Source organism: Sapajus apella, unplaced genomic scaffold, assembly GCF_009761245.1.
Source record: "Sapajus apella isolate SASKATOON/1434 unplaced genomic scaffold, GSC_monkey_1.0 scaffold7, whole genome shotgun sequence".
In the NCBI taxonomy this organism is placed as follows: Eukaryota; Metazoa; Chordata; class Mammalia; order Primates; family Cebidae; genus Sapajus; species Sapajus apella.
This window is the reverse complement of record NW_022436947.1, coordinates 13,149,487-13,221,575: the sequence shown is the minus strand read 5'-3', so window position 1 is coordinate 13,221,575 and position 72,089 is coordinate 13,149,487.

Genomic DNA, 72,089 nt, shown 5'->3' with positions numbered 1-72,089 from the left:
GGCGTGACCCCAAGACAGACAATCCCCAGCTCCCAGCCCAGAGGGGAAGCGGGAGTCCCAGCTGCCCTGGCTGCCGCGTCTCTCCTAGGCTGCCCTACATTCAGGACAAAGCAAACCAGATTCCAGACCAGGCTGAGGCTCACGGGCTCTGCTTCCTTCAGCTTTCCATCCAGTTCCCCCAGGGTTCAAAGAAGAAAATTTGCTACAAGCACAGAATTCTTTCAAGTCCCAGTTTTTAAATTCATGTGCACGTTTCGTTCTGCTCGGTAATGTATTCATGTTGATTTTAATGTGTAATGTTTTACACTATTTACCAATGAGTAAAACCGACATGCCTGGAGGCTGTGCCCCTTTATCCTGGATCTTCTGGGAGGCCCTGGCATAAGGCCTGGCAACCCCTGGGTGAGAATGAACCGCAGGGTCTGTGTGCACTTCTACTCCCCCCACCCCGCTCCCAGGCTGGACTCCTAGAAGGTAGGAAAATCCCGAAGTTACAACAACGGGGGTGAACCTAAAGGACAGTGCGCTAAGTGAAATAAGCTGGTCACAAAAGTACAAATACTGTGGGATTCCATTTAGATGAGGCGCTTAGATTAGTGAAATTCACAGACAAAGAAAGTAGAATTGTGCTTGCCAGGGGCCGGGGTCTGGAGGGGAATGGGGATGTGGTGTTTAGCAGCTATAGAGAGTTTCAGTTTTGCAAGATGAAAAATAGTTCTGGAGGTGGAAGGTGGTGTGGCAGCTGCACAGCAATGTGAATTACTTTCTGCCACTGAACCGCATGCTTGGAAGTGGTTAGGATGGCACATTTTACATTAAATATCTTTCACCACAATTAAAAAAAAAAAAACAAGGCCATTGAGGGCCAGAGGTGGCCTGGTGTGGTTAACCAGCCAGGGTCTCACTGGGGGACAGGGACATGGTCAGGGTCAGGGGCTGACACTCCTTTTCTTGAAGAAGACCCCAGGCCTGCCCTGCTCCCCAAAAAGTTGGCAGTAGATGCAGTAGATATGGCTCTCTGGCCACCTGGGTTATCCCCAACATTGAGGCTGGAAGAAGCCCTGGAGAACAATCATTCCAATCTCTGAATTTTACTGATGAGGAAACTGAGGCTGGGAAAGGGGAGCCACCTCTCGAAGTCACACGGACAGCGATGGCCAGCTTAGAAGGCTGATTTCTCTCCTCTGGTGACTCACCAGCAATGAAAGGCCAGAGTTGGTCACAGAAGGCCCTTCCTTGAAGCACCAGCCCCTCCTCACTGACCCCTGGCCCCCCTTCTAAAAGGGCATCAATAACCTTTGCCCCTCCTCAGACTGCAAGCAGGCTGATTAATTAACTAACCCTTGTTAAGGGCTCAGGCATAGGCTAATGGGCAGTAGGCATTCTCATTATTATTTTTAATCAGGCTATGCAATTTCATAGCTCCTGTCACCCAGGGTTATTATGTGTCTCTGTGTCTCTGGAAGTTAATTAAGACTGCCAGGGATGGGCTCACAGTAGGTGAGGAAGCCCAGGTCTGGGCCGAGGGAGAGCCCAGAAATCCTGATTCCCCTCAGGGCCCCACCTAAGGGGGAGATGTGAGAGGGTTGGCAGAGGGTGGGCCAACCTGTGCTGAGCCCTCAGTCACCTGGCAGAGCTCACCCCAGGGAGGCAGGGAATGAGCTGTTGCACTCACAGCAGCCCTGGGTTCCAGTCTCTGACCCTCTCATAGAGAGCATCTGTGCTATGTGAGCTTAGGAGAGTGCACTCCTGCAGGGTACCCTGGTGGCTGGGCAGCTTCCCTCTGTCGTCCAGGCTAGAGTGCAGTGGCCCCATCAGAGTTCATTGCAGCCTTGACCTCCTGGGCTCAGCCTCCCAAATAGCTGGGACTACAGGAATGCACCAACTAATATTGATTGATTAATTGATTGATTGAGACAGGATCTTGCTCTGTCACCCAGGCTAAAGTGCATTAGTGCAATTGTAGTACACTGCAGCCTTGAACTCCTGGGCTCAAGGAGTCCTCCCACCTCAGCCTCCTAAAGAACTGGGATTACAAGCGTGAGCCACCATGCCCAGTCTGCACAGCCTCTTAGAACATGCATTATCACATCACACTTCTCTAAAGATCCCACTTCATAGCTCTGACTACTCTGGGATCAGAAAGATCCAGACTTTCCATGAAGGGAGAGCTGGAAGGAGCCTTTTATGAAGACAGCAAAAGGATTCATTGAAAACTGTAGGAATGAGACCTCTATATGGTTTGCTATGAACTAAACACAATTATTCACAACAAACTATGGATAATATATAAATTTGCCTGATATAAATTTATATTTTTTATGATTTGAAGTTTGAATTCATTTCAATTACAAGTTAATATATTAATAATGCATCTATTCACCTTTAAAATTATCAAAAATAAAGCTAAAATTTCCATTAACCCAACAGTTCTCCTATCTCCAGAGGTAGACCACTGTTATGATTTTGGTGTGGATCCAAAAGATTAAAAGCATTTTGAGATTCATTAGATATAACTACAGAAAATAGATAGTATTGTTTGGAGTATGTGTTTTTAAAATAATATAAATGGTATGCATATTCTGCAGCTGTTTTTTTTTTAACTAAATGATCTTTTTTAACATCTATATACATCGATAGATTTAAACCGGGTTCATTCCTTTTGGAATGAGCTGCCGCAGAGTCTTCTATCCTAAAAATATATCACATTTTGCTTAGCAATTCCACAATTTTGCTATTTCAAAAATACTTCAATGATCATTCCTGGGCATGGTTCCCTGTACACGTGTGTATTTGTTTCGTCCTGACACACAGAAGCATAATCATTAGGTTATAGCAAATGCACATTTTCTGCTTTGAGTAGATACTATCAAATCACTCTCAAGAGTGGCTGTGCCCATTCCCACCCTTCCCCCAGCAGTATATGAGCATGCTCATTTCCACACGCCTCAGTAGCACTTGTTGTTAATAAAGGATTTATTTTTTATCAAGCTGATGATTAAAAATAGTATCTCCTTGGAGTTGTGATTTACATTTCCTTGATCACTCTTGGGGATGAGCATCTTTTCATGTGTTTGTTGGCCATTTATATTTTCTCTTTCGTGAATTACACATTTATATCCATTGCTCATTTCTTTTCTCTTGGGTCATTTTTCTTTTTCCTATTGATTTGCAAATGCTCTACAAATGATGAATTTCAATTCCTTTTCTGTACGCTTAAAATGTTTGTCACCAGTCACCAGTTAAAAGGCAATGTTGATTGCCTTTTAGATGTGTTTATAGTATTTTGTTCCCTGTAAAATTTTAAATTTTCATTTGTAAAATTTTCTTTATGATTTTTAGACTTTGTGTCTTGTTTAAATAAGCCCTCTCAGCTGGGCGTAGTGGCTCACACTTGTAATCCCAGAACTTTGGGAGCCCGAGGTGGGTGGATCACCTGAGGTCAGGAGTTTGAAACCAGCCTGGCCAACATGGCAAAACCTACTAAAAATGCAAATATTAGCTGGGCATGGTGGTATACACCTGTAATCCATCTACTCAGGAGACGGAGGCAGGAGAATTGCTTGAGCCTGGGAGGCAGAGGTTGCAGTGAGCCAACATCACACCACTGCACTCCAGCCTGAGTGACAAGAGCGAGACACCATCTCAAAAAAAATTAAATAAATAAATAAATAAATAAGCCCTCTCTACTCCAAAGTGAAAAAAGATGGTCTTCTTAATTTATCCTAATAAATTTAAAGCGTTATTTTTTACATTTTGGTCTTTAATTCATTTGGAGTATACTTTTATGGCAATAATGTCTCAGAAAAAAACTACATTTCCTAGTCTCCTTTGAAACTAGGGACTCCCATGTAACCTAGCTCTGGCCTAGAAAAAGCAAAACGTCTATGGGAGAATTTCTGGGAGAGTTTTTCTGCTATAGGCACTGACTCTTCCTAATTTCCCTCTTTCACTTCCTGGAATGTGGCCATGTTATTCTTCAGCAAAAAAATTCAGAATTTGTTTGGCAAGTTTCTTGAAAAATCTTTTTGAAAGTTTTATAGGGGCCGGTCATTGACCGATTGGTAATTTTGTATTTGTGTGTGTAAGTGGAAGTGGCTATAGTTTTCCCTCTTGTGCTGTGCATGTCTACTTTTAGGATCACAGTGATCCTATCATCAGAAAATTAGATTGAGACTTTCCCACCTCTTTTCTGAATAAACTGAAAAGTTTATCCAAAATGAATATGATTTAATAATTTAAAAGTTTGGGCCAGGCATAGTGGCTCACATCTATAATTGCAACACTTTGAGAGGCCAAGGCAGGAGGATTGCTTGAGGGGCCAGGAGTTCAAGACCAGCCTGGGCAACACAGCAAGGCCCTGCCTCTAAAAAAATAGGCCAGGTGTGGTGGCTCACACCTGTAATCCTAGCACTCTGGGAGACTGAGGCAAGAGAATCATTGGAGCCCAGGAGTTCAATCCCTTTCTGGTCAATAAAGTGAGAACCTGGCTCTTAAAAAATTTTTTTCATCTAAAATAAATAAATAAAAAGCTTCATAGAATTTACCCTCTGGGTCTGGTACTGTCTTAGTTGGGCAGCTATTATAAAATGCCATAAACTGGGTAGCTTATAAACAACAGAAATTTATTTCCCATAGTCCTGGAGGCTGGAAAGTCCAGTATCAAGTCACCAGTAGATTTAGTGTCTGCTGAGGATTTGCTTCCTCATAAATAGCACCTTCTATGAGGTAGAATAGAAGCAAGCTAGCTTCTCATCTAGTGGAAGGAGCAAAGCTAGCTCTCTGGGATATCTAATGCCATTCATGAGAGCTCCACTCCTGTGATTTAATCACCTCCCAAAGGCCACCCTCTTTTTTTTTTTTTTTTCTACAGACAGAGTTCCACTCTTGTTGCCAGGCTGGAGTGCAGTGGCACCATCTCAGCTCGCCACAACCTTCACCTCCTGGGTTCAAGCGATTCTCCTGCCTCAGCCTCCTGAGTAGCTGGGATTACAGGCATGTGCCACCACACCTGGCTAATTTTGTATTTTTAGTAGAGATGGAGTTTCTCCATGTTGGTCAGGCTGGTCTCGAATTCCCAACCTCAGGTGATCCGCCCTCCTCAGCCTCCCAAAACCCTGGGATTGCAGGTGTGAGCCACCGTGCCTGGCCCAGGCCCCGTTCTTATACCATCAGGTTGGGGGTTTCAATTTCAACATATGAATTTTTGGAGAGACACAAGCATTCTGTCTATTGCAGGTACTTTTTGAATTTAGTTACTAACCACGATTTTGGATTTTTCTGTTTCTTAGCCTATTCAGGTATTTTTACTTCCTCTTGAATCTAGTTTTAAATTTATTTTTGTGTAGGCAGAGGCAAGAGAATATAGGTTTTCACAAATATTAGTAGAAAATTGCATATTCTTTATATTTTATGATCACTTCTGTCTGTGGATATACTCATTTTTGATTCCCGATGCTGTCTGTTCAGGCTTCTCATTTTTCTCTTCATTATACTTATCCAAGGTTTAACTATATTGATAATGTTTTAAAAAACCATGTTTTATTTTTGTTCAGCAATGCTTCTACTGTTTTTCTTTACTTAAATCTTGCTTTTATCATTATTCTTTCTTTTTTTTGTTGAGTTTTTTTCTAGCTTCTTAATTTAAAAGCACGGTTTATTTCTTTTTAGTCTTTCTCATCTTCTGGTAAATGCATTAAGACTATAACTTTTTATCTGAGTACAACTTTGGCTACTCCCCATAAGTTATGTAGTGCTCTCATTTTTAATCCATTATAAGTCATTTATAATTTTCATTTTTACCTTTATCTTAACCAAAGTTATTTAGAGGTTATAATTCTTGCCATCTTGAAATCCATTTTGGTTGATATTAACATTGCTAATTCTGGCTTTCTTTTGAATAGATCAAATTGTATCGATTTCACTTATGCTTTTGTCAGGTTGAATATCCTTTATCCAAAATGCTTGAGACCCAAAGTGTTTCTGACTTGAGATGTTTTTGGATTTTGGAATATTTGCATACACAAAAGGAGATATCTTGGGGATGGGACCCAAGTCTAAACATGAAATTTATTTTTTTTCATATGCACCTTATACACATAGCCTGAAGGTAATTTTATACAACATTTTAAATAATTTTGTGCACAAAACAGCTTTGGCTGTGTTCTGACTACAGTCTGTCGCATGAGGTTGGATGTGGAATTTTCCTCTTGTGGCATCATGTTAGTATCCAAAAAGTTTTGAAGTTTGGAGCATTTCAGATTTCAGATCTTCAGATTAGGGATGCTCAGCCTGTAATACATATTTTTTCTTACAGAAATTTTCAAGGTCAAGCATGGTGGCTCATGCCTGTAATCTCCTAAGACTTTGAGAGGCCAAAGCAGGAGGATCACCCAGCGCAACACAGGGAGATTCGGTCTGTACAAAATTTAGAAATTATGCCGGGCTCATGCCTGTGATCCCAGCTACTTGAGGGGTTGAGGTGGGAGGGGGAAAAAAGAACATTGTTAGCATTTTCTCTTTATTCTTTCTCTCTCCTTCCTTCCTTCCTTCCTTCCTTCCTCCCTTCCTTCCTTCCTTCCTTCTTTCCTTCCTTCCTTCTTTCCTTCTCTTTCTCTCTTTCTTTCCTTTCTGTCTTTCTGTCCTTCTTCTTTCTTTCTCTTCCTCCTTCCTTCTTTCCCTTCCCTCCCTCCCTTCTCTCTCCCTCTTTCTTTCTTCTTTCTCCTTCCTTCCTTCCCTCCTTCCTTCCTTCCTTTCTTTTTCTCTTTCTTGACAGAATTTCACCCTTGTCACCCAGGCTAGACTGCAGTGGTGCAATCTAAGCTCACTGCAACCTCCACCTCCTGGGTTCAAGCAATTCTCATGCCTCAGCCTCCCAAGCAGCTGGGATTACAAGTGCACGCCACCACACCCAGCTAATTTTTGTATTTTTAGTAAAAGTCTTCTTTCTTTCTGACTTTCTTTCTTTCTCTCCTTCCTTCCTTTCCTCCTTCCTTCCCTTTCTCCCTCCCTCCTTCCCTTCCTTCTCTCTCTCTCTCTCTTTCTTTCTCTTTCGTGACAGAATTTCACCATTGTCGCCCAGGCTAGAGTGCAGTGGTGAAATCTTAGCTTACTGCAACCTCCACCTCCTGGGTTCAAGCAATTCTCCTGCCTCAGCCTCCTAAGCAGCTAGGATTAGAGGTGCATGCCACCACACCCAGCTAATTTTTGTATTTTTAATAGAGACAGGGTTTCACCATGTTGGCCAGGCTGGTCTTGAACTTCTGTCCTCAGGTGATCAGCCTGCCTTGGCCTCCCAAAGTGCTGGGATTATAGGTGTGAGCCACCGCACCTATTTTTTTTCTTAAATTATGCAAAGATGTGTCAGGACATAAAGAGAACTTTCTAACTGAAACCAATGTCTTTCTTCAGTTTGGGGAAATTTTGTGTCTATTTTTTTACTCTATATTCCATTAAATACAACCTTTTCTCTAATCTTTTTCTTCTCTGAATACCTAGTAAATGGATGCTAATTCTGGATTTTCCCTCTGTGTCTTCTATCTTTCCTTTCGTGATTTACATAACTTTACACCTTTTTGCTGTATTTTGAAGAATTCTTTACCTCTATCTATCTTCCAGCTCACTAATTCACTCTTCAACTAAGTCCATTCTGTTACACTTATTTACTGAATCTGCCTTCAAGAAACATTTTTTAACTTCTATAATCTCTTACTGAATAGTTTTCAAAGTAAGCCATTCTTCTTTCATGGATTTTCATAAATCTTTCATAAATTTTCATGCCTGTGAAGCTATTTTTAATATTTGTTTTTAAATTCTGCCCTGCCTACTCTACTAATTGTTTCCTCAGAGGTAATTCTTCCATCTTGTTTTAGTTAATGAGTGTGGCTTTCCTTAAATGTCGGGGGAAACTTTCTGTATCTGTATGAGCTCCTGTCCTGAGGAAGGGGCAGGGTACAATCACTTCCAATGATTGGGGAGGAGGCTTAAGGGAGTTGTACACAGCCAGATGGGGTTTCTAGGTCTTCCAGATGTGGTTGTCCCCAGTTCCTTTCAAACTGTAGGGCTGTGGAATGGCCCTATTTTACTACCCAAGCTCTCATAGGCACTGTCTTCTGATAAGATTTGGCTTTGTGTCCCCACCCAAATCTCATCTCGAATTGTAATCCCAAGGTGTTGAGGGAGAGAATTGTAATCCCCTGGAGGGAGGATCTGGTGATGGGATCGTGGGGGCAGTATCCCCATGCTGTTCTCATAGGAGCAAGTGAGTTCCCACGACATCTGGTGGTTTTATAAGGGGCTCTTCCACCTTTGCTCTCTCTCCTGCCACCTTGTAAAGAAGGTGCTTGCTTCCCCTTCACCTTCGCCATGATTGTAAGTTTCCTGAGGCCTCCCCAGCCATGCATAACTGTGAGTCAATTAAACCTCTTTCCTTTATAAATTACCCAGTCTCAGGGAAGTTCTTTATAATAGTGTGAAAATGGACTAATACATCTCCCTGAGACATAGACACAAATTCTTGCTGCCTGATCCAAAACTCAGTGTGTGTGTGCATGTGTGCGCATGCACGTGCATGTGTCTGTGTGTGTATGTGTGTGCATGTGTATGTGTGTGCATGTGTTGCACTCACATTCGGGTAGCTTCAACCAATCTCCAGTCAGGGGTCCCTGGGTCTTTCCCTCCCAGAATTCACCTCCTCTGGTCCTGAAGCTCCTTCTGGTACTGGGAAACGTCCCAGGATATGTTTCTAACTGTGTTGACTCAACTTGTCCTTTCATATCGAGATTCAAGCCTTCTCTTACTTCAGAAAATTTTTTTTCAATTATATTTTAAATAACTTTTTCAGTTTCATTGTTTTGGTTTTCTCCTCTGGGGAGTATAATTATGCAGCGTTTGCTTATCTTATACATCTGTCGTTTTCTCTCTAGTTTAAAAAACCACTTTATTTGTTTTATTTTCTCATTTAATGGTGTCTGTTCTCCTTTGTATTCTTTGTCCTTAAGCCTTAAATTCTGAAATGATTTTTTGTCATTTCTATTATGGGAACTGGAAGTGGGATTCACATTTTAACAGGATCATTCTGGTGGCTGTGTAGCAAATGGAGCATTTGGGAGCAAGAGAAGAACAAAGGAGGCTAGGTAGGAGACTCTCACAGAGGCCCTAGGAAAATGTGGTGGCTTGGACTCGAGGGTGACGGTGAATATTGTGAGAAGAAGTGATTTGGGGGTGTGTTTTGAAGGTATGACTGCAAGAATATGCCATTAAATTAGATTTAAGATTTAGAGAGAGAAATCAAACAATTGGGACAATATATAGACAAAGCTGTCATTTTCTTTAATGGGAACCACTGCGGAAGGAGCAACTTGGAGAGCAAAGTGGAGTTTGGTTTGGGACATGTTAACTCTGGGTTTTCTATTAGACATGCAATTAGAGAAGGCAATTGGATGTTTGAGTCTGGAGTCAGGGTGGAGGTTAGGGCTGGAGACAACAACTGAGAAGTCCTCAGCACATGATATTTAAAGTCTTGGGACTGGAAGAGGTCACTTAGAAAGTGGGGGAGGAGAGAGAGGAGAAGAGATCTGAGCCTGAGTCCTGGGTCTTTGCAGCACCTGGAGGTTATGAAGATGAGGAGGATCCAGCACAGAAGACTGAGAAGGGACAGCCCGCAGAGTAGATGCAGCAGGAGAGGAGAGGGTGGACGCGGCAGGAGAGGAGAGGGTGGACGCGGCAGGAGAGGATGCATCCAGGGCTGCTGCAGGACAAGGAGGCAGGACTGGGAGAATGGGCCATGAGAAAGTGGATGGAGAACTTGTATTGTTTCCTAGTTCAAGGGGATTTAAGAAAAAAATGAATTTTCTCCCTCTGCTCTTCCTCCCCCCCCTTCTTCCCTCCCTCCCTCCCTCCCTCCCTCCTTCCTTCCTTCCTTCCTCCCTGAATTATTCAGCCCAAAAGCCACTGGGTAGGGCTGGTTCAGGTAGGTACCTATGGCTAGCAGTTGGGTGGGGCAGCCTGGTACTGGGTGTTGGAGCATGAGTGGATAAAGAGGGCATCTGTGTGTTTGTGTGTGATGGCAGCATCAGTAGATTGGTCACAGATGGAGATGGGTCCAAAAAGCCAATATAGTGAGGGTAGTGGGGTTTGTGCTTCTCACTGGTGTTTAAAAAAAAAAAAGAGTTATAAACACCAAAAGGGGAAAATTAGAAAGAATCCTACGATGTTGAACTGGAATTGGACCTAGCAGTATAAACTAATGGCCACACACACACACACACACACACACACACTCACGGTGGGGGGAGAGAAATGACAGAGAAATCGAGATGAAAATCTGTGCAGAGAGAGATTTTCCCACTGTCCACGGAAAGGGCTGGGAGCAGCACCATCCAGTGCAAGGCAGGTGTTGGCCCCTAAACACCACTGCCTCCTAAAAGGAACCAGGGCTCCTAGAGAAATGGCTGATTCCAAGGCTAAAGCAGAAACATTACAAGATAACCCTGGAATATCTTGTACCAGAAAGTAGGGAAGGGCTCAGGGACAGAGAGCCAGAGCGCCTGAATGGGCTCTCACAGGCCGAAGGTGGGAATATCTGAGCATCAAATTAAATAACAATAACAGTTTATAAGTCAGTAAATAAAGTGGAATCCATGAGCTTATGCTGAGAGAAGAAGGGGCAGGGAGAGAAACAGAGAGAGTGCAAAAGAGAGAAAGAGAAAGGGGGCGTGGAGAGAGAGAGAGAAAGGCGATGATAGCTTTTTCTTATAATAGAATGCCAACTAATAAATATAGAAGGAACAATGGAATTAGAAAAGTTGGCAGCCCTCATAGTAATGACTTACTCAGCCAAGAAACATCAATGGATGCTAAAACTAGTAAGTGGAAGTTTGAAGAATAACATGATATTACAGAGCTTCAAAAATACTTATTGATTACCACTGGGGAGAGAGGCTTTCAGCGGAGAAAGCTGGCAGTCGCTAACTCAGTCAACTCATCAAGGCTAACAACGTCACTATTGGACAAATCGAAATCATGTGCCACCTGCCAGGACTCACTGAGGGACAGCAGCATCACTTCTGTGATACTCCTGCCAGAGACACATAGCCTGAATTGGGTTCACTCCACAAAATAACTGGCCTGTAATCTTGAAAAAATATCAAGATCATGAAATTCAAGAAAAAACTGAGGGGCTGTTCTAGACCTAAGGAGACGTGATGTGAAAACGAAGCAAAACATTATGATCTTGGATTGGGTCCTTTTGGTAGGAAAGATAGTATTGAGAAAATTGGTGAAATTTGATTGGCAGTGCAAATTAGGTGGCAGAGATGTATCTATGTTAATTTCCTCATTTTGCTAGTGTATTGTGGGAGACTGTCCTTATTTGTAGCAAATGCACATTAAAGTATTCTTGAGTGATAGGGCACCATGTCAGCAACCTATTCTCAAATAGTACAAGGAAAGGAACATTTTTAATACTGTTCTTGCAGCTTTTCAAGTTCAAAATATTTTAAAACAAAAACCAAATACACAAGAAAGATGGGTGAGGAAGCCCAGAGACAGTTCAAGGAAGTGGGTTGACTGGATTTCTTCAAATGCCAGTGAGATGAGAAATTAAAAGGCAAGATGGAGGGGAGGGGCTGCTGTAGACTAATGAGATTCGTTAGAATCTCATTAAAGATCCTGATTCCAACAAACTAGCCCTGGAAAGACACTTTAAAGACAATCGGGGAAATTTGAATATGGACCTGCTATGAGATATTACCAGGTTATTCTTGCTAATACTCTGTGTGGAAAAAGCCATCGTGATTATGTAGAAATGCATGGGGGTATTCTTCAGACGCATATTGAAGCACATGGGAATAAAATGACATGAAGTCTGGCATTGGGTTTAAAATACTTGGCAGAAAAGGGAGAGACACATCAAATAGAGAAAGACCTTTGATAATTATTGAAGCTGAATTATAGGTGTTGTGTGAGTCAGCTCGGGCTGTTTGGGTGGCTTAAGAAAACAGAAATTTATTTTCTCAGTGTGCAGGCTGGAAGTCCGAGATCGAAGTGCTAAAGTGCTACCAGGTTTGTTTTCTCCAGAGGCTTCTCTACTTCAAGACAGCCTCCTGGCTGTGTCCTCACACAGTCCTCCCTCAGTCTGTGTTGTCTGTGGCCCTAATCTCTTTTTCTGAGGACACTAGTCATATTGGATTGCACCCATCCATATGACCTCAATTTACCTTAATTACCTCTTTGAAGGCCCTTGCTCCAAATAAAGTCACACATTCTTAGGTACTTAGGGTTAGGACTTCCACATGAATTTTAGGGGCTGCGGTTCAACCTATAACAGGTATATGGGGGTTATTATAGCATTCTCTCACTTTGATGAATGTTTTTCATAATAAAAATGTTCATAATATGCCAGGCACGGTGGCTCATGACTGTAATCCCAGCACTTTGGAGGCTGAGGTGGGCAGATCACCTGAGGTCAGGAGTTCAAGACCAGCCTGGCCAACATGGTGAAACCCCATCTCTACTAAAAAAACAAAACAAAACAAAAAAATTAGCTGGGTGTGGCAGTGGGTGCCTATAGTCCAAGCTACTCAGGAGGCTAAGGCAGGAGGATCGCTTGAGCCCAGGGGGCAGAGGTTGTAGTGTGCCAACGTCATGCCACTGCTCTCCAGCCTGGGTAACAGAGCAAGACTCCATCTCAAAAACAAACAAACAAAAATTATAATAAAAATAAATGCAGAGAGAGTAAGCTGAGCTAGCCACTGTAGACGGGTCTGTTGAGGAGTTTTACTGCAGAAAGCATCAGAGAAATAGGATCGTGCCTGGAGGTGGATGGAATATGGGGTCAAGAGAGTTTTTGTTTTTTCTTTTAAAATGGTTATTGAGGCATATTTGTACACTAATAAGGAGAGTCCAGTACAGAGAAAAAAACTATGCACCATGAAAGAGAAGGGATAACAGCAGATGGATGTCCTTAGGTGGCAAGAGAGCATGGCGTCTGCCAAGGGCTCTGTTGAGGCGGCTGCAAGAGTGAGGAAATCCTCTTCCAACTGATGATGATGTTCCTCAGTAAAAAAAGAAGGAAGGACATTCAGGTCTATATTTTATCAATTAAAAAAAGATAGGAGCAAGGGCATCTGTCGGTGAAGAGTGAGGGAGCATCAGAGATTCTAGGAGAGGAAAGAAGGTGAGAAATGCTCAGTGAGGAGAGCGGAGAGTGAGCTGAATGCAGAAGCAATGCCAGAAATCAGCTGGCCCCCTTTGGAGGGCTGCCTTCATGAAATCAAAGAAGTGAGGTGGCTCATGCCTGTAATCCCGGCACTTTGGGAGGGTGAGGCCAGCGGATCACCTGAGGTCGGGAGTTCGAGACCAGCCTGGCCAACATGGCAAAACCCCGTCTCTACTAAAAGTACAAAAAGTAGCCAGGCGTGGTGGCGTGCACCTGTAATTGGAGCTACTCGGGAGGCTGAGGCAGGAGAATCGCTTGAACCCAGGAGGCAGAGGTTGCAGTGAGCAGAGACAGCGCCACCGCACTCCAGCCTGGGCAACGAGAGAGAGAGAGAAAGAGAGAGAGAGAGAGAGAGAGAAAAGAAGTGCCTCAGTGGCTCAGGAGGGTGTGGAAGACGCGGAGCTCTGGATTTAATGAAAGTTGGAGTTTGGTCAGGAAAATACAATGAGGGGGCGGGACACCAAAAGTGAGGGATGTATGCAAGGGAGTGACTAGAAACATGTGGGTCAGATCACCAGAGGGAGTCTGATGAAAATATAGGAGGAGGTGGTGGCCGAGTGGGATGGCTGAAATGCAAATTTTGTAGGGATGTGGGAATTAATACCAACAACGTCTACGGTAAGAAGGTGGAGCGGCTTCCGCACGGGGGTGGAAATGACTGGAGAAGAGGCCAGGGATCAAGGGGTGGAGGAACCGGGTGGATTGTCTATGTGGATTTCGGAGCCTGTTACTTTGGCCGTCATCTTTCTAATTTTCTAAATTCTTACTTGTTCCCCTTTTAAAAGCATTCTGTTCTTGCTCTGTGGCTATCAAATATTCTGAATGTTTCTAAGGATAGCACAGCGTTCTCTCTCTCTCTCTCTCTCTCTCTCTCTCTCTCTCTCTCTCTCTCCCCTTCACACACACACACACACACACACACCCCTTTCGTTTTTCAATTCATCTTTGTTTCCTTAGGAGTTGATTGCACTCCTGGTTTATCTAGATCATTCTCATTTGATGAAACACCGTGGTGAAAACACTGCTACCTAGAACTTCGCCCTCATCACGATTGTCCATGGAGTGTCTTTAAAGGCCCGGTAACGGCCCTTCCCCCTCTCCTGGGAAATCACGCCGGCGCTGACCCTCCTAAGAGAGGGGCGAGGGGAGAGACTATGAATGAGACCCTGAAAGCAGGAGCCGCACTTTGGGGTCATATTTGGAAAAGCCCCTATCTTCAGCGCCCATACAGGCTCCCCCTGGGACCTTCTCAAGCCAGGAGCAGCCTGTGAGAGGTCTTCCTGGAATGCGGGGTCTGGGTAACCTCCAACCCCGTTCCCATCTCCCGTCTGCACCGCCTGGGGCCCCGGAGGAGTTTCCGGGGAGCCTGGCAACAGTGGCGGGAGCGCAGGAGGGGACGAGCTGGGGGTCCGGGCCATAAGGAGGATGGAGGGGCGAGGCTTCTGGAACGTGGGAAGGGGTCTCGGGGACCGAACCGGGTGGAAGGCTTGGCCAGGTCCCCTCCCGCTCCCCTGGATCTGGGGGCAGCCTTCGCGGGCCTCCAGGTGGGGCGGCGCCGTGCAGTCCCCGGAGCCCCCACGAGGGGGCGCGCGAGCTCGGCGGCGGCGGCGCGGAGGGAGCTGCGGGCCGCGGGGCACAGAGCGCGGCGGGGCGGACCCTGGGGCGCCCGGGTTCCCTGTCCCGTGGGTCCCCAGCAAACCACAGCCGTAGGAGGGGTGGGCTTTGCCGCTGAAGCACGGCAGGACCTTAACAAGTCTTCACGGACTGAAGGCATGAGCTATGCACACCCTGCCGCACCGCGGCGTTAGAGGTTCCCTGTGACGCCCCGCAGGCCCTCGGAAACTGACAGATTAAAAGAAGCCCGAAGGAAGGGGGCGACGCACGCGGTGGCTTTAGGCCGTCTCTTAGGGAGGAAATGACAGAATGGGGCTGGTGGGGTGAGGAGGGGGCGGCCCGGCCCTGGATTCCGATTCTGGCCCAAGGCTCAGCTAGGACGGCCCCAGACCCCAGAGAACCTCCTACCCTGTGCCCGTTCCCGCCCCGCGCCCTGAGTTTCGGGTTAAGGAGCACTCCTTGGCCAGCGAGAACGAGCGGCGGCGCCGGGGCAGGGCCCCTCCTCCCGCAGCACACGTACCAACCTCCCTGCCCGGACACAGACTTTTTCTGGCTGCTTGTATTTCTAAGAGGCGCCACTGCGGGAGTCACTTCTCCAGGAGGGTCCTTCACCAGCTCCCCCTCCTCTGTGGTGATGCAGTGACAGCCCCAGGTTCAAATCCCTGTTAACCGTCTGGGGGAACTCTCCAAGGCCCCCTTTCTCCCCAGTTATACTGAGTCATGGGACTAATTAAGGCACCTGCCACAGGGATCATTGTGAGGGTTGAATGAGGCGCTCTGTGAAGACCTTAGAACTGTACCAGGCACATAGCAGGCTCTTGACAGGCTGGGCTGGGCTGCTACGGTAGTTTTCCGCGGTAGGGTAGGTCCCTGTTCCATTGTCATGGATGGCAAGCCCTTCAAGGACAGTGTGACTGGTTTATCCATGTAGTGCAGAGCCCTGCACCCAGTGCTTGGACTGAGTATGTGCTTACTGGTGACAGTGTGCCCAGCTGGGCCAGGCTGACAGGGGTGCCCTCTGAGAGAACCTCCCAGTTCTTTCCCACTCTCCTCCCCACGGGCTCTACTGGCCCTGTTGAAGCCCTTGGATTGCATCTTCCTTCTCTCCTCTCGCCTGCCCCCAGCCGGCGGCAGATCCTGCAGACCAGCAGCTCCACACTCCACATTGCCACCAGGTTCTGGTGTCCTAGCTTTGCAAGCAGCTGCTGGGCTCCGCATGTAGATGGTGCCAGCTAGTCACCCTGGAAGGGCTGCTCTCTCACCCCCTAGCTTCACCACTGATGCCCTCATGCCACTTTAATAAAAGCGAATCATGGGCCAGCGTGGTGGCTCATGCTTGTAATCCCAGCACTTTGGGAGGCCGAGGCAAGTGGATTGCCTGAGATTAGGAGTTTGAGACCAGTCTGGCCAACATGGTGAAACCCCATCACTACTAAAAATACAAAAAAAAAAATTAGCCGGGCATGGTGGTGTGCACCTCTAATCCCAGCTACTCGGGGGGCTGAGGCAGGGGGATGGCTTGAACCAAGGAGGTGGAGGTTGCAGTAAGCTGAGATCACACTGCTGCACTTCAGCCTGGGAGACAGAACAAGACTTTGTCTCATAAAAAAAAAAAAAAAAAAATGAATCCTGGCCAGGTGCCATACCTCACACCTTTAATCACAACACTTTGGGAGGCTGAGGTGGGCAGGTCACTTGAGGTCAGGAGTTAGAGACCAGCCTAGCCAACATAGTGAAACCCCATCTCTACTAAAAATAGAAAATTATCCAGGCATGGTGGTGCATGCCTGTAATCCCAGCTACTCGGGAGGCTGAGACAGGAGAATCGCTTGAACCCAGGAGGTAGAGGTTGCAGTGAGTCGAGATTGTGCCACTGCACTCCAGCCTGGGTGACAGAGAGAGATTCTGTTTCAAAAAAGAAAGCAAGAACGAGAGAGAGAAGGAAAGAAGGAAGGGAGGGAGGGAGGGAAAAGAAAAGGAAGGAAGGAAAGAAAAAAGAAAAGAAAAGAAAATAAAGTGGGACGTGAATCCTGGGGTGACCTGGTTTTTGCTCCCTGCACACTCTGGGGTGCTTGTGGTTTGTGGCTGAAGCCTGGATATACTTGTATATTGCCAGAGGTTTAGTAACAAAGATCGGGGGAAGCAGAAGGTGTGCTGGGGTGGAGAGTGGAGCCAGGCCCCTTGGAATGGACCCCACTTTCCAGCACCCTTGCAGCCTCGCTTCAACCCACATCTTGTTACAGATCCCAGAGTCTGGCCTCATCAGAAGTTCAGCTGCAGCCCCCAGGTTGGCTCAGTGTTCCCAAGGAGACACCTTGAGACTTGGCTGCAGCTTCATCTGTCCAGCAACTTCCCCAGACTCCCTGGACCATCCCACTGTACCCCTCATCCTGGAGGCCAAGGATGCACACTAGTGAGGCAGCTGGGCCTGGGACATCAGCCTGGGACATGGGACTCCCCTGAGCCGTGTAAGAGCTGGCCTTGCCTGGCCCCTCCAATGGAGGCTCAGCTGGTGGGATAACCTCACAGCTGCTAACAATGGCAGTTGCCAGTTTTCGGTTTGGGTAAGAGGTGGGCACCAGCCCGGTGAGCAGCCTTCAATGCCACATGGAGAGTTGGAGAGTTGCACATGCCATGGGCCATGAACTTCAGCCATGAGTCAACATCACACAGAGCCCTGCTCTTAGAGGCCTCTTCTCTGGGTTCTTGCAAACATATTGGTCAACTAATTCCTGGCTCACCTTTCTCTCTGCCTTTTGTGCCCCCCCCCCACCCCCGCATAGCTGCATGGCTCTATCACTTCCTTCTAGTCTCTGCTCAAATGAACCCCTACCCCTGCAACCCTGGTCCCTTATTCTGCTTTATTTTTCCATAGCACTTATTACCACCTGCCAAATAGATTTATTTATTGTTTATCCTTTTCCATTAATATTTAAACCCCACAAAGGCAGGGACAATGATTTATTTAAAAATCTAGCTCTAGATTAGGGGTCCTGGGGGTGCCAGCTAGAGACGATAACAGCAAAAAATGCCAAAAAGAGAGAGGTGGACATAGAAAGAAAGAGAATAGAAACCTAAACAAACCATTGAAACCACCCACTGAAAATTATAAAGCACACGAGGAATTCTAATGCTGAGAAAGACAAAATCTACAATCAGAAGATGAAGTCACTGCAGATGACATTAATCTTATAGAATAGTTTGACAAATATTGTAAGTAAATGTGTTTGAGGAGCTCAAGGAAATGACTGAAGGAACAACTTCTGTTAAATAAAAAAAGAACAAGATATTCAAATGGGCAGAAATAAACCAAGAAGTAGATATCTGAGAAATACAATAAGTATTGGCTGTTGAAAAAAATGTTCCAGAATAAGTTCCAGAATAGAAGCAAAGAGTGTAAGTGTATTAGTCAATTTGAAGATGGTAAAAAAAGAATTAGCTTAAAAATGCAGCACAGACTGATGAAGAGATTAAAGTAAGAACGAATTAAGACACATGAATGATTGATTAAAATAGACTCTGATGTATGAAAATAGGAACCTCAGAAGAAGAGAATGGAGAAATAATATTTGGCATAATAAAGCTAAGAATTTTCTAGGTTGAAAAGGACCTGAATTATTTGATTATAAGTGCACTCAAGGTGCCAAGCAAGGTAAATAAAAATAAGTCTACATCTAAGTGCATTGTCTGCGATTCCAGAACACAAAGGCTAATAAGACCATAGCAAAAGCTTTCAAAGCGAAAAGATAAAATCCATGTAGAGGCGTGTCTGTTAGACTGTCAGCCTACTCCTCGTAAGCAGTGGAATAATATCTTTAAAGCCCCGAGTTTAAATGCAGCTAAATTATCATTCAGGAACAAAGGCAAAATAGAGGTATTTTCAGACATACAAAGACTAAGAGGATCGACCTCCTACAGATGTTCACTACAAGAAGTAATTCAGCAAGAAGAGAAACGAACTCAGAGAGAGGACATGGGGTGTAATAAACAATGGTGAGCACAGACATTGATAAAATGTTAGTACATTTAACTGATTTCCAACTTTAAAAAGAAAGCTTTTGTGACTTAAAAAAGGTAGGATGGAAATTCTGAAAAGGCATAGGGAGGGGCGGTGTTCAGTTGGTGATTGAAATAAATGAATGGACTTTGTATTTGGGAGAAGACTAGAAATACTAAATTTTTGAAAGGGTCAGAATAGTCTGCAATCAAGCATGCATGTTAAAAATGTAAAATTAATTCTTAAAGGAAAAGAAATACAATCCTTATCTTTCAAATCAGCAGAAATGCAGAAAGCTTGATCAATCCAATGGAAGGCAAGAAAGAAGAAAAAAGCGAAAAAAAAAGGATGTAAACATATATGATAAAATAAGGTGGTAGAAATGAGTTCAACGACATCAGTAATCAAATTAAATGAAAACTGATTAAATTCACTAGATTGAATTTTTAGAAAACCATCTTACACTGCTTATAAGTAACATGCTTAAAATAAAACCATGAAATACAATTGAAATTAAAGACACGGAAAAGGTACACCATAAAAAATACAAAACAAAGGAAGTTAATATAGCGATACTGATATCAGACAAAGTTGGGTTTTTGTTGCTGTTGTTATTGTTTTTGAGACAGAGTCTTTTTCTGTCGCCCATGTTGGAGTCCAGTGGCATGATTATGGCTCACTGCAGCCTTGACCTCCTGGGCTCAAGCAATCCTCCCACCTTGGCCTCCCAAATAGCTAGGATTACAGGTGTGTACCACCATGATGGCTAATTAAAAAAAATTTTTTTTTGTAGAGATAGTCTCACCATGTTGCCAAGTTCACCAAGTAGAATTCCTAAACTCAAGCCATCCACTTGCCTCAGCCTCCCAAAGTGTTGGGATAACAGGTGTGAGCCACTGCATCCAGCCAATTACATTTTTAAATGATTTTAAATGTAGTAAAAATAAACCAATCAAACAAATACTGATGGTTTGAATCTGTGTCCCCACTCAAATCTCATCTTGACTTGTAATCCTCAGGTGTGGAGGGAGGAACCTGGTGGGAGGTGACTGGATCACGAGGGCGGTTTCCCCATGCGGTTCTCCTGATAGTGAGTGAGTACGCAAAAAATCTGACGCTTTAAAAGTGTTAGGCAATTCCCCCTCTTCTCTTTCTCTCCCTCCCTGCCTACCTCCTTCCCTCCCTGTTTTCTTTCCCCTCTGCCGCCACCTTCTGAAGAAGATGCTTGCTTCTCCTTTGCCTTTCCTCGTGATTGTAAATTTCCTGAGGCCTCCCTAGCAATGTGGAACTGTAAGTCAATTAAAGCTCTTTTCTTTATAAATTACCCAGTTTCAGATAATATCTTTATAGCAGCATGGGAACAGACTAATACAAATACCATTTCCACATTTTGAGAACCTTAAGGTGATTTACAGTTTGAAGAAGAAATCAAATGAAATATATGAAGTATTTATAATTGAATAACAATGAGAGTTAAAGCAGTTAAAGCAGTAGATAATGATAAATTTATCATCTTAAATATGTTTATTGAGGAACAAAACAAAATAATAATAATTTGATTAAGCATTCACTTCAAAGAACTGGAAAAAACCAACAATTTAAAAGTAAATGGAAGGTCGGGCGTAGTGGCTCACACCTGTAATCCCAGCACTTTGGGAGGCTGAGGTGGGTGGATCACCTGGGGTCAGGAGTTTGGGACCAGCCCAACCAACATGGAGAAACCCCATTTCTACTAAAAATACAAAATTAGCGGGTGTGATGGCACATACCTGTAATCCCAGCTATTCAGGAGGCTCAGGCAGGAGAATTGCTTGAACCAGGGAGGCAGAGGTTGTGGTGAGCCGAGATTGTGCCATTGCACTCCAGCCTGGGCAACAAGAGCAAAACTCCATCTCAAAAATAAAGACATAAATAACTAAATAAATGGAAGGAAATAATAAAGACAAGTAGAGATTAGTGAAATAGAAAACAAATAATAGAAAAGTTCAACAACATAAAATCAAGTTAAGGAATAAAAGTCATAGTTGTATTAAGCATGAAAAGGGTACTAGTATTAATACAGGTAAAGATAAAACTAAAAACTCATCAGATAAGCCAAGCACATACCTGTCTAAAATTAAAAACTACTTTTCCCAGACTCCCTTGCAACTAGGCAGAGTCCCATGAATCTGTTCTGGCCAGTGGGATGTCAATAGAAATGATATGTAAAACTTCTATAAAATCCCATTGTAAAGTCCTTAAGGGGGTGGTGGGGGAATGCCCTTCCCTTTCCTTTTTCTCTTTCCTGCCTCCTGGAATACAGACTTGCCGGCTAATGTTAGAGCAGCCATTTTGGGCCATGAGGTATGAGCCTCATATCGAAGATGGAGGAGAAAGTATGGAGAGAGCCCACGTTCCTAAGGATTTAGGAACTTGCATTCCAGCTTGGGACTGCTGATAGAAATAAACTTGGGCCCAGTGTGGTGGTGCACACCTGTAGTCCCAGCTACTCAGCACCTGAGGCTGAGGCAAGAGAATCACTTGAGCCCAGGAGTTCAAGGCTGTAGTGAGCAGTGATTGTGTCTGCAAATAGCTACTGCATTCCAGCCTGGGCAGCCTGGAGAGACCTCCATCTCTATAAATAAATAAGCTTCTAACTTGTTTAAACTGCTCTTTTGTGGTATTTTGTTACTTATAGTCAAAACATAAACTTGAGTAATAAAACTGGCAAAAAGAATCTATCAAAATCTTGGGGCAAACACAGCATAGGAGGCCCTCTGGAATCATTCCTACAGAAATCGAAACCGAGACAAAAATTCCTACTAGCACATATATTCAGAATTGCACATGAGAGCCTATGCAAAATGACAAAAAAAAAAAAAGAGAGAGAGAGAAAGAAAAGATGTAAGAATAGAAAGAAAGAGAAAATGCTGTACTTAGTTGCAAATGTAATGATCTTCTACATAGAAAATGTGGGCTTTCAGGCAAAGACAATGAATCAAATGCATGAATCTAATTTTTTTCCTCCTGATATTCCACTAAAATTACAGCAAAGGGATTTTACAATACAGACATAACTCTACAAGGACAAGAAAAACAGGAGAGAAGTTACCAGCAATAACATTTTAGAAACTGGGAAGCAGATGGGCAAGAAGTTGCTGACTTAGCAGGTCCAAGAACACCATATCCTAAGCCGACAGTGGTTAAGTAGGACACCACCTGACCTACCCAGCGGCATCCTCACAGCCTCTGCCACTGCTGGGACGGGGTCTAACGGACAGGGGTAAATAGGGATAACTGGTTGAAAGCCAAGTTTAGGAAGCAGTTAGACCCAGGATCTCAGCCCTCCCCTAGTTTCACACCATGGAGCAATGCCCTCTCCCACCCTGGCCGAAGTTGGGAGGATTATTTTTCTGGACTGAGAAATCCAGGTATGAAGACTGTATCCAAGAAAGAGGGATTAATATATGCTTCACGAATGCTGAGACTGTCTGGCCTTCTTTGCTATTAGGATCCCCAAAAGAAAGACCTAAAAGTACTGACACTGGGCTACACCAAACCATTCATCCAGATGGCCACGCAAGGAAGTTCAGAGTTGACATTCCCAGCTCACCTCCCAGCCCTCCCATGGGCTCAGAGCTTTCCAACAGCACTGTGGCTTCTTGCTCTTGGTCATAAGCAGACAACCAAGGATTATCAGCATCTGGAGAAAGCCTCTAACATGAAAAATAGGGGCCAAAGCAACATTAAAGAGCAAGCTGGCAGAAACAGATTATAAAAGCAAAGAAAGCCTTAAAAAATGAAAAGAGCTATCATACATACCTTCAAAGGCAAAAGAGACATTTTGCACACGTGAAATGAGAACAGAATGCAGTCTGTTTCTTACCAGGCAGAGGAACTAACACAACTTCTGGCCCCTTCTCTAAAGATCAATGCCAGAGGAACCAAGAAAGCTCTAAGGAACCCCTGAGAACAGTTGGAGTTGTTCTCTTGCTTCTTCTCTATTACTTCGGAAGCTTAGTACCTGCTCTGTGCACAGCTGCTATGACTCAGACCTTTGGTCCAGCGGTCATTGAGAATAAAATTAGAAGCCCCATACTTGTGAGGAGCCAAGAAAAATATATAGGGAATAGCTATCCTTGGGTAGTATCTTTCTTCCCCTTCATTCAACAACCTCCTAAGGCTGGTAAATTGTCATCTATGTTTCACCTCCTAATGCTGCTTTTCTCTAGGGAGAGGAACAGGGGTACAAAGAATGATGCCTTGACACAAGAAGTTGTTTTGTAGGAGAGGACTGAGATTTTTTCAGTAACTAGGATTTTTTACCCTAAATTTTATCTGCTCCACCCTCATGGCCACAGAGGTAATTGCAATCAACGAGCACCGAGGCCTGGGCTTTGGCATTGCCTGACAGACTAGCTAGTGCCCTAGGGCAAAATCAGCACCAAGAAGCACAAATATTTCAAAAGAAAAATAACATATTGTATTTTAGATTCTAACAGAAGCCTAAATATTAGAACAGATGGGCCAAAATCTTCTAATTTGCTTTATAAACATAGAAAGAAAAAGATATAAGCAATATAAAGCAAAATAAGGAAACATAAAAAGGACCTAGCAGAAGCACAGCATTAGGTTTGAAATATATAGTAGTGGAAATACAGTATTAGACATGGAAAATATCATAGTTAAAGTAAACAACAAAATAGGATAATTATAGGCTAATGAAGGAATTGGAGTGTCAAATGAGGAAATCCTCAAGAAAGAAGAAGAAAAGGATACAAAAATAGAAAAAAAAAAACCCTAAAAGCATGGAATTCATTAAACAGAGCTATATTCAAGGGGAGGGGAATTAGGCTCCACCTTTTGGAGGAAGAAATATCAAATAATTAGTTAGTGAGTATTCTATACATCATACTCAGAGTGGATTTTTTTTAAAAGGTATGCTGCTTGGGATAAATGAAGATTGATATTTTTTATCAATTTTAGAAAACACTCAATCATTATCTCTTCAATGCTTGCCTGTTTTCTCCACTGGGACTCATTAGACATCTATCAGATTATTTTATATCTCTTAACCTCTTTCATAGTTTCTATATCTTAATCTAGCTATACTGAACTACTGGTAGTATCTTCATAGTTATCTTCCAGTTTACTAATTCTCTCTTCAACTAAGTCTTCAATTGGGTCTAATATACTATTCACCACATTCTGGCTTTTTTTTTTTTTTTTTTTTTTGGAGACAGGGTCTCACTCTTCTGTCAACCAGGCTGGAGTGCAATGGTGCAAACACATCTCACCTCAGCCTTGACCTCCTGGGTTGATTCTCCTGCCTCAGCCTCACTAGTAGCTGAGACCACAGGTGTGTGCCACTACACCCAGCTAATTTTTAAGATTTTTGTAGAGATTGGGTCTCACTGTGTTGCCCAGGCGATCCTCTTGCCTCACCCTCCCAGGATAATGGGATTACAGGTGTGGGCCACTGTACCCAGCCTAGCTTTGTTACTTTAAAATTATATTTTTTACTTTTAAGAGTTCTACATAAGCCTGGGCAACGTGGCAAAAATCCTCTCTCTACAATAAATACAAAAAACTAGCCGGGTGTGGTGGCATGCATCTGTAGTCCCAACTACTCTGGAGGCTGAAGTGTGAGGATCACCTGAGCCCAGGAGGTTCAGGCTGAAGTAAGCAAAGATCACACCACACTCCAGCCTTGATGACAGAGTGAGACCCTGTTTAAAGAACACAACAAAACAAAAAGAAACCCCAGAGAGAGAAATAAATAAATAAATGTTCTACATATTTATCAGCGTATGTCAGCTCATTCTTATTAGTAAATTTTGATAGCATTTTATTGCTAGACCATTCTGCAATTTAAAATTTTATTTCCTTACATATTCCCTTACACAGTTATTTTACTTTACCTGATGATGCCAATATCTGATATCCTTGGAGACCTAATTCTGTTGTTGATTGTTTCTCCTGGCTCTCACTCATGGAAATTTGTTTCCTCGTGTTTTGGGGGATTAAAATAATTTTTTAAAAGAGACAGGTCTCATTCTGTCACCTAGGCTGGAGTGCAGTGGTGCAATCATGGCTCACAGCAGGCTCAACCTCCTGGGTTCAAGTGATCCTCCTGCCTCAGCCTCGTAAGTAGCAGGAGCTACAGGCACATGCCACTGGCTAATTAAATTTTTTTTTTTTTGTAGAGACAAGGTCTTACTATGTTGCCCAGGCCAGTCTCATTCTCCTGGCCTCAAGGGATCCTCCTGCCTTGGCCTCCCAAGGTGTTGGATTATAGGTGTGAGCCACTGTAACTGGCCTTTGGTGATTGTCAATTATGAGTTCACACTGGTAGATACTAATCTGCGAGAATCTTTGGGCCTTAATTGAGGATGACTTTCTCCAGATAAGATTTACATTTACTTTTTCTGGGTGCCAAGGCACCAAGCTGCTCACTTTAGCATCTTCCAGGGTCCCAGCTTATGGCCTGCCCAAGGTTTAGTCTTGCAAAGTTTATCTTGCCTCACTTACATGTGGACTTCTGCACTCAGGGAAACCCCATTTCTCCTGTATGGTTGTTTTTTCATTTGGTTTCAGCTCAGTTGGTCCCTTGGAGATTCCACTTATTTCCTGCAAACCCAGGATAGACATGATTGTGACAAGACTTGCCAGGTACCTAGGCTGTGACTTGTAGAAATGGAAGTCCTAGGAATTTTTTTTTTTTTTTTTTACCATGAAAACACCCAGAAAAACAGAGCTAGTAAGAGAATTCAGGAAGTTTACTGAAAAAGGCCAATATAAAAAAGCTTGTATTATTCCTATACACAAGTAACAGCCAATTAGAAAATATAATAGAAAAAAAATCATTTATAATGATAATATACTTTAAGATACTTAGGAATAAATCTAGCAAAAGATATGAAAAACCTTTAAGGAGAAAGATCACAAAAATATTATCAAAGGACATAAAAGAAGATATGAATAAATGGGGATTTAAAAATGCTCCTGGGTAATATACATGGGTTAGAAGATACTATCATAAAGGTGTCAGCTCTTCTCAATTTCATCTATAATTTTAATACAACACAAATGAAAACTCCTGTGGAATTTTTTGTGGAACTTGGCAAGCTGATTCTAATATTAATATGGAAGAACAAAAGGAAAGAAGTGTTAAGATAATTGTGAAGTGTGTAGGAAGGGGACTTTCCACACAAGATATGAAGATTTATTGTAAAGTTATACTAGCTCAGACAGTGTGGTTTCAGCGCAGGGACAGAAAAGTAGCTCTATGGATTAACATAGAGTCCAGAAAATAAACCTAGTCATATCTGGAAACTTGATATATGAGAGAGATTGCATTACATTAGTGGGGGAAAGAAGGGACTATTTAATAAATAATGCTGAGAGAAATTGCTGTGTTTATGGGATAATAAATCTCCATAGATACAATACAAAAACTCTGTGTGGCTTAAGGCTTTAATATGAGAAGCAAAACTTTATAATTCTTAGAAGAAAATATAGAAGCATATCTTTGTGACCTCAAGTTGGAAGGAGAAGTTTTTGTTTGTTTGTTTGTTCGTTTTTGAGAGACAGGTCTCACTCTGTCACCTAGGCTGGAGTGTAGGGGAATGCTAACAGCTCACTGCAGCCTCGACCTCGACCTCGACCTCCTGGGCTCAAGAGATCTTCCCATCTCAGACTCCCTAGTACCTGGGACTACAGGCGTGCAACACAATGCCCAGCTAATTTTTGCATTTTTTGTAGAAATAGGGTTTCACCATGTTTCCCAGGCTGGTAGCAAACTCCTGGGCTCAAGCAGTCTGCCTGCCTTGGCCTTTCAAAGTGCTGAGATTAAGGGGTGAGTCACTGTTCCCAGCTTAGATTTCTTGAACAAGACATAGAGCTCTTTTTTCTTTCTTTTTTTTGAGACAGAGTGTCACTCTGTCGCCCAGGCTGGAGTGCACTGGCACAATTTCTGCTCACTGCAACCTCTGCCCACCAGGTTCAAGCATTTCTCCCGCCTCAGCCTCCTGAGTAACTGGGATTCCAGGCACACACCACCATGCCTGGCTAATTTTTGTATTTTTAGTAGAGATGGGGTTTCACCACATTGGCCTGGCTGGTCTAAACTCCTGACCTCAAGTGATCCACCCACCTTGGCCTCCCAAAGTGCTAGTTTTACAGGTGTGAGCCACTGCACCCAAATAGAAGCTCTTAATTCAAAAAAATGATTGATAAATTTGGCTTCGTTAAAAGTTAGAACTTTTGCACAATAAAAGATACTATGAACATAAAGACAAGATATAGATTGGAGAAAATTTTTGCAATGCAAATAAGCAGCAAGTTAACATCTAGTATATATTAAAAAGTCTTAAAAATCTTTAAAAAAAATTTGCATCACAAATGATGTAAACAGACATTTCAAAGTGGAAGCCCAAATGGTCAATAGCATCTGAAAAACCGCTGGGCCTCAATAGTAATCAGGAAATTGCATATTAAATATACATCAAGACGGTATTGTCGGATATTAAACATTTAACATTAATAAACGTTTGCATCTTAGGAGGGCAAACTGGTTTAACCACTTTCTAGAGCAACTCAGCAAAATCTAGCAGAGCTAAGGGGTATATCCCTACACCCAGAAATTCCACTGTAGGCATATTCATAAAGAGACTGTATACAGGAATGTCCACCCTACCCCAGCACCGTTTGTAATAATGAAAACTAGAACCACAGGAGAATGGATAAATTGTGATGTATCCATATAACCGAGTACAGTGCCGCAGTTAGAGTAAATGAACAAGAGCTACATACATCAACGTGGATGCCTCTAAACCCACAGGATCTAAATCAAGCAAGGCAGAAGAAAGCATACTGTATGATGCCATTTATAAAAAGTTTCAAAATATGCAAAAACATGCAAAACAATTCTATATGTTGTTTATGGCTATAGTTACTATATAAATGTGTAGGAAATGTCTAAAAATCTGGATGGGAAGTAGATACAACAACATGTTAAAAATTGATAAAAGCTGAGTATTTCATAAAGTGGACACATGGGCATTTTGATGTATGACTCTCTTTACTTGTCTCAAGTTTTGACATGTTTCATTTAACAAAAGCATCCTGTAGCTGACGGAGAATGGATTAGAAGAGAGGAAGACATGTGGTGTTTTTTGCAGTGGGATGGGAAAGGTGGTGGAGACCAGGGTCGGGGGGAGGATGGATTTTAAATCTGGCCCCGCGGATGTAGCTTTGTTGTTGTTGTTGTTTTGTTTTTGTCTTGAACAACTATGTGGATAGGGGAGGCTAAGTAACATTTCTAAAGTGATAATTTCAAGTGTTGCCATTGGCGTGGGGAAATAGCACCTTCACCAGTGCTGATCTGGGTGTCAACTGGTTCAATGGCTTTGTTGGCAATTCAGTGGTAACTCCACTGCTGGTCAAACCCATGTGCAGGCCAGGAACAGTGGCTCAAGCTTATAATCTCAGCACTTTGGGAGGCTGAGGCAGGTGGATTGTTTGAGGCCAGGAGTTCAAAACCAGCCTAGGGAGCAAAGTAGAGACCCCAACTCTACAATCAATCAATCAAGCAATCAATCAATCCCCGTGTTCAGGGAGTCTCATGACAAGAGTGTTTCTCCTGGTGGTGGGAAGGGATGAGGCTGGGATGGTGGTTGGAGGTCAGGATGAGTGGAGGTGACTGAAGTCAGCTTTATTCATTATCACTAAAATGTTTTGTTAGGGGACACTGTATTCATATATTACTTATATAATTTTTAAAGGGGTAAACATAAAATACAAGGCAGAAGAGCAATAATGCCAAAATATAATACAGAAGTGATTTCTTGGGCAGGAGAGTACAGATAATGCCATCTTTATCTTTGTACTTTATATATTCATTTAACTTTGTACTTTATATATTCATTTAACTTAAAACCTTAACGCTTTGCTATTCAGGGAGGTTATGAAGATCGACTAAGATCTCATACATAAACTGTCCTGTGGACTAAACATCGCTTTATAACAAGAGAATCTCCAATAAGTATTTGCTGATTTGAAAAAGTAAGTGGAGATAGAGATGTGGCAATAAGTGCTTTGGAGAAGGCTTGCTGTGAAGCGCGACAGACACTGGGCTCTGCCATGCTGGGGAGGAAAATGTGCATGTGGCGAGCATGCAGGTGGAAGTGGGTCCTGGAACCTCAGTGGGGTAGGAATGACCTTGACTGTTTCAAGAACCCAGGCCTTATGACCAGGTGTGGTGACTCATGCCTGTAATCCCAGCACTTTGGGAGGCTGAGGTGGGCAGATCCCTAGAGGTAAAGAGTTCAAGACCAGCCTGGCCAACATGGCGAAACCCTGTCTCTACTAAAAATACAAAAAATAGCTGGTTATGGTAGTGCACACCTGTAATCCCAGCTACTCGAGAGGCTGAGGCAGGATGATTGCTTGAACCTGGGAGGCAGAGGTTGCAGTGAGCCGAGATCATGCCATTGCACTCCAGCCTCCACCATGGGTGACAGAGCAAGACTCCATCAAAAAAAAAAAAAAAAAAAAAAAGAAAAGAAAGAAAGGAAGGAAGAAGGAAGGATGAATCCAGGGTTTTGAGTAGGATCCACTTGGGTTCAAATTCTTACTTTGCCTCTAAGTAGCTATATAAATTTCTGAAATATCACTTAATCTGCTACAGCCTCAGTTTTCTCTTCTGTATAATGGGGATAATATTGCTTACCTTGCAGAGATGCTAGTAATCACTGACCCAGTAATCACAGCCCCATTAAAAGTTAGAATTTCATCCCGTTTGTCTGGGGTTTGAGGGGTATAAAAAGGTTGGGGGATGTGGAGGGGCTGTGTGGAAAACCACACGTGGATTGCTCCAAGCTTCGCCCCTGCTGGTGGTCATCAGGCTGGGGGAATGCTGGCAGAAAGGGCAGAGAGTGGACCTGAGTATAGGTAGTAGCGATAACTGTCAGAGTGGAGGCGAAGCCCTCCCAGGTGACGACTCTGCTTTCATCAGGGGCTGGGCTTTCACATAATCCTTCTTCAGTGGTCTTTGACAGGTCAACCCTCTGATCTCTTTTCAGGCTGGACCCCTACTCTTAGGAAATTGCCTTCTCAGGAAATACCTTCTCCCTCTTCATGTATTTCCTAATAATACTTGAGGGCTCATTAACCCCAGGGAATGAATCAGCCTAAAACTCATTCCCCTTTCTGGGTAGGTTTAAGCCTACAACCCCTTCAGGGCAGTAAAGGGAGGCAAAGGGAAGACGATCTGAATACTCACTCCTGGGGCAAAAGGAACCAGGATGTACAATGCCTGCTGCATTGCAGGTGCCCATTAGATTAGAGCAAAAGTGCCCTCCTACAAATCTTGGATAAGCAACATATTATATAGGTATCTAACAAACTGGAACATTGCTGATTTAAACAAAGTTAAACAGGTTTATTGCAGGGATTGTCTGAACCTCTCAATTCTGTGCACCTTGTGAATTTCCAAGGAGAAATTTGACAGGAGAAATGTGCAGTTTCCTAAAACTTCCTGGACTATGGGGCTCTCATTGAAAGAATATCTGTAAGTCTCCTGTGGAACTAGTCTCAGGAACACCATTATGGAAATTGGATTTCTAGGTAAATAGGTTATATGATTGAATTGCAACAATTTTTATCACCATTCTTTGCTATCTGAAGCCTTGGGCTAAGTATGGGGGATGCCCCAATTCCAAAGCACCCGATTTCATCCTTAATCATGGGTGTAGGAAGGACGGGGATCTCATACTTTAGCCATCTAAAGAACTTTTTAAACTCACATCTCCTCCACCTCCATCTCTACCTCCCCATCGTCATTTGTCTAAGAGCCTGGAGACCTGTCTTCTCCTGCACTCTCCCCTGAATCCCCAACACAGGTTCTGGTACAAAGTTAGTGCCCAGTACATGCTGGCTTAACCATTAACACAGTTCTTCAGCTGGTACCCTCACTTTTAAATATTTAAAAGTATTTTCTTAGTTAAAGAGTGGGGTAAATTAAAGCTCCTCAGGTTTGAAAAATGGGTGATTGTGTTTTGCCAGTAAGAGGATGTATTTATTAACTTTTATTTAATAAACAATTTTAGACATAGATAAAAGCAGAGAAAATCATTTAATGAACCCAGTGACGGGGTTTTGCTCTCAAGGTTACGCTAGCTTCTAACTTCCTGAGTGGGGTTTACCAACCAGAGTTCTGGGGCTGTGTTTTTTAATTCAATAAAAATTTTTATTTTGAGGTCATTGTAGAGTCACACACATTTGTAAGAAATGATACAGAGAGATTTCACGTGCACTTTATCCACTTCCCCAATGGTAACTAACATCTTGCAAAACCACAGATACAAGTATACAACTAGGCAAGAGACACTAAAACAACCTACTGATCTTACCCCAATTCCCAGTTTTGCATGTATTCTGTGTGTGCCTGTGTGTGCACACGTTTAGGCCCCAGCACTTTATCACCGTGCACGTGTGTTTAGGTCACAGCATTTTATCACCGTGCACGTGTATTTAGGTCACAGCACTTTATCACCATGCACGTGCGTTTAGGCCCCAGCACTTTATCACCGTGCACGTGTGTTTAGGTCACAGCACTTTATCACCATGTACATGTGTTTAGGTCACAGCACTTTGTCACCGTGCACGTGTGTTTAGGCCATAGCACTTTATGACTGTGCACGTGTGTTTAGGTCACAGTCACAGCACTTTATCACCGTGCACATGTGTTTAGGTCACAGCACTTTATCACCATGCACGTGTGTTTAGGCCACAGCACTGTATCACCGTACACGTGTGTTTAGGTCACGGTCACAGCACTTTATCACCGTGCATGTGTGTTTAGGTCACAGCACTGTATCACCGTGCACACGTGTTTAGGTCCACAGGATGTTATCACTGTGTAAAAATACAGGTTTTTAGAAAAATCTAGACATGGAGACATTCCACTCCCTGGGCTCCAAATCAAGCCTGGCTAAGTCCATCAAGATGCAAACTGAAACCAACTCGAAATGGCCCAGCTGCAGCTCCTGCTTCCTTCACACCTACTCCTTTGCAGCATGCACGCGTGTTTAGGTCACAGCACTTTACTGCCGTTTAGAGTCCTTTGCAGTAAATGGCACCACCATTGAGTTCTCCTGGACTCCACTATCTCTCACCCTTGTGCCTTGTACATACATCAGTGTGTCCTGTGCCCCAGCTCCAAGCACACCTCAAATCCTCTCATCACCTCCACCACAACTACCCAGTCAAGTCTTCATGCCCTTCTGATGGTTTATTTTGCCAAAGCCTCCTAAACAGTTTCTCTGCTTCAACTGTCATTCTGCCTGAGTGATCCAAATCAGAGCTCCACCAACTATACCCTGAAGCCCAAATCCAGGCTGCCACCTGGCTTTGTATGGTCCGTGAGCTAAAAATTATTTTTATATTATTAAATTGTTGAAAAAAACAGAAGAATAATATTTTGTGCCACAGAAAACATGAAATTCCAATTTTATTTTCTGTAAGTAAAGTTTTATTGGAATACTTTTCCATTAAAAGTATTCATTTTCCATTTTATTTTCCGAGGCAGGGTCTCGCTGTGTCACCCAGGCTGGAGTGCCGTGGCCGGCACAATCACAGCTCGTATAGCCTCGACCTCCCAGGCTCAAGCAGTCCTCCCACCTCCGCCTCCCAGGTAGCTAGGACAGTGCGGGTGTGCCACCACACTTGAGTTAATTTTTTTTTTTTTTTTTTTTTTTTTTTTGCCTAGGCTGGTCTTGAACTCCTGGGCTCAAGTCATCCTCCCACCTTGGCCTCCCAAAGTGCTGGGATTACAGGCTCATGTGAGCTACTGTGCCCAGCCAGCTACAATCATTTATGTGTATAGCATCTGTGTCTGCTTCCACAGAGTGGAACAGCTGCAACAGAAATTCTGTGGCCTACAAAAGCTAAAATATTTACTGTCAGGGCCTTTAGAGAAAATGTCTGCTGACAGCATGCCCCTCTCAATCTCCTCCAGGGCCTCCCGTTCCTCTTACAGGGAAACCCAATGTCCTTACTTTGACCTGAAGGCTTGTACCCCTCTGACTCATCTCCTGCCTCTTCCCTGTATCACTGCACTAGTCACACTTTGGGTCGCCTTCTCTCCCTATTTATTTTATATACGAGGCCGCTTCCCTCGCAGGCCTCTGAGCTGCTACCTCTCTGGCTGGAGGGCTTGTCTCCTGCTCTTTGCATGACTGGCTCCCTTCTCTCTAGGTTTTGGTGTAAGTGGATCGGCTTCACCTATTCAGAAGGGCCTTCCCCAGCCATTCCGTCTCAGTCCCCGTTTATGTCCTTCATTGCACTCTTGTCCTCGTGCTTACTGCCTGACACCTCCACAGGACATAAGCTCCATCTGGGCAGAACATGTATTAAATGCTCAGTGGATGTTTGCTGAGGAATCAATGAATGAGGGCTTTCTTAGCCCAGGAGTTGTGTGTCTATTTCCCTAGAAGGGAGACTTCTGTATCCTAGATTGACATAATTTCCATCAATTCCGTCTGGGTATGGTGGCTCACATCTGTAATCCCAATATTTTGGGAGGCTGAGGTGGACAGATTGCTTGAGTCCAGGAGTTCGAGACCAGCCTGGACAACATGGTGAAATCTTATCTCTACGAAAAGTAGCTGGGCATGGTGGCATGCACCTGTGGTCCTAGCTACTTGGGAGGCTGAGGTGAGAGGATCGCTTGTGCCCAGGAAGTAAAGGCTGTCTGCAGTGATCTGTGATTGCACCACTGCACTCCAGCCTGAGCGACAGAGCTGGACTCTGTCTCAAAAAAAAAAAAATTCCCATCAGTTCCTCCTCAGTGTTTTATTCTCCTCTTGCATTCTCTGCTGTTATTAACCACCAGGAGTTCCTTTTCCAAAGGTGTTCTCAGCCTTAAGGTCATTTTGCAAGGAACAAAGGAGACAGCTGCTACTTGACCAATGTAAGGAAAAAAGGTTTCCCCTTCTCAGCAGGTGAAGAGGACCCCTTCTTCTAGAAAGCCCCAGTGGAAAAAAAAAAAAAAAGACTAGTCATGTCAACATCCAAAGTTAGTGACTGTCACAAATATAGAAAGTTTCAACTCATTTTTCTAAGAGGAAACAGCCTCAGCTAATAAACACAACAGATAGCAATGTACACACGGTAAGGCTGGGGTGTGATTATGTGAAAGGCTCAGTGGCCAGGCCAGATTGGCTAGATTATGCTGCAAAACACAGCAGAACAATAGCCACATCTCAGTCCTGAAAACAACCCAGGTATGTTTCATGCTGTCATCACACCTCCGTCGGGGCTGACAGGGGCTTCGGACACGGGGGTCACTCAGGGATTCAGGACAGTGGAGGAGCTGCATCTTGAATGTTGCCCATTGCTGTGCTGGGAAGAGACCTCTGGTCTCACATCAGCAGCTGGAGGAGTGCAGGGGGCAGTCCCACTCACCCAGCCAGACCAGTGATGTGGGCTCAGCCCCAATCACAAGGGACAGGACATGCAACCCTGTCTTGTGCCTGGAAGGCAGAGAGCAGATGGCTGGGAGTATTTGATGAACAGCACTAATGACAGCCACATAGGGGGAAGAAAATGTGTTCCCTTTAGAGGCAAAACAAGACCAGGGTAGGAGAGGAGAGGGCGAGAATGATGGGAGCTGGGAAAGTAAGATCTCGTAGGTGCTGTGCTCTTGTTCATCTGAGCTGTAAATTCCTGTGTGTCATCTATTGTCATGGTGTTTGAAAAGCTGATTATGCACTATTCATAGCTCTTCAGCTACTCTTTGCTCTTAAACATGTATAGCTCCCTTCTAAATAGGTAAGTTACAGCAGTCCTTCTCAGGTAAAATTATCCTCCCCGCTCTTGCTTCAGTGAGCAGAGGCATATAATTGCTGGGGACATACCAAGTCGAGGCATGAATTCCGTAACAAACACAGTTGCACACAGCATTTCACACATAGGTAGCTTTAAGGACTGTGAAAGAATCAAAGACGACTCCGATGTCTCTTCAGGGCTAACCCTAAGACCTCTTTTCAATTCATGTCCAAACCCTCAGTTGGGTCAGTATCTGTTTGCAGCAGTGCTGTCTAACAGAACCTTCTGCAATAATTGCAATGCTCTCTGCACCATCTAATACGGTAGCCCCTAGCCACACGGGGTTCCTGAACACCTGAAATGTAGCTAATACCACTGAAGCACTGCATTTTTCATTTTATTTAATTTTAAATTATTAAAATTTAAATAGCCACATGTGGCTGGTGATTTATGCCTGTAATCCTAGTACTTTGGGAGGCTGAGGTGAGAGGATTGCTTGTGCTCAGGAGTTTGAGATCAGCCTGGGCAACATAGTGAGAGTTCGTCTCTACTAAAAGCCAAGAAATTCAGCCAGGTGTGGTGGTGCATGCCTGTAGTCCCAGTTACTGGCTGAGGTGGGAGGATCTCTTGAGCCCAGGAGGTCAAAGCTGCACTGAGGTCAAGGCTGAATTGTACTCCAGCCTGGGCAACAAAACGATAATAAAAAGATAAATAGCCACATGCAGCTAGTGGCTACCATATAGAACAATGCAGCTTTGGAATAAGAAGGAAAACCATAGCTTTGTATTCAGCTCTATCTTTGCTATGCAAAGAAAAAGATAACTGTGTGCCAGGAAGACCAATGTAAATGCCGGCTCTGGTGTGTTTTGTTCCAACATTTCCTTGTGACCTACACTGCCCTGCTCATGGTCTCCCATCCAGTGAAGGTGTCTAAACTGGTCCTTGCATAAGAGTGGCCTCTAATTGGATAGAGAGGTGGACTGCTAACCAAAAGGCATCCTTCTATCCATGGGTTGGCCAGAGCGAAAGAAGGTGGCCTATGATGGTGTCTCTAAAGGGAGCAGTGATGATTGGCTGAGCCTATCAGGTTGCTTTCTTTAGAATTTTTAAAGGTTTGGCCAATCAGCCGTGAGAGGAGACAAACAGAAACAAGGACATCATGGCTGAGAGACCTGGGTCCCTGACAGCTGTCCTGTCTTAATCCCAGCTCCCAACCACAGGTAACCTTAAACAAGCATGCAAATAAAATACCCTTTCCCTTAAGGTAGACGGAGTCACTGCTTGTTCTTTGTTTCAAAAGAAATCAAGTAACAAAGATTCCTCCAACTCAGGGTATCTCAGCCTGGGCACTACTGACATTTGGGGCCAGAAAATTCTTTGTCGTGGGGACAGTCCTGTTAATTGCAGGATGTCCAGACATCCCTGGCCTCTACCCACCAGGTGCCAGTAGTACCCCACACCCACCCACCGCCAGTCCTGATAACCAAAAAATGCCTCCAGACGGTGTTCAGTGTCCCAGGGTGGCAGTGGATGGGAGCAAACATTGCCCATCCTTGAGAATCAGTTCTCAAACTGTATCCCAAATCCACCTCCTTGGGCCTTCTTAGGAGGAAAAGATAAGAGCAGCAGTTTATTCCTAGCAAAATCACAGCTCTCCCTCCTTCTCTTCTCCAGGCTAAATAAAGAGAGCTTTTTTAATCTTTTTCCTAGACTCTGTTTCACAGATATTGATGGAGACATCTAAAGATGAGACTTGGAACCATTTGGTTGGGAGGGACGCTTCTCTTACTGTACCTATTTATAGAGCCGGGGGTGGGGTGGGCAGAAACATCTGTGCAGCCCTGTGACAGTGGAAGCTCCCTGGTCAAGGAAGTGGTCATGTTAGAAAGGAGCATCTCCAAGCTCGGCACTGGGCTGAGCTGGCAAATGGGCTGATTTATAAGACGCGGGGAAGCGATCCTCCGATCCTCCTCCTCCGAGGCCAGCAGGAGTTGTCTCTTACCATCCCTCTGAGCATTCCAACTGTTTCAGGGCTCTCACCATTTGGAATTCTCAGGGACACCTAAACTCAATCAAATCAGAAGTGCTCGTCTTCTTCCTTGAATCCATGCTTTTGCCTGTTATCTTCCACCGTGGCCACCCAGTTTCTTGAACTGAAAGCCTGAGCCTCTCCTTGATTGATTCATCCCTCTCCCTGATTCATCCCTCTCCCTCACCGCCACATCCAACCTAACACTGAGGGCTCCAAAGTCTTCCTCCTGGAGTCTGCCCCTCCCTCCATTCCCTCCACCATGATTTTTGTCCCTGGATTATTTGATCAGCCTTTGAACTATTCAAATTGTCTCCTTTCTCCCCTGCTCCCATCCACTCTGCACACTGCAGCCAATATGATCTTTAAAAAATTTATGAATCTGTTTCACGTCTGCTTAAAACCCTTCAGTTGCTACCCGTTGTCTTAGGATGAGATCAGAAGTTCTCATCAGTGCAAGGCTCCCCAGGATAGGCCTGCTCTGCACCCAAGTCTCACCTCCTTTCACTCTTCTGCCCAATGGGGCCCTCCAGCCCCCATGTCTTCGTTCAGCTCCTCAAAGATGCTATGCCTAGTGTGGACCCTGGGCCTCTGCACATCCAGGCTCTGTGCACATCCATCCTCCAACTCCTCCTTTGGGGAACTCCTGCCCCTTCTTCGGGTCTCTTCAGTTTAGATCACCTCCTAAGAAAACCTTGCTAAGGAGGTTTTAGGAAGTCCCACCAGGTTGAATCCCTCATCATACCCTCTCATAGCACCATGTAATTTTATTGTCTTAAGTTAGGTCCCCCCAAAACAAAGTATGGGTTAAAGACTTGGGAACAGGTCGTGTATTGGGGATGCAGGCACAGGAACCAAGAGCACAGGAATGGGGAGCGATGCAGAAGGAGGAGAGGCCCGTGGAAGGGGTGATACTAAGGTTGCTGGTTTACGAGGAGGCTGACTGCTCCAGGACTCCCTCCTGCCATTTCCAAGAGGGCAGAAAATGAAAACCTGTCAGTGCACAAGTTTCAAGGGGGCTACTTATGGCAAGGGATGAGTCTGGGCTCATGTGGGACTGTCTACCACAGCCATGGCTGAAATCAGAGGTGGGTCAATGGCCGGGTGCGGTGGCTCATGCCTGTAATTCTAGCACTTTGGGATGCCAAAGCGAGTGGATCACTTGAGACCAGGAGTTCAAGACCAGCCTGGCCAACATGGTGAAACCCTGTCTCCACTAAAAATACAAAAATTAGCTGGGCATGGTGGAGCATGCCTAAAATCCCAGCTACTCGGGAGGCTGAGGCAGGAGAATCGCTGGAACCTGGGAGGTGGAGGTTGCAGTGAGCTTAGATCACTCCACTGCACTCCAGCCTGGGTGACAGAGAAGGGAAATTCTGCCCCCCCCCAAAAAAAGGTGGGTCAAGGGAATCCAAGACAAGGAACCAAAGAACCAAAGAAACACCTCCCACACCCATCTCACTGCACCTGCAATTACGGCACCTGCTTGATGCTTGTCTTCCTGTATTCATGAGCATAGAGCCTGTGTCTGTTTTCTTTATGGCTACATCCTGACGCCTGGCCTACAGCAACAGAGAATACTCAGGCACACAGTAGGTAGTCAAGTACGAGTTGCTGAATTTCACTGAATTGAATTGAACCGGGGTTGGGAGAGGGGTGTCTAGTACAAAAGAGCCCTGAGCTTCTGCTCAGAATTGGACTATTCCTATTGAGATCTGTAGTCAGTTCATGGATTGAATGTTGGCTTCATCATTGCCTCTTTGTTTTTGTTCTTCTCTTGTCAGTTCAGGTTTTCTTTTTGCTTTGGAAAGAGACTTCCTTGCCTCACCTGCATCTACCCATCCTACCTTCTTACCAAGATCATGTTTCTAACTCCCTAAACTAACCCTCATTGAGCTTGATGATTAAAATGCTAAGAAACAGCCTTACTAGTTTGTAATAGTGGATAGTGGATAGTTTGTGATAGCATCTCACTCCACATTTGTCCTCTCATTCTATCAATTCTGGAATAAATGTCCCTTGTCCTAGGTTCCTTTGACCCCAGCTTTTAAGGGCTCTCTATTTTATCTGCTGCCCACATATTTGAGAATTGACTGCACCCCAGGAGTTGTGCTACATTTTGTAGCTACAAAGACAATTGGCTCTGTGCTTGCCTTCTGGGAGTTCAGAGGGGTGATAAAGTCATAATCAACTGTAAAATTCTGAAAATGTGATAAATTCTGGGGTGAAACAAGGCTTGAGGCATCACGGGAGTGCCCTGGGGAGACACCTACTGCTCTTATGGGTCAGGGAAGATTTCCGGGTAAGGCAGTGTCTGAGCTGAGTTTGGGACGTTGTGTAGGAGTTAATCACACCGAAGGGAACAGGCTAAGGGCATTCCAGGTGGCACGGTAGGGAGACCAGCAGCTTCAGAGCATTTGGGTCAATGTGAAAGGAAGACACTGGCAGAAGAGTCAAGAGAGAGAGACAGCAGTCAGCTCATAAAGGATTTTGTGTGTCGTGCTAAGGCTTCTCCATGGTGGTGGCTACCTCCTTTATCATTAGCTGCTTCCTCCCTACATTTGAATTCCCCACAGCTGGCTTGCATCCCCACCAGGCCACGCTAAACATTCCCTTGAAAGCATGGGGAGGGTTTATACAGGTGTGTACGGAGCCAGGACTCTTGAGACCATCTTAGAATTCTGCTTACCATATTGCCCATAAATCTATACCCTATTGCCTTATTTTTCAAACTCAAAATATTTTTTTAAAATGTTCCCAAATTGACTCCATGTTTCAAGCTCACTATTTAAGGAAATGAGGCAATGGCAGAGACAGCTCTCCGTGTCTGAATTCCTCTTCTTTTTGAGACACAGAGCCTACTCTACCATAGGGAATGCTGTAGAATTTTTAGCTGAGTACAAGGCCACTCTTAGCTTCCCTTGCAACCAGGCGTAGCCGTGAAATTAATTTCTGAACAATGGAATGTAAGTGAATGTGAGGAGTAGTACGAGGAACCTCACTCAAGAGATGCTGGCTGTTGCTTTTTGCCAGTTCTTCTCCATTTCTTTCTCCATATGGATGCTGGAACCCACGTGCCACCATCTTATACCATGAGACTAAACACCACACCCTAGGGATGGCAGATGAGAGAGCCAGCAGGGCCCGGCATCTCCAGGGACTTTACGGGACAGAACTGCCTTGCCAGCTTTGAACTGCTACTTCTGAACTTTTAACTGATAGGGATATAGACTTCTATTTTGTTTAAGCCGCTGTTGATTTGAGTTGTCTGATACTCACAGTGAAATATAACCCTAACCAACACAGGGATTATTTCCTTAGTCCCCCTAGACTTGAAAACTTAAATTTATTTCTCTTTCTTCAATCTCTCTAAGCACTTATGTCCACCAAGGCCCTAACTCCTGTTGATTCTTCCTTTGTGCTTCACCTCACACTCATCCCTGCTTTTCATTTTCCATGGCCCTTCTGGTCCCACAGTATTCTCTTGATTCCATCCCTCTCTGTCTAGTCAAGGCTGCCAACCTCCTAGATTCCTGGGGTATTACATTCATCCTGACGCATTACCTCAAACCTCCCAAATGTGGGCTTCTATTGTGCTTAACAGGATGGAGTCCCAACATCTTGCCATGTCATTAAACTGTTCCAGAAAATAGTCCCGATCCAACTTTTCTGTTTCTCTTCCTCTGATACACACCTTCCCCAACACCCAAGAGAGCCCCCAGCACAGCCCATTTTGTTCAATGTCTTTGCCTTTGCTTTATGCCAGAGGGTTTCTGCCCTGGCCACACATTAGACTCAGCTTCAGAGCCATGCAAGACGGTGCCTGGTGTGTTAGCACCCAATGCGGGAAGAAAAACTACCCTGTGAGGCACAGTACTATTACTGTCACCATTCTGCAGAGGAGGAAACAAGAAACTTAGGAAGTTTAGGACACGGTTCCTGGTCAGATGGCCAGTGAGTGGGAAGCCAGGATTTCAACAGATAAGATTTCTTTCTAAGCCACTACTCTGTAGTCTCTTGAACTGTATTACAAGTTAAAAAATAACTGTATCTGATCGCATACCACATATTTGCCAATAAATCACAAAGTATGAGGGAAAATTTAAAAAATATAACTGCCCGTGTCTCACCTCAAACCAATGGCAACTGAATTTCTGAGGAGTGGGGCCCGAGTGTCTTTACATTAGCTTAGGGTCAGCCCAGGTTTACCCCAAGTGATTCGAATGTGTAGCTGGGTCTGAGAACACGTCTTTATCCAGTTGCTCCCATCTATCTGCCTGCCTCTAATTCTCTCTCTCCACCCCACATCCTGCTGGCCTTCGGGGTGTCTAAGTGTCATTTCCTATGTGGACCCGGCCTGCTTTCTCCAACCTGCCAATGTTCTCCATTCTCCGAATGCCGGTTGCAAAACATCCACCCCAGCTAAGCTGGTGCCTATTCTGCCCCTCCGTTGGAATTTAGCTCTTGGTTTTATGCCACGGGATCCCTGGTAGGTTTTCCGTATTTAGTCATTTGCTTCTCAGCTCTCTCCATCTCTGACCCAAAAAGAGTGACAAGCACAATCATGCCTCTATCTGAAAGCAAGACTTGAACTCAGGGTCCTGCCAAGTGGTATTTTTGGCTCAGGGCTCATTTCCTAGGGACTGGAAACCAGAAACATGTGGAGAAACAGATTGTGATCAAGGAGCAGGGGCACCAGCATGGCGGGGGAGTGTGGAGAGGGCCCTGCATGCCTCTCAGATGCAGATTTGGAAAGTGGCAGGATGATGACGGAATGATGGTGCCTATAGGGGACTGGTTGGACCCACGGGCTTGGAAATGTTGAAAGAAAAGCCTGGGCAGGGCCTGGGTTAGAATTTGTTGGTCAAGGAAGAGGAACTGAGAGAGGAACAATTTTGGCATAAGTGACATTGGACCAATTGAGGTCGTTGAGTGGAATGAATGAATGGCTCTTTGGTTATATTATTAGGAAGAATTTAGGGGGCTGCAGCACCTTTGTTACCAGATAAGAGAGGCTAAGAAGGGGTCAGATGGAGGGTCTGTTGGAAAGGAGAGGGCCTGTGGCCATCCAAGGCCTAGCCAGCCAGAAATCAGATCTCGAGAGGGTATCTCACTCTGCCACCTGCCCACCTGTAGCCCCTGGATTCTAGGGCCATTGACTCCTTAACCGGGCCAATATCCACTGCAGTTGAGGGCATTGCCAGGTCTCCATGTCTGTGCTGACAACTCTGCTTGATGCTCCCTTTCCTCCAGTGCATGAAGGAGGTGGTGAAAAGAATCACATGGAGGGAACGTCGCTTACCTTGAGCTATACCATGACCTAATGGCAGTGCTGGGATCAGAAGCCAGCTCTCTTAATTCCCTGACCAGGCTCTTTCTTCTTGACTCTGTTTCCCAAGTTAATCACTTTGCCATTGTGGGGCTCAGAACAGGGCCTCTGGATGGGACTGGGGTCTCTCCTCCTGGCTCGAGTTCAGCAGGAGGTCCTGGGTCTTCCCTTGCTGAGCCTAAACTTGCAAACTACATGGGGCTGCTGATGTGGACCACAGAGCGGCCTCTGGGGAGACAGGCCTGTGGTCCTCCCTAGGTCATTGGCCCTTCTGGCCCCACTGCCATCAGCATCATAGAGTGAGATCAGCTGCCTCCAAGCCCCATGGGAGGCCTGGTGTGAACATCAGTTCAGCAATGAAACCTGTGGCCCATGTGAACAACATCCTGATCTTAGCAGGCTCCGGTGAGAGAGAGGTTAAGACCTATTCCAGAGCATGAGTGGATTGGACGGGCCGGCCAAGGTGCTCAACACAACTAAGGAGTCTTTCCACAAATGTGGCCATTTCTGCAGCTCTGCCAAGGGGGGGCCATGACCACTTTAATTCAGGCAACAACACCTCCCCTCAATTTTACTCCAGCCCAGGTGACCGGGCCTGTGGGGAATGTCTGACCCAAGGGCTGTGATCTCTGGACATCCTAGGAGCTTAGAGGTGGCCTGAATCACAGACTCTCATTAACCTGGTACCGACCTGAGTCATTCTGATTCTCCCCTTCATAGTAATTTGAACTGGAGATGTGGCAAGAAAGCCAGAAGGAGGCAGGGACAAATGAGTCACGAGCAACCTTCAGCGCAGCACTCCAGCCTGGCGTCTTGCAGCTCCTGCAAGACAGGGAGTCAATACAGCCCTCAATCCCAAACAGCATTCCAGGTCTCCAGCCCTTCTCCCCTGGCTCCACCTCCCCGCATTCCAATGACAGCCAAGTCTGAACATACCTGGACTCCTAATTTCCTCCTGCCCTTGTGCCTCTTCACAATGAGCCTGGTTACCTGAAGCAGCCTGTTACTAAAGGCCCCTCAATGGCAGCACAGACACTGCTGGGGAGGAACATCTCAGAGGCAAAGTGGGTACAGCTTTCCCTCCCACAGAGAACTCCTCCACTCCCACCTTGGAGGCTAAGGAGTGTTACATGAGGGGGGGCCTGGCAGACCCCTGGGACTCACAGGCTGCCATCAATGTGCTGACAGGCCTGGGATGCAAGGCTAAGTGGGGCAGTAGTGTGGCCAAGATAGGGCTGGGCCACAGAGAACCAGTCACAAGCCTGCATGTGTGTGCTGGGCAGGCAGCTGCCACATCCTTGCTGGCTGCATCAGAGCCCCTTGGTCACTCTGAGTCTCCAGTCTCAGTGAACAGTCTTCTGTTCACTGAATAACAGAAGCTGCTGTGAGCCCAGATGAGACTGGGGTCTGTCTGTCTTGTGATGGAAAGCCACTGACTTTCCTGCCAAACAGCTCATTCGGCAGATCCAGGGCCTCTCTCCTGGGAGCATCTCCTGCTGAAATAGCCAGGCCTAGCCCAGGTCTTCAGAGATATCAACATCAGCATCACTCTGCATCTCAGGTCAGGCCCTTGGCTGAGAGACAGTGAATAGGCCTGCAGAGTTTCCTAGGCACCTACTATGTGCCTACATTTCCTGGGCACCTACTGTGTGCTTGAGTGGCACAGCTGAGCCACATGGAGCACATGGAGATGGGTGAGACCCACTTCCGGCTCTGAGAAGTTACAACCCAGCAGGGAGATGTACGGCTTAGAGAACTAATCATCCCGCATTCAGGTCGCAATGTGATCAAAGCCTTGAGAGCCATTCCCCATAATCCAGGGACTAATGGTGGGTGAGCTCATAGCTCTGGGGATCAGAGAGGCTTGCACAGAGGAGTTAGCATTTAACCTGGGTTTTGGAGGCTGCACGAATATGGAGAGGTAGATGGGAGCAGTGGACTGGGGCAGTAGGTTCCCAAAAAAGGGACTTTCAATCTTTGTTGACACATAATTAATATCAGTTGTGCCCAGGACTGTGCAGAAGCAGCTGGGGGAACAGAGGTTAGTGCCATGTGGCCCCGCCATGAGGGAGAGCCAAACAGGCAGATGATGGCTGCAGCTCAGTGGGACAGAAGAGGCAGATGAGGGAAGGGCAGCAGCAGTGGGAGCCCATGGAAGTAGCCTTGGTGAATGTCTTGCTGGGAAACAAGCACAGAGAGAGGGAGGTGGAGCCATATCCTGGCCCTCTCCACCTACACTTGATTGAACCTGAATCTAAAGGCATTGGAGAGCTGCTTTCCGAAGTCTGGGACAGAGGCTGATGATATGGAGGGAAGGAGCACAGATGCCATCTTTTTGGGGGCCAGGCTCTCAATGTCACTGTTCCCCGAGTGTCCCTTGATTAGGTTTTCCCAAATATGTCGCCGGGGAATATGCATACGGTGGGGAGTGTTGGTTCATTCATTGCTGAGAGAACTGTGCACAGGGACAAGAAGAAGTCATCTCATTTCTTCAGCACATTGTAGGTACCATTGCTTGTCATCTTCACAATGGCCTGTGGGGTGGGTTTCATGACCCAGTTTTACAGTCGAGGCCACTGCAGTTCTCGCCTAGAGCAGGGCACATGCAGAGGGAGGGCCAGGCAGCTCCCAAGAGGGCCAGGCCACGCCTGTCCTCTGCAGAACTTGTTCTTTGATGGGCTCCTACCTGAGGGAGGCAGCTGGGTTTGTTTATCCACGAAGGTCAGTGCGTGGTTGCCTGTTGTCATCTCTGTGGTCAGCAGGGAACAAAGGCCAACAGGAGAATACCTGGGGTCAGGGGCCCGGGGGAATCCCCCCTGCTGGGGGAAGGGAGTGCTATGCAAGACACCAGTAGGCTCTGTGCGTGCACAGAGACCTTGGGGGACGTTTCCCTAAATCTCAGGAACACCTTTACACCCTTCACACACACCCCACCCTACCCCTTCCCCCTCTCCAGAAAGAGAAGCGATGAGACAAGCCCAGGGTGAAATGAACCAACAAGGACCTCTCTGTGCCCTTCACCTGGTTCCTCTAGGAGGAAGGGGAGGCTAATGCCCGGGAGCCGCCTCTGGGAGGAAAGGGAAGGATAATGCCCTCTCAAATGCCCCTCCCTGCTTCCCGCACCACTCAGGTGCGCGAGGGAGCCCGTGGAGCCCGCGCTGCCCAGCCGGCGCGCCCTCGACGGTCCTCGGAGTTCCGCGGCTCTGCGCGCCGCTTCCCCGCCTTCGCCGACAGTCCGAGGCTCGGCGCTTGCTATTTCGATCCGGAGACGCCTTCTCTCCTCACCCTGAGAGAGAGACTGGGTCAAGGGCCCAGGCTGGGAAGCAGCGCCAGCTAGTAAAGGACCTCTCCGCCCACCAGGTCGGCGGAGAGCCGCACAGAGAGGACGCTCAGAAAAGTCGGTCGCTTCCCAGCCCAAACGATTGTGGAGCAACCGGCTCCCCAATCCTCCCCTCATCCTGAGGAGGTGCGGGGGCGCGGAAGGGGGGCTCGGCCCACCCCAGCCTAGGAGCCTGTGGGGACGGCGGGCGGCCAGCTGGACCCCTGCAGGGCTTCCCCCACCCTCGGGAGTCGGAGCGGCCGAGGGAGAAAGGGCAGGGGCGCGCCGTCCGTCTGGGAGAGCAGCTCTGTCCTCTCCGGCTCGCAGGTGTGGGTGGGGAGGAGCCGTGTCAGCCTCCATGCTAGTTTAAAGTTGAGGGGCACCTCGTCTGTCCACCTCAGCGGGGTAGGAAACCCCGACTCGGACCTGTCCTTGCGCGCCGGGGATCTGGGCACCCCCTCCCTCAGCAGGTTCCCGAGAGTCCGCCCGAGGTTAGACAGACCTAGGCGTGGTGTACACGCGCGTGTGTGTCTGTGGGTGTGCGTGCGAGCGAGCGAGGCGAGAGGGTCTTGGCGTCCCCCGCACCCTCTCTGCCGGGTTCTATATTTTGCCTTTCTTTGTTCTCAAAATAGTAGGCGAGCGCGGCCGGCGCTGCCCTGGCGAGGGGTGGGGGCCCCGCGCTCGCTCGCGCAAGCCGAGTTAGCTGCAGGGTTACAAACAGTCTCTCCCTGCTCCCCCGGCCTGAATTAATGTGTTACTATTTCGGGCGAGCCAGTGTTTCCAGGGGAAACCTAATGACGCAATGACGTCAATGCAGGTCAGCAGCAGACTCTCCGGGAGGGCGGGCGGGCTCCCGGCTTTCGGGCTCGGCGCAGTCTGCGGGCGGGAGGGCGCCGGCGAGGTGGCGAGGGCGGCGGGCGCGGGGGCGCGGGAGCCCCGGCCAAGCCCTGGGGACGGGAGGGCGCCCCATCCTAGCGCCCGAACCCAGGCAACTTCCCGCCGCCTGGGCAGGAGTTTTTCCGTAGCCCACGGACATCCGGGAGGCGTGTGGAGGGCAGGCGGGTAACCCCCACTCCCACCCCACCTTTATCCAGGGGCAGCCAGAGGAGCCAGCAGGTCGGGACTCGCTGAGGGGGCTCCACGCGGGGCCTCCCACGCACAGGTACGCGCTGGTCCTCGGGGTGTCCCCAGTTTGGGAGGGAGACACGCACAGTTGCTCCCGTCCACACTCCTCTCTTGTCCTGGCTCTATGACTGGGAGTCTGGGGAAAAAAGAATGGGTGTCTGAGACGTACCCCTCCGCCGGTGTTGCCCCCCTCTTTCTGGGCGTAGGAGCGGGCTGCCTGCTCCTCTCCCGCGCCTTCCGGTCTTGGGCTAGAACTGGGGCTTCCCACCGGCTGCGTCTCCCTTAGGGGCGCCATCTGAGGTCGGAAGCAAAGCTGGAGGGGTGTCCAGGCCAGAGGACGCGGGCTGGGGCGGGAGCCTCGGCAGCCTAGTGGGAGCCGGCGCCCACTGCAGGGTACGAGAACAGGGCTGCCTGCGTGTGCTTGGTCTGTGTCACTTCTGGGAGCGTAACCCGTGTGTCCACTGGGTGCGTATGCGCCCAAGAAGTCCGCTGTTTATGCGTGTCTGTGCCATAGGCGTGGGAACACCTCGTGCACCCATGGTACTTGCCTGGAGAGTAGGAGGCCAGCGAGGGAGCAGCCCTGCTCCAGGATCTCTTCCCTGCTCTTCCCGGCAGTTGGCCCAGATTACAAAGCCCACTCACAGCAGGCTCGCGGCCCACTTTCCCCACAGCCGCAGCTTTGGGTGGCTGCACACTTCTTAATGCTCATCCTGCCTTCTTGACCCAACTCGTTGTGCCCTTCCCTCCTTGGAGAGTGAGTAGAAGAGGGGATGGGGAGGGATCCGTTTCCATCCCCCGCGATCACCTCACCTAGGGTGGAAGCGCAAGCTCAGCTGGGTTGTGTCCGCCCCCTTGACGGCGGCTCTTAGTTTTCAGCACCAGGATCCGGACAGCTCCACGTCCGGCCCTGCATTGCCTTTTTCTTTGCCCGGGCCTGGAACGCCCCCGCCGTGGCCTCTTTAGTTTCCAGCTAGCTCCAGAACCCGATCCTAGACCCTCTTCCCTGCCCCCAACACAAACTCACAATTGGGTCCCCGCCTCCCCCATCCCGGACCTCCCCAGAAGCTCCCAGGGGCAGAGCCTGCCTGGCAAATCTCTGAAACTGACTGGCAGGCATCACCCCATCATGGCCTGGCTTTCTCCAATGGGCCGTAACTGAAGAGAGACTGCTACGGCCCTGCCACAGGCTCCCCTTTCCCACCTCAGTTCATTAAAATAAGTAAATAAAGCCAGATTCCTTCCCCAAAAGGCAAGCCAGGCTTTAGAAGAAGGCTCTGCTGGATCCAGGATTTTCTAAATTTTAGAAACGCAACTGGTGGCCCCTAGGACCCGCTTCCAGACATTCTCAGAGCCCCTCCTTCCTCTTTTTCTAAATCTAGGCCTCCTCGAGTGGAAGGGGATGGAATGAACCCCAACCACCTCTCCACCTCCAGCAGCAGACAGGGTTCAGATGATGTCATGGCTTTGCGGGGGCTGGATGGGATGATGTCTGTGCAGATTCTCACCAGAGATGTGCCCTGGGCTGCCCAAGACCCCTCTAGAGGTGACTTTCTGTCATGCAGATTACATTCACTGGGATGTGGCCACACAGAGGCCTCTGAGAAAGCCCCCATCCCAAGTGGAATCCGGGATACAGCAACTCTACCTGTGGTTCTCCCCACTCCTTTAGCTGACAGATACCAGATATGTTGTTGGAATATCGTCCTAGATGCCTCTCCTTAGTGAGAAAGGTGTCTCTTTAGTGTCATCCCAAACTCTCCAGGAAGAGCAGAAAGGGTCTATGTGATGCCTCAGCTGATTCAGGGATGGGTGAAGAAAGTCAAGGAGAAGTCCCCTCTCTCCATCCTGCCCTACCCTGCTTCTAAGAACTTTGGCAAGCTAGAGATGGGGAGCCCTTCTACCTGGGAATCAGGCAACTCTTCCGCTCTCCATATTCTTCTCTCTCAGGTGGCAGAGATGAGGCCAACCTTGTCAGATGTGGCCCAGGGCATATACATGTGTTGTCTTTGTTCTACTGAGGCAAGGGCAGGAGAGGAGATCTGGGTTTAGAGAGGAGGGTGCCTCTTTGCAGAAGCTCTGGGACCTGGGGCAAGGCTTGCACACTGTCAGCAGGAAATGGCCTTTTCTCTGAAGCAGCCATTGTTCTGCCTGCTGCTGAGCTACCAGAAAGAAGAGAGAAAAATCCCCCCAAGCTGGGGGCAAGGGAAGGAGAGGCAGCCACCCCAGTCCAGTGGCACTTCCTTCTGACAGGGTAGAAGCCTAAGCCCAGCTCCTGTGATATTCTCAGAGTGTTCATGAGTCTCAAGGGAAGCCAGAAAATGGCTGTTCTCTCAAATGAATTAATTTTCAGACAAAAAGATCTGGGTGTGAGTTGGTTAATGAGGTGACAGTGTGGACAAAACACAAAGAACACAAGGGGATGAGACTTCCACTAAAGGTCAGTGGCCTCCCCAGGGTCTTTCAGCCCAAATCCAGTCCTCTGGGAGGGCAAAGCTGCCGCCATCTGCCTAGCCCCATGTCTGGCCACTTTCCAAGCTTCCCTGGCTTCATGACCTTACTCTGTGCTCAGCTGGGTTAACATCTGGCTGCAGCCTCAGAGGAAGGCTGGCCAAGGTCGGGCAGGTACAGGGAAGTTTGCTGGTGGATGTGAGCATGGCTTCTCTGGTTTTGCACAGCAGGGACCTTGGAGAGGAAAGCCAGGGAAGGTGCAGGGCCCCACCCTGCAGGAAGCCAGTACAGTGACATTGTACTTGGCGTTAGGGAGAGAGCCCAAGCCTCTGCAGTTGGCCTTGTCTGATTGCAGGCATCATGGGCCAGAGGAGCTTCTGGTCTTTTAAGTGCCCTGGGTCAGGTGCTCAGCAGGGTGCTGGACTGACGCAGCACCGTACCTAGCACAGTGGGCCAAATTCTCCCTTTGGCCTGTGCTGTTTGTTTAAGCAAGCCCTTATTATGAGCCTCAGTTTCTCCATCTGCATAAAGGGGATTAGCTGAAGTAGAGAAGGGATCCATTGGCTTGTCCTGAGTGTGTCTGAACAATATTTTATATTAGCATTTGAAGTCAGAGCTTGTCAGGAGAGCTTGCTCCTTTGTTCACTAAAATGTCTGGGTTCCTGAGAGGCTCAGTGCCTTGTGGTATGGGGAAGGCTGATTCAGGGTCAGTGGTAACTTTATCACCTCCTTGCCACGTTCTCTTCCTGCCAGGGTCTCAGTCTCTCCTTGTAGATGGAAGCCCAAATCCCACTGTTCAGAAATCAGGGACCCACTGTGCCCATGGGAAGCACATATGAAGAACAGCTCCAGGCTGGCCAGACCCACCCCACCCTGACCCCCAATCCAGACTCCAGCTGGCAGCTCCCATGCCCCAAAACAAAGGACAGAAGGATCTATGGCAAAATGGAAAGAATTCTAAAGTTTACTCTTGGGGACAAGAAGGCCATGGTCTTCCCTCCTACAAGGAATTATGTGGAGGCCTCCTGATCGCCTCACTGTCTGGCAGCTGGACTCCTGGGCACAACAGGGGCTGAGCCAAGGTCTGAGAGAGCTGGGACAGGTAACTTACTGTGCTCTCATCCCCAAGTGGAGCTTCCCAGGAGACCTAGCTCTCATGGCCAAGGCTGCCATTTGGATTGTGCAGCAGGAATACAGTGTGAGTGCTGTCAAGCCATTTTACTGAGGGTGAAGTTCATGAGACTGGGGGGAATCCCCTCAGCATAGAAGAGCACCCTGTGGGCAGTGCCTCTGCTTCCCTAGAGGCTGCAGGGTGCAGGGTCGGTGCTGACAGTGGGGAGTGGGGCGGGACTGACCTAGCCCTATCTCTCCTGGCTGTGTGACCTTGGACTCAAATTTCCTCACACAGCATGAACACAAATGAAGCACTAGCCATGGCCCTTCATGGGGCTGTAGTTAGAGTTGATGAGATACAGTGTAGACAAGCATGTCATGGGGGTGGGCAGGTACTGTCGACCCGGAGAATACCACAAATGCTATTCTCTCTTGGCAAACTTTCCTTCTGCCAGGGTCTCAGCCTCTCCCTACGAATGGAAGCCCAGGCACCGCCATTCAGGAATACAAGGAGGTCCGCTCCCCAGGATGGGGGGATTTAGGGTTTGTGTTAGTCCACAGCTTTGTTAAGTGACCTGTTCTGGCCACTTCCTATCCACCCTGTTGGTAAACGAGGGATTCCCTGCCCTAAATAGTACGAGATAGCTGAACATACAACACCGGACAATGGCAGATGAGATTGGCAGCAGTTTATTCGCCACCTGCCTTCACAGCCTGGGGGAGGAGAATGCAGCACACCACGCAGGGCATACAAGGGTTGCAGCCAGGAGTGGCACCAGGAGCTGAGCAAACAGCAGGGGCTGTGGGAGGCAGCTTTATAGTGACAGAGGGTGTGGTATCCCTGGTTCCTGCAGGAGGCTGTGATTGGCTTGTTTGAATAAATTTGTGGGCTGGCTGGGTAGTGAAACCCATTAGGCTGAACACCAGGTGCAATGCGGCTGTCCTGTCCAATAGGAAACTAGCCAGGTGGGGAGCTTTTCCCCCTGGGTGGGGAGGAGCATGTCTGGAGAGAGCCAGAGAATTCGTGGTTAGGCCTTTGGGACTCAAAGATGTCAAGACAGCCCTTGAATTGTAGGCCTTATAATACCATGCTTCAGACCCTGTGCCCAGTCTCACTAATCTTTACAACATCCCTGTGAGATGGTTACATTTCACAGATGAGGAAACTGAGGCAGGGTATGAGCCAAGACTACCAGGTCAGGCTTTGTGCCCAGGTCTCCCGACTCCATAGCACATGCTGTCTGTGCTACCCATCAGGGAGGACACCTGCAAGCTGCAGCCACTTCCCAAAGCAGGCACAGTGAGTGGCGCTGCCTCCAGATGCCCTGGAAGTTCTTTCCCCTTTTCAGAACAGGATTCTCTGCAGCTTCGTTTCTAGTTGGGATGTAATTCAACAGAACCTCAGACTCTTTTTGGTGCCCTCTGATTGCAGATTGTGGAGCTGGTAAATGGATTTGCATATTAAATCAATGACATTTCTATTCTGAAGATGAAGGCTTAAGACCGTGGAGTTGAGCTGACCAGATTGGTGGGGAGACCTGGGATCCAGCCTAGCCTAGTCCCTCCCTCGCTGTGTAGCTTTGGGCAACCTTTCCTCCTCTGGGCTTCTCAGCAGTAACCAGAGGGGATTAGATGGGCTTGACGACGATTTCAGTTTTGTTTTGAGATGGGCTCTTGCTCTGTTGTGTAGGCCGGAATGCAGTGGTGTGATCATAGGTCACTGCGGCCTCAAACTCCTGGCTTTTCAAGCAATCTTCCCACCTCAGCCTCCTAAAGTGTTGTGATTACAGGTGTGAGCCATTGTGTCCAGCCAGCCCTTTCAGTTTCATTGAGTGGTGAATCCTCAGGTCTTTACCTGTGAAATAAAAGGTCCTATCCATGCAGGCAGAGGATTAGAAGGCAAGTGGTGGGAGGCCATTTTTGTTCCTGTGGATAGTCTTTTGGGGTGAACAGGTGGTAAGATGGTAGGAGTGTAAGTCGAACCTTTCCCCAGTCCCCAGCCCAGCCCAGCCCCACCTGTGTCAAGAAATTGACTGGACTTTGCTGGCCAAGGCCTATTTCCAGAAAATGCTCTGAGGACAGAAAAGTCTGTGAAGTTTGGCCATCTGGTTTTTAGAGCCCTGGAGCCCTGAAGTCGACCACGCAAACCGAGCTCAGCCAGGCAGACCTTCCTCTCCTGGACGATCTCTTGGGCCGTAGGCATTAGCTACGCCTTTCAATTTCTTCCTTCCCCTCCTGTGGGGCTGCTGGATTTAACAAATAAATGCCCAGTGAAATTTTAACTTCAGATGAATACAATGATTATTTTTTAGGTACAGGGTCTTGCTCTGTTGCCCAGGCTGGAGTGCAGTAGTGCAGTCACAGCTCACTGCAGCCTCAAACTCCTGGGCTCAAGTGATCCTCCCATCTTAGCCTTCTGAGTAGCTGGGAGCTTCAAGTGCGCCACCATGCCTAACTAATTAAAAAACAAAACATTGTAGAAACAGTGTCTTGCCATGTTGCCCAGGCTGGCCTCCCAATGTGCTAGGATTATAGGTGTGAGCCACTGAACCCAGTGTCAAACAAATTTTAATATAAATATGTCTCAAGAGTCCCTGTTCCTTGGACCCAGAACCTATCTCCACTGGAATCTGTCTGCTCCGTCCTCAGCCTCTTGCATTTTGAGGCCCAGGGTTTCTTCTGCCTCCAGGGACAGGAATGTGCCAGCTTGGCCCAGGGACTTGGTATATGCGTATGTGATGCTGATAAAACAGAAAATAACAACAGCAGCTGAGAAAGCTGAGTTCCAAGCTCATATCACTGGGGTGGACTGGATTTGAACCTGAGTTTTTGTGTTCATTTTGTGCTTTTCCCTCAGCACCAGGGTAGGCTTACAGAGTCAGCTCACAGGAGAGGAATCTGGTGCAAAACTGCAGGCGTATTGCCATGGGTCAGGTGGCAGCGCTGCGGTGTGCGCTGAGAGCAGCAGGTAGGCCCTGTCCCTGTGCAGGGCTAACCAGCCCACCATGCAGCATCCAGGCTGCAGGCCAGACTGCTTTACAGGGGTTGTGTTCGATTCCACCTCCCAGTCTGCCGACGAATGCAAGTCCTTGTGACTTCCCCTTTGGTGGTCTGGGCTGTTACTGAACCATCTGCTCCCTAGCTGGGCTTGCAGCTGGGAGTTCATGAATGATAGAAACTTTTTCTGCCAGCGTTTGGTGTTTGAAGCCAACCTGATAGGTGGGGGTGCAAGTGGTGTCCCCCATATATTGGGGAGGTGAAGACAGGCTCCTACATGGGCACTCATCCAAATGCCATTTGGCGCTTGATGACTTCCAGACATCCCCACTAAAATTGGGGTAAGGAAGTGGAAGCATGTATTTTTCATCTCATTTTGGATATGAGGCCAAATTAACTTCTCTGAGATGACACAGTGCATAGCTAGAGAGCCTCAGGCCTGACTTCACACTTATTCTTCCTTCTGGACTCATGATCTCTCATATCTGTGGCCATTCCTTGGGGTAGAGCCTGAAAACAAAGGTTCTCACCCTGGCTGCATATGAGAATCACTTAGAGAGGTTTATAAATGCTCAGGTTCAACGTCAAAGATTCTGATTTAGTTCATCTGGGTTCTGCCAGGCACCAGTGGGTAGTGAAGGTTCCCAGGTGATTCTAAGGAGCACGTAGGGCTAAGAGTCATCACTGAGGAAGTAAGAGATGGCATAAGCCAGTGGCTCCCAGACCTTTCTGTACATTGGAATCATGGGGGATCTTTAAAAATACTGACATTCTGATTTGATTAGTGTAAAAATCAGGATTTTGGCCAGACATGGTGGCTCCAGCCTATAATCCCAGAACTTTGGAAGGCTGAGGTGGGAGGATCACTGGAGGCCAGGAGTTTGAGACCAGCCAGGGCAACAAACCCTGCACCCGCACCTCTATTTTTAAAAAATTAAAAATTAGCCAGGCATGGTGGTGTGCACCTGTATGCTTAGCTACTGGTTAGACTAAGGAAGGAGGATCTCTTGAGCCCAGGAGGTCTAGGATGCAGTGAGCTATGATGGCTCCACTGCACTCCAGTCTGGGCGATAGAGTGAGACTGTCTCTAAAAACTAAAAAAAAAAAAAATTAAGGCAGGGCACAGTGGCTCACGCCTATAATCCGAGGACTGTGGGAGGCCAAGGTGGTAGGATTACTTGAGATCAGGAGTTCAAGACCAGCCTGGCTAACATAGTGAAACTCCATCTCTACTACAAATACAAAAATTGGCTGGATATGGTGGCAAGCACTTGTAATCCCAGCTACTTGAGAGGCTGAGGCAGGAGAATCACTTGAACCAGGAGGCAGAGGTTGCAGTGTGCCAAGGTAATACCACTGCACTCCAGCCTGGGTGATAGAGTGAGACTGCATCTCCAAAAAAAAAGATTTTTTAAAAGTTCTCCAGGTGATTCTAATATTCAGCAAAGTTTGAAAACCATTGGCATACGATAGGGCCTTGCTCCTCTGAGTGTGGTCAACAAACCAGCAGCATCGAGGTCATGTGAGACCTTATTAGAAATGCAGAGTCTCAGGCCTCACCCTGGACCTGTTGAATCAGAATCTGTATTTTTTTTCTTTTTATTTTTTTTTTCTGAGATAAAGTTTCACTCTTGTCGCCCAGGCTGCAGTGCAATGGCGCGATCTCGGCTCACTACAACCTCTGCCGCCCAGGTTCAAGAGATTCTCCTGCCTCAGCCTCCCGAGTAGCTGAGATTACAGGCATGTGCCACCATGCCTGGCTAATTTTTGTATTTTTAGTGGAGATGGGGTTTCAGCATGTTGGCCAGGCTGGTCTAGAATGTGCATTTTAACAAGATTCCCAGGTGATTTGCATACCTATTAAAATGTGGCCTAGGGAATGATACGATGAGGCGGCAGATAAGGGTGTAGTTTTCGAGTCAATCCCTCTGCTCATTCATTTATGCAGTCATTTTACTAATAATCACTGAGTACATGCTCTGCGCTAGCATGTGCCGGGCGCTGCGTATTCAAAGAGGAACAAGACCGAAAGTTATACCAGCTCCTGGTTATAACACAAGGGCAATGCCAGCACCTGTGGAAGCTTGCAGAGCACGCTGTGTGAGACAGCACAGGAATGTGCCCTTTGCTGCCTGGGGAGCAAAGGAATCGTCTCGCAGGGCCTGGGATGTTCATGGGATGTAACAGACGCTCGGGACAGCTGCAGGGGAGGTGAGGAGTGCCCGATGGTGAAGGGCACCTGTGGCATTCACTGTGGACAATGAGGAGCCTCTTGAGGCTTTAGGTAAGAAGAAGAATGTCGTGAGTCAGATTGGCCTTTGTGGTAGAGAACTCTAGAAGAGAAAGTGAAAGAACTAGAATAGAGAAAACCTGCTGGTCATCAGCACCAGTAGTTGGGACTCAGAAAGAATCCAGAGGCCAGCTGGGTGTGGTGGCTCACACCTGTAATCTCAAGCTGGGAGGATTGCTGGAGGCCAGGAGTTCAAGACCAGCCTGAGCGACATAGTGAGACACCATCTCTACAATAATAATAATAAATAAACAAAAGAAAAAAAAGAATTCAGAGGCCTCTTGATGACGAGGATGGCAGAGGGGGTGGAGAGGAGGGCCAGGTTCAGGAAATGGTTCTGAGAGAGGATCTAGGTCCACAGGATTTAGGCAGATTGCATACAGGGTTAGAAGGACTGAGGATCAGCATGACTCCCAGGTGTGCAGCTCAGGCAATTTTGTGGAGGTAGCACCATTCAGTGAGATAAAGAACTCTGGAGGGCTGGGCACAGTGGCTCATGCCTGTAATCCCAGCACTTTGGGAGGCTGAGGCAGGCAGATCATGAGGTCAGGAGTTCAAGACAAGCCTAACCAACATGGTGAAACCCTGTCTCTACTAAAAACACAAAAATTAGCTGGGCATGGTGGTACACAACTGTAATCCCAGCTACTCAGGAGGTTGAGGCAGGAGAATTGCTTGAACCTGGGAGGTGGAGGTTGCAGTGAGCCAAGATTGCACCACTGCACTCTAGCCTGGGCAACAGAGCAAGACTCTGTCTCAAAAAAAAAAAAAAAAAATCCCTGGAGGCAGAGTCATCCTGGACAGGTGGAGCAGAAAGTTGTGAATTCAGGACTGGAGCTGAGAATCTGGGGCTGAAGTAAATCAGGGTGTCAGCAGCAGGGGGCTGCTGAAGCCATAGGAGTGAGTGGAGTAACTTAGGGTGGGAAAGGGAGAGAACAGACACTGGGATCCACTATTCAAAGGAAGGTGGGAAGAAGAAGAAAAGGAGAAGCAGGGAGGGAGGTTGGAGAAGTGGGAAGGAGCCTGTGAAGACAAACTCGAAAGGATGGATCAGAAGAGGAAACAAAACTCCTGAAAACAAAAGCACATTCAGGAGAAAGGGCATGACTGTAAAGTGCTGCAGAGAATGTAATCAGGAGACAGGGACTAGCAACAGGGTTTGATAATGAGGCCATCAGCTAGTTTCTGAGCTGAGAGGAAAAAGTTAAGTGGCTACAGATGCAAAGGGAGAGAAGGTAACTACAGAACCGCAACTCCAGGCACTGTGAGGAGATGGGATTCAGAGCAGAGAGAGAGGAATGAATCTTGGAGAGTGGAGGGAGGTGGACGCTGTTCCCACCAGTGTTCTCCGACAAGGCACAAAAGCATCTGCTGACAGCTGGGAGGTAATGCTGGGCTGGGTGGCCTGAGTTGGTGGCTGGGGCTCTGGGGAGGGGGACAGAGGCAGGAGGCAGGGTCCCCCTCTGCAGTGGCCCCAGAAGCCTGCATGGCATTGTATTTTTTCCAGCTACACAGGCCCAGGAGGTGAGCAGAATGAAGGTGGCTGGTTTCCCTCAGGTTTAGGGATTGGCCAAGCTGAAGGGCAAGAAAGCAAGGACAAGGGTGCTGTGAGAGCACTATCTTCAGAGTCAAGTTTCCCTGGCCTTTGTCTTTGGAAGGTCAAATCAGGGGCAGTCACCCCCCACTCTGAACCTTCTACCTGGGGGATGATGGCTAATGGGCTGCTGGTTCCTCGGCTGGAACAGTTCTATTTGGAAGGAGGAAGCACCACAGATGTCCCCAGCACCAGCTTCTGCTCTGCGTCCTCCAGCCCAGATGACTGTAGAGACTAGAGACCACCAGGCTCAGCTGCCCCAGGGTTGACTCTTCAGCTCCTGATGGAATCCGAGGATCCCGCCGTTAGAAGGGAACTTAACGATCAACTAGTCCAGTGGTTCTCACGCAGCGTTGACCACCACAGGCATTTTGAACATATGTGGGGATATGTCTAAAATGGCACAATGATTAGAAGAATGCTACCCATATTTAGCAGGTATAGGCCAGGTACGCCTGGCCTTATGCAATGCACAATTCAATCCTGCACAGCAAATTCTATCCCTTAACTCCCATGGCTTTATTTATGTATTTGTTGAGAGGCAGGGTCTGGCTCTGTCATTCAGGCTGGAGTGCAGTGCCACCATTATAGCTCATTGTAACCTCGGACTCCTAGGCTCAAGCCATCTTCCTGTCTCGACCTGCTGGGTAGCTGGAACTATGGGCAGGTGCCACCATATCCAGCTAATTTTTTTTTTTTTTTGAGTCGAGGTCTTGCTATGCTTCCCAGGCTGGTCTCAAACTCTTAGCCTCAAGCAGTCTCCCTGCCTCTGCCTCCCAAAGTGCTGGGATTACAGGCGTGAGCTACTGTGCCTATCCTCCCATGGCTTCTGAATGCCTTGCCAAGCAGTAAAAACTTGTTCAGACTATGAACTATGGTTAACAGAAAAAGAGTTTAATTGTCTAGGAATGTTTCTATATATAAATCAAGGAGTACTGAGCATGGTGGTGTGCCTGTAGTCCCAGCTACTTGCAAAGCTGAGGTGAGAGGATCGCTTGAGCCCGGGAATTAGAATTCAGCCTGAGGAACAAAGCAAGACCCCATCTCTAACAACAACAAAAAAACATAGCCATAATGTTGGTCCCAGAAAAATCGAGAGACTGTATGTCAAAACTTTACTAAGAGTGTCATTTTGGAAAATCACATCTCTGAAGACAAAGCTCCCAACAGTAACTGAGTGATGAAAACAACACCCCCGTATCAGTCTACATTTGCACCAGGTGCATTCATGATGATTTTACATAAAGGCACAAGCATGTCATTATTTCATTCTATTACGCATAATCATGTCTGAACGTTTACATGTTGAAAAGCATATTCTTGAGGCCAGGTGTGGTGGTTCACACCTGTAATACCAGCACTTTGGGAGGCTGAGGTGGGTGGATCACGAGGTCAGGAGTTCAAGACCAGGCTGACCAACATGGTGAAACTCCATCTCTATTAAACATACAAAAACTAGCCATGCGTGGTGGCAGGCACCTGTAATCCAAGCTACTGGGGAGGCTGAGGCAGGAGAATCGCTTAAACCCAGGAGGCGGAAGTTGCAGTGAGCCGAGATTGTACCACTGCACTCCAGCCTGGGTAATGAAGAGAGACTCTGTCTCAAAAAAAAAAAAAAAAGAAAAGCATATTCCTATAAATTATGTCATTTTAATTTTATATATCAGTTAGGGAATCGTATTGATTCTAAAAAATACGTCAGTTTTTTAAAAGCAGGGTTTTACTCTGTTACTTTATTTCAGGATAATAAGAGGATATTAGCAAATATTTGCTATAAAAGAGGGTGTTTTTATTCTGACAGTTAAAAAAGGACCTTGTTACAATCTCTCACTCAGTGAGTTGAATTCCCTCTACAGCAACTCTAATAGCTAGTTGCCCAGCTCTGCTCGTACATCTTTAGTGCAGGGACCTCATCACCTCACCAGGTCATCTGTCCTATCATCAGGGAGCTGGCTGTTAGAAAGTGATTGCATACAAGGAGCTGAACCTGTCATTGAGCATCTTCCACCTCTGACTGGTCCTGGTCAGGTCCTTCAAGGCTACATAGAACATGTCAGCTCTTCTAGGTGAGATATCCTTGATATTTGTAGATGACTGCATTAGTCCGTTTTTGTAGTATTATAAAGAAATACTGGAGACTGGGTAATTTACAAAGAAAAGAGGTTTAATCAGCTCATGGCTCTGCAGGTTGTACGAGACGCATGGCAGCGTCTGCTCAGCTTCTGGAGAGGCCTCGGGAAACTTACATGGAGGAAAGTGAAGGGGGAAGCAGGCACATCTTACATGGCTGGAGCACAAGGAAGAGAGAGAGGGGAGGTGCCACACACTTTTAAACAACCAGATCTCCTGAGAACTCCATCATGAGAACAGCACCAACGGGAAACCATTCGTGAAGGATCCACCCCCACAATCCAGTCACCTCCCACCAGGGCCTACCTCCAACATGGGGGATTACAACTGAACATGACATTTGGGTGGGGACACAGATCCGAACCACATCAATGACCCTTTACCCCATGCCCCCCACTACTGTCTTCTCTTCTCCAGACAGAATGTCCACATGCCCTTCACCATCTGTATGTGACATTCCTGTGTCTCCTTGTTATCCTGGCCAATCTAGGCACTGTCCTAAGCACGAGGGATTCAGAGAGACCAGTAGGTTCAATTCCATTCAATGTTTATTTTACAGACTGTTGACTGGCCTGTGCCATTCACTGTGCTCCGCTCTGTGGACACAAAGGTGATTTAGAAGCAGCTGTTGTCCCTGGGAGCTCAGCCAGCAGTGAAACAGTCTCATAAAATGGAGAATTAAACACATATTCATTTCCCTTTTATTCCAAGACATCCTCTAGACTTATAGGAAGGAGATTTAAAAGAAAACATTAATACGCAATAAGGAAGAGAGGCCATCAGCAGATGAAGATTCTACCAAGTTCTAGAAGATGAAGAGCAGGTGGAGCAGAGGCGTGGGATAGCCATGTAATAGGGAGGAGGAAGCATTAGCTTACAGCACTCAAAGAAGGGGGTTTGGGAAAGAAGGAGCTTATTTGCCCCTGGAGAAACCCTAAGAGGGATCCCCTAAGGGCCAGGTGTGGTAGAAGGCAAGAAAGAGAGCTGGTACCAGAATAGGGGGATTATTTGAAAGTCCACTTATAAAACAGCCTCTACACCAAAGACAGCATTTACAGGCAGGGCCCTATCCCTCAGCCAGAACATTGGAATTCCCTTCTCAGGATGACTGAGTTGTCCCAGAGAACAGGCATGTGAGGGTGCCACTGAACCAGCTCCCCTGAAAACACAAAAGCCACACTCAGCTCCTAAGAAAATCCCACTCACGAGCACACAGCTCCCACATGATCAATGTCTTACTCTTAAGTATATAAATAGATATAACCAAAGCTAATCCACCCCCAAGGAAAGTCCAGTGTGATTGAGACAGGAAAACAAAGAGAAAAACCCCTGAGGAAATGGAAGTAACATAAGAACAGAAAAGCACTGAAAACAAAATAAACAAATCCTTGAATTAATGTCCACAATACTAAAAAGGAAACCTCAGAGGACAAGAAAGTGCTCTTGAAAATTAAAATGCTTTAAAAATGACTGCCAAATAAAATATTCAGTAGAGTTATCGACAAAGTTAAGGAAACCCCCTAGAAAGTAGAAGATAAAAATTCAGCAGAATTGGAAAATGCAGTTGAAGAAATCTCCCAGAAAGCACAATAACAAGACAAAAGGAAAAGATTATAAAACTGAAAAGAGAATCAATTTGATAAGTTTATGTTGGACTAATAGGAGTTCTAGAACAGAAAATTGAAGAGAGGAAGTTATCAAATACATAATACAGGAAAATTCTCAGCCCTGAAGTGTAGAGGTCTTTAAAGAGTCCACTGAGTCCACACAGCCCAAAGAATGAAAACAGATCCACAGCAATGCATGTCAACCTGAAATCTCAGAGTATCAGACACAAAGAGAATAAGCAAAAAACTTCCACAGAGAAAATATAAAATCCCAGTAAATGTTACGGTGACATGAGAATTCTTCATTTTGTTTTGTTTTTGAGATCAGGTCTTACTCTGTCACCCAGGCTGGAGTACAGTGTCGAGATCATAACTTGCTGCAGCCTTGAACTCCTGGGCTCAAGTGAGCCTTCCACCTCAGCCTCCCAAGTAGTTGAGACTACCGGCATGCACCACTGTCCCCTGCCAGAGAATTCTTAATGGCAACACCAGGCCCTAGAATGCAGGGCAACCTGTCCTTCAAAACCCAGAGACAAAGAAATGTCAATCCAGAATTCAGCGCTCAGACAAAGTATCATCAAGCATAAGGGTAGAATAAAGATAACTTTTCAGATATGTCAGGACTCAGCACCCTATTTATGGAAGTTATTAATCATGTGTTCCAGCAAAATAAAAAAATAAGCCAAGAAAGGCAGACCAAAAAATCCAGAGACGATGGCTTCACTCTGGAGTGCAGTGGGGAGAAGTCCCAGGCTGACAGCCGTGCAGGGAGCATAGGGAGCTGAGGGGGCTCACAGCAAGGAGTGCCCTGAAAAGGGGAAGACTTGATAAAGTACCTAGGTGCCAGAGCTTCTGAAGAAAGCATAGAGGAGTGTTTAAAGGAGCTCATGACAAAAGTAAAATAAAGACAATTAGAAATCCCTGGAAAATCAAAAAAGTCAAAATCTATACACAAAAATAAAATGTAACCTTGTACCTTAATAGATTCTGCAACAATGTTAATATAGTCACAATAATGGAAACATTATTTAACCAAAGATAGTGATAGAATAGGACTATCTAGTCCTATTCTAAACCCTCCTCTCATGTAAGATAGAACTAAACCCTCCTCTCATGTAAGATAGAACTAAACCCTCCTCTCATGTAAGATAGAACTAAACCCTCCTCTCCTGTAAGATAGAACTAAACCCTCCTCTCATGTAAGATAGAACTAAACCCTCCTCTCTTATGTAAGACATAAAAATTACATATACATTTGAACAGGAAATAACTGTATAAATACAAATATATTATTTAGTGATATAAAAATAAATACCAAAGAAACAGGTGAAAAGTTAAAAGTGGTTACCTTCAGGAGTGGACCTGGGATGGGAGAGGTGGAACTGGGTTGTATTTTATCCATTATAAATCTTTTGATAGTTTGACTTTTTTTTAACCATGTGTACATATTGGTTTGATAAACATATAAAAACCTCAAATCAAAATGTGGTAAGTGGTCAGGTGTGGTGGCTCATACTTGTAATCCCAGCACTTTAGGAGACCAAGGCAGAAGGATTGCTTGAGCTCAGGAGTTACAGACCAGCCTGGGCAACATACTGAGACCTCAAGTCTATATAAAATTAAAAAGTAGGCTGGGCACAGTGGCTCACATCTGTAATCCCAGCACTTTGGGAGGCGAAGGTGGGTGGATCACCTGAGATCAGGAGTTCAAGACCAGCCTGGCCAACATGGTGAAACTCTGTCTCTACTAAAAATACAAAAATTAGCTGGGCATGGTGGCAGGTGCCTGTAATCGCAGCTACTTAGAAGGCCGAGACAGAAGAATCACTTGAACCTGGGAGACAGAGGTTGCAGCAAGCCGAGATCGCACCATTGCACTCCAGCCTGGGTGACAGAGTGAGACTCCATCTCAAAAATAAAATAAAATTTTAAAAAAGCAAGATGTGGTAAATGACAAGCAGCATGCATTGAGAGAAGATGCAGGCAGCCTGAACCAAGAGGCTGGCTGCTGGTGAAGATGACCAGTGAGGTATTACTGGCTGGCTTTAGTATCCCTGGAGTATGGTGTCCAAGATGGCCTGCCCAGAAAACAAGGAAGGCTGGTGGGACCAGGTCACAGGAGCCACGTAGACTCTGGCAGAGACTTGGACTCCATCCCTGTGGCAATGTGGAGCCACGTAGGGGTTTCAAAAGGAAAGTGATAGGACTGAATTTGGGTTTTAGAAATACACCTTGATAGCAATCATTCTGGAAGCTGATTCTAAAAGGGTCAGCAATGAAGAAGGAAAATCCATTTAGGAGGCCATTGCAGCAACCCAGGGAGGGGAGGATATGGTGGTCTGAACCAAGACAGTGGGTCAAGGGTCAAGGGAAGCAAATTGAAGCAAATAGTTAGAGGGTAAATGTATGGCAAGACTTGATTGATTGAACACACAGGATGAGGAGGCTTTCCCTGTAGGAGTGGGCAAATGACCAGGCAACTCACTAAATAAGGTGGAGGTTTGGTGGTTGAGATGTTGGCTCAGTGTTGAACACGTTGAGCTTGAGGTGCTTGCAGGAAACACAATGAGGATGTCTAGGAACTTGCTGAAGATACAGATTGGGTGCCCTGGGGAAAGGTCAGTCCTGGAACCATAGAATTAGGGGCCATCTGTCTTTGGTTGACAATGGGGCAGTGGCCCAAAGAACATCTAGTGAGAAAAATGATGGACCAGGAACCAACACCCAGATTTTAGCATTTAAAGGGCAAGTTAATAATGCTCGAGATAGGATTGAGTATATTTTCATCTCTTCCTGAGTCATTTTTATTTCCTCTTCTGTGAAATACCTACTTTGGGTTTTGATCATTTTCTTATTTCTATTTATTTCAAGCTGGATCCATTGTCTAGCTTAATGATAAAACTACAGGAAAATATGATGAAATATCCACCAGAGTAAGGAGCACTAACATGAAGTATTAACTAAAGCAGTTAAATAGGAAAAAAGAAACAAAGCACCAAATTAGAAAACAGGAAGTCAGTCTGTATCAGTAATGTGAACTGATGTGATTTCATAACTTGAAATCCCAAGAGAAGCAATGAGAAAAAAATGTAAATAGTAAGAATACTATACAATTTCTGATATGAAATTAATATGGCAAATTAATAGCACTCCCATATAAAACAATAGGAAGTTTAAAAATACAATGGAAGGTGGAAAGCAATTGTAATAACAATGAATGTGCAAGGTTCATGTGAAGAATTTTTAAATGCTATTGAGGAACATAATAGAACTCATGAAATGGAAATAAGAAATCTCATTCTTGAATTGGAAAATGTTGATCGGAAGTTTTATAAAGATATTAATTATTCTAAATTGTGCTTTCTACTTAAATACCTAGATAACTTTTTTATTGCAGCCAGACAAGCTTATTCTTAAATTTATACAGAAAAATAAATATGCACAAATACCTAGGAAGTTCTCTTTAAAAGAAAACCATGAGAACAGATCAGTTCCACCATATATGGAAACATAATTAAAATAGAGAAGTATGTGGGAATATTTGGTCAGATCCACAGAACAGAATAAGGAACTCAGAAATAGACCAAATTAATATGGGAATTTAGTGTGTCATAAAATGGCATCTGATATTAGAGGGGAAAAGACAGGAGGTTCAATATATAGGGCTGGGACAGCTGAAGATATATTGAGGAGAAAAGATGATTCCCACTTTACTCTTTACATCAAAATAATGGAGAAAATATTTAAGTTAAAGCTGAAGTATTAAAAGTACTAGAAGAAAACATGGAGCATAGACACACACAAACACCACCCCCCATACACAATCAAAACCTTAAAGAAAGACTCATGAAACCATAACACAAACAAAAATTAAATCAGCCAGTCATGGTGGCTCACGCCTATTAATCTCAGCACTTTGGGAGGCTGAGGCGGGTAGACTGCTTGAGGCTGGTGGGCTGCTTGAGGCCAGGAGTTCATGGCCAGCCTGGGCAACATGGCAAAACCCCATTTCTACTAAAAATACCAAAAAAATTAGCTGGATGTGGTGGTATGCACCTGTAATCCCAGCTACTTGTGAGGCTGAGGCAGGGGAATTGCTTGAAACCAGGAGGCCAAGGTTGCAGTGAGCCGAGATTGGGCCACTGCATTCCAGCCTGGGTGACTCAAAAAAATATATATATTAAGTCAACTATATAAAAATGTCTTACTTCTGCACTGGAAAAAAGCCACATATATACAAGATCACACAACAAATGTTAATTGGGAAAAGATATTTGCAAATATACATGGCAGACAAATGTTTACTTTTTTCTGTATAAAGAATTTTGTATAGATATAGGGTACCTTTGAAAGGACACATACTGGTATCCCTCCCTTTAGATATTCCTTCTTCCCACCCTTCACTTCTTCCCCTCCCCTCCTGTTCTCTCCCCTCCTCATCTCTCCCCTCCCTGCCTCCCTCTCTTCCTTCCTTTCTTCCATTAAATGAGGAGAAAACAGCCTTCATGTTATCCCAGCACTGTTTCTTGAATAGCACCTTCTTTCCCTCACCAACTTCGAATGCCAATTGGATTTTATATTCTGCTTCTTTGATCTGTCTGTTTCCTCTGACACCAGAATTTCACTGCTGCAATTACTACAGGTTTAAAATATACCTTTTTCATACTTGGTATGACAAGTGTGCCCTGCTCTAATTCAGTCTTTTTTCCTGGCATTTTCTTATGAATTTCCTCATACTTATTCATCCGGATTAATGTGAGATTCATTTTAGCAAATTCCACTAAAAACTCAATTGAGATTTTGATTGCAATTATGGGAAATGCATAGGTGAATTTGGGCAAGGTTGACATTTTTACAATATCAGGTCTTCCCATCTTGAAACAAAGTATGGCCTTCTATTAATTCAAATTGTTCAGTAAAGCATGATGGCTTTTCTTTATGGGGTCTTGCACTCTTCTTGTTAGGATTCTTCCCTGATATTTTATATTTTAGTTGCTATTGTGAATGAAATTCTCTTTCCCATTCTGTTTTCAGGTTGGTGGTTGCCACTGTATTAAAAGCTAATACAATTATCTTTATTTCTTTTATAACTGCCTTATTAAACTCCCCTATTAATTATAATTTTCACTTGATCTTCAGATTTTCTATGAGTCAATCAGGTTTTTGATTCCTTCTTTACAATAATTAAATCACCTTTTCTTTTTCTTTTTTAAGATGGAGTCTCAATCTGTCTCCCAGGCTGGAGTGCAGTGGCACGATCTTGGCTCACTGCAATCTTCGCTTCCTGGGTTCAAATGATTCTCCTGCCTCAGCCTCCTGAGTAGCTGGGATTGCAGGCACCCAACATCACACTTGGCTAATTTTTGTATTTTTAGTAGAAACAGTGTTTCACCATGTTGGCCAGGCTGGTCTCAAACTCCTGACCTCAAGTGATCCACCCGCCTTGGTTTCCCAAAGTGCTGGGATACAGGCATGAGCCAGAGCCCAGCCTTATTTTTCTTTTGACCAAAACTCACTTCCAAACAATATTTCATGATAGCTTTCACTGAGGAAATTCTTCTACATTCACAGGGCAGGGTTTTATCTTTAAGTATAACGTTAACTTTTGGTTTAGATTTGTTTTTTATCCTGCTTTGGGATTATCTCTTTATTTCTAGTTTAGTAAGATTTTTTTTTAAGTATATTGGATTTTATCAAATGTCCTTTGGGCTTCTATCAAGTGACCGTATGACTTTTCTCCTTCATCTATTCATGAGATAAATTGCATTAAGAGATTTCCTGATGTTGACAGTCTTCAAATTCCTGGAAAAAAACCTTGACTTTGTCGTTATGTTATTACTTTTATTATTCTTCTGCTGAATTCTATTTGTAATATTTTATTTTTGTTCTCACTAATGTTAATATCTGAGAGTATAGATTGCTCTTCCAAAAAGCTTAGCTGAGATGGGGAGGAAAGAGAGGGCCAGAGCTCTAGAGAGACTCAGGATGGAGGAAGTGGACATTTCGAGCATATTAATAGGCTTTGGGGATGCAGCCAGGAGGAGGAAGAACTTGGGGATATGAGAAAAGGAGGGGAGCAACTAGGCAGCAGGGTAGAGAGACAGCAGTGGGGCCAGCACACCAGTGTCCTGGGGCTGCCAGCAGGAAGAGGACAGAACCATAGCCTGGACTGTTCTGGAACGAAGGACAAGGCGGGTGACATAGGCCAAATCTGTAGAGGGTACAGGGACATCAGAGCAGGGCACAACTGGAAGCTTTGGCGGGCGTCAGGGCCATGGGAGCAAGATTGTCTGTAGGGTTGGTGGGTGAAGACTTGAGGCAGGTCATGAAAGTTGAAAACAGTTGCCAAGAGAAGTGGGAATAACCCAGAGGATTGCCAGGAGGTGCAGAGGCCCCCCTGAGGTTAAAAACCATAGCTTTAGGTGGCATTGGTTTGCAAGGTTATGACATTATTCCTTCGGAGGCACCGTGGGAGTGGGGCTGATCCAGATTGGGTGTTGACGGATGAATGTGGAAGGCAGACAACGAGGTGAGGGAGTTGCACAGGTCCCATGTCAGCCAGGGGATGGCAAGGAGCAGGAGATGACACACACAGCACACAGGCCTCTCTGCAAGACGCTATCATAGTTTGTCTTTGCTTTATATTTCTACCTTGAGGCAAAATTTTCCATTTCTGCCCTGTCACAAAACAAACAGGATGCACCATGGCTTAAGCTAGATCACTTATGTAACAGATTCCATGCTCCGCCACGTTCCTGACAGTTACAAAACGTCTGTGCTACTGGGACATCATGTTGAGACAACATGACGTGTGTGCTCATGTGGGGGGCATGCTGGGACAGGGGGTGCCTGAGCCCCTGCCTCCATTTCGGGCAGTTAGGGCATCGACAGCAGAGTGGCACAGGTGATCAAGCGAGCAGGCTGGCCCAGCCAGGGAGTGTCACCACTAGCCTGATAGGCTGGGAGCAAGGGGACTGGTGGCGACAGGGCTGCAGGGAGTTGGCTTGGGTGTGGGTGCCTTAGGGAACTGGAGGCCCCAGCTGGAGACTGGCTCCAGGAACGGGACTTTATGTGGACACTGAGGTCACCCTAAATAATGCCAGGGCATGAAGTGGATGGCATATGAACTGAGTGACCTGCTCAAGAGCCTCCTGCTAGTAAATGGTAGGGTGGCACACACCCAGGTCTGGGGATCCTTGGAGGACAGCAGGTGGCTTTCCTGGTGAGGGTATGACCTGTGGGCACCTGCTGTCCTGCAGGACCTAGAACCTGAGCCCTTGCTTTCCACTTCAGGCATTTAGGGGATCAACAAGAGGTGGCTTAGGTGCCCTGCAGGGCAACTCAGCCCAGACACTGCCATCGTTCCTCCCTGCCTGTGGCTGGCCTCCGGGTGGCTGGGGGAAGTGTACAACCCCGAATGCGCCCAGGCAGCTGGGGAACACAGTGCAGCCTTCCAGGACCAAGGGACCTGCCTCCATTTCACAATGGCCCGAGCACTTGCTCCCCTTCTTGGCATGATCTTTGGGAGCTGTCTACCTCCAGATGCCAGAAGGGCACAGTGGCTGTGGGATTTGGCTTTTAAAATACTGGGTTCAAACCCTAACTGCACCATTGCCAGCTGTGTGACCTTGGGCAAATGGCCGTCTCAGAGTTTCAGTTTTCTCATCTGCCAAAAGGGTACAATACTTAGATTTCCCTTGCCAGTTACTTCCCTGATGAAAGCAGAGTCTGTGTGTCCCTGCTGGGTTCTCTGAGAGGGTGAGTGGCTCGAGGGGGTTTATCTGGGCACACCCACGGATCCACACCTGCGAAGGGGAAGCAGGACTGAGCAGGAGGAGAGGCTGGGCTGCAGCGCAGGCCCGGTGAAGACCTCCCTGACCCCAGGGAAGCTCTGAAGCCAAGCTGGCCCTGCAGAGCTCTCCAGAGTCAGCTGCTGAAGTGCTTTGCCCTGGGAAGGAGATTTGACTTTGGAAAAGGTGACTTTCTTTAGTCAAGGACAGTTCCTGAAGAGGGATGAGGCCTGTCAGGGTGGCAGCACTCCCAGCAGCTGGGGACTAAGTCCTTCTGTTGTAAAAGGGGATCTGGCCTGTGTGTCGTAACGCGTCCCAATACATTCATCAAACTACACTATTATTAGCATGGCTGCACAGAGACAGGCAGGAGCTTGGCTGGATGGCCTGGCCAAAGCATTGGTCATCAGAGCCTGTCCTGGGCTCAGCTTCTGCATGGACTGGCTAATTTGGAGGGGCCAGAACCCCCTAATACTGTGTGAGAAAAACTTGAATATCTTTTCTGAGGTGAGAGTCCAGCTTATATAAGCTTCCAAAAGGACTCTGTGACCTTAGTGTTTAGGAATCATTATTTTAGGGTCACGTTTCAAGTAGAGAAGATTTCCTTTACCTTCCACTCTATATCCTGCCTCTCCCCATCTAGCCATGTCAGGGAAGCCCCCCTCCAGACCTCTAGAATCCTCTAGAATCCCTCCCCACTCTGTCCTTCCTCCAGTCCTGTAACTGCCACACCAATTCTAACCTAGAGTTGTGTGTTGGCGTCTGGATCTCAGTCCTGCCCTGCCATTCACAATCCACATGGCCTTGGCAAGTTTCTGAACTTTCGTGAGCCTTAGTCTCCTCACCTGTGAAATGCAAATGATTACACCTATGTGATAGCTACATCCTGAAGATGGAGTCTCTGAGATGGTTGACAGGAGTGCCCTGCACAGCATGTAGAACAGAGCAGGTAATTCATAAACAAAAATCATTCTCTTCTGGGGGCTCAATCATCCTTTCCCCTTTCTTGTCTGTCTCTCCTAGCACACCTGAGCGTAACTGGATAGTGCCTCAAAACCAGGATGGCTCAAGTCCAGCTACTCCCAGCACAGGCCCTCACAACTGGGTCTCTTCTGTCTCCCCATTTGCGGTCCCCACATAGGAGCTGGAGGCCTCAGCAGGTGGCCTTGTTCCTACCATCCTGAGAAAACACTTGATTCACAGGAACCCCAAATTACACCTGATGGAACCTGTAAGCATTCCCAAAGGGCATTCCCACCTGGCTCTCATCACATCCCTGTGTGGTGGGCAGGGCAGGGATTACTTATCTGTTTTCCAGAAGGGGAATGGCATTCCTCCAGGCATATCCAGCTTCCCAAAATCAAGTGGCTAGAGTGGTGATATGGTTTGGCTTTGTGTCCCCACGCAAATCTCATCCTGAATTGTAATCCCCAGGTGTTGAGGGAGGAACCTGGTGGGAGATGATTGAATCATGGGGGGTGGCTTACCCCATGCTGTTCTCGTGATAGTGAGTTCTCACAAGATCTGATGGTTTTATAAGGGGCTCTTCCCCCTTCTCTCCTCACTCTTCTCTCTCCTGCCGCCATGTGAAGAAGGTCCTTGCTTCCCCTTTGCCTGTGGCCATGATTGTAAGTCTCCTGAGGCCTCCCAAGCCATGAGAAGATATGGGTCAATTAAACCTCTTTCCTTTATAAATTACCCAGTCTTGGGTATTTCTTTACAGCAGTGTGAGAACAGACCAATACAAGTGGCCAAACTAAATTCTCCTTTGGACGTCATAGTGTAGTGGTTAAGAACGAGACATGTGAGCCAGACTTACTATCTGGGTTCAAATCCCAGCTCTGCTACTTACTAGTTGTGGAACCCTGGATGTTTTACGTTACCTATCATGCCTCAGTTTCTTCATCTGTAAAAATGAAGAAAATAATGGCTTCTTTGTCGTGGGCTGTCCCAGGAACAGATGTGGTGTCTAGGACAGTGGCTGCTATTGTGTAAGTGTGAGCTCTCGGGTGAATGGCGTGTTGTTCACACTGCACCTTCTCGCGGTTGGAGCCCATCAGCCCTTTCTTGCCACATTGAAGCATCATCATTCACCATGTTCTGTTTTTCCTCAAAATGTGTTAGCATTTTCAATGGGCTTCCAAGGGCTTCATTTGAGCCTTGGGCCCCATATCCTCTTGACTCGTTAAACATCTTGCATTTTCTTCTGTTTTTAATCATTTTCCCTAGCATTTCTTCCTTCCCCACAGCAACAGCTCCCCTCAACCATTACCCTTCCCAGCTGCTGCACAGCAGCTTCCCGACTTCCATTCCCTTGACCAGGAAACTTCTAAATGAAACAAAACCCCTTGAGCTCCTTGCCTTCCCCCTTCCCCCTTGCTCAAGCCCTGACTGTGGGTTCTGCGGGGTTTATTTCCCTGAAGCTGCTCTCTTGAGGTCCCCGTAGCTGCTCACATCCTTCCTCAGAGCCCTCTCTCCTTGGCTGGTACCGCTCTTCCGCCTCCCCTACGTGGCGTCCATTACACTCTCCTAATCTGACCCTGCTCCCCATCTCTGGCTCCTCCTCAACCCCAGGCCCCGTCCCAGCCCCTGCAGACTGTGCTGGGACCCCCTCCACTGCCTCCTCCTCCCATGGTGGTCCCTCTACTCTGCTCGCAGCTCCTCAGATTTTCCTGACCTGACTCAGACGCTCTGGGAGCTGCAGCCTTGGGCTCCGGGTCTGGGCGGGACTCTTTCCCCGCCGCCTTGTTGGGCCCTCAAATTCAAGGAGACCAAGCACCAGTTTAACATTTCCTCCTTGCCCCAAAATTAGCTCCTCCTTCTGGTTTCTTTTTGTGACAGTGGCTCTGTCCTCCCAGGCTCATCTGGGCCGCGAGGCCTTCTGCCCGCCCACACGCCCCCACCCCAGACGAGCCCTGCCCGCTCCTGCACATTGCATTTCTGTTCTTCCTGTTACACATCATTACCTAAAAATAATTATAAAGTGAATTTTTGTTCTCATGGCGAATTCTCATGCTCCACAGTAGACAATTTGGAAAACAGAGATAAAAATAAAGAAGACAATAGAAAGTACCTACGATTTCACCAACCAGAGAGACAGAATCACTGTTAATATTTAGGAAGATGGCCTTTCCTTTTCTAAAAAATTTATAACCAATATAAAAAATATTTTTAATTCTTTCAAATTAAAACTCACCTATGCAAAGTGTTTTGTAACCTGATTTTGAAACCTATGTATCATGAACATTTGCACCTAGATATTTTACTACACCTATACATTTTATTCTAAAAATGAAAGCAATTTGGCCGGGCGTGGTGGCTCACGCCTGTAATCCCAGAACTTTGGGATGCCAAAGTGTGAGGATCACGAGGTCAGGAGTCCAAGACCAGACTGGCCAACATGGTGAAACCCTGTCTCTACTAAAAAATATAAAAATTACCTGGGCATGGTGGCTCTTGCCTGTAATCCCAGCTACTTGGGAGGCTGAGGTAGGAGACTTACTTGAACGAGGACCCAGGAGGAAGAGGAGGTTGCAGTGAGCAAAGATCACACCACTGCACTCCAGTCTGGGCTACAGAGCGAGGCTCCATCTTAAGAAAAAAAAAAAAGTAAGCAATTTATACATTGGACAAAAACTTTAAAGCACATCATAGGTAGAAAATGAAGTTGTAAGGGAA